The sequence below is a fragment of the Primulina tabacum genome, chromosome 4 (assembly GCF_025594145.1).
Source record: "Primulina tabacum isolate GXHZ01 chromosome 4, ASM2559414v2, whole genome shotgun sequence".
NCBI classification, from domain to species: domain Eukaryota; kingdom Viridiplantae; phylum Streptophyta; class Magnoliopsida; order Lamiales; family Gesneriaceae; genus Primulina; species Primulina tabacum.
The window spans coordinates 21,091,379-21,163,467 of NC_134553.1; the positions used below are offsets into that span (position 1 = coordinate 21,091,379).

At 35.9% G+C, this 72,089-nt stretch overlaps 1 protein-coding gene and 1 long non-coding RNA gene across 3 annotated transcripts; both read left to right on the forward strand.

The window, feature by feature from the left end:
- The first annotated feature begins 29,256 nt into the window (after positions 1-29,256).
- LOC142543183 (uncharacterized) lies at positions 29,257-31,871 on the forward strand. Its single transcript, XM_075650277.1, has 4 exons — positions 29,257-29,686; positions 29,802-30,433; positions 30,519-30,800; positions 30,887-31,871. The coding sequence occupies exons 1-4, from the start codon at positions 29,273-29,275 to the stop codon at positions 31,596-31,598; spliced, it is 2,040 nt and encodes a 679-aa protein (XP_075506392.1). The 5' UTR covers positions 29,257-29,272; the 3' UTR covers positions 31,599-31,871.
- Positions 31,872-33,296: 1,425 nt separating this feature from the next.
- On the forward strand, positions 33,297-34,639 carry LOC142541587 (uncharacterized). 2 transcript variants are annotated; one of them, XR_012819404.1, is made up of 5 exons: positions 33,297-33,416; positions 33,515-33,623; positions 33,717-34,001; positions 34,110-34,214; positions 34,307-34,639. It is a non-coding gene; the product is annotated as an uncharacterized LOC142541587 (long non-coding RNA). The 2 variants fall into 2 exon arrangements; XR_012819405.1 differs by having other exon boundaries at positions 34,398-34,639.
- The last annotated feature ends 37,450 nt before the right edge of the window (positions 34,640-72,089 follow it).

Here is a 72,089-nt window from a genome sequence, read left to right on the forward strand (position 1 = left end):
CTGAAAGATTATGGAGTTATTGCAGAAGAGTCCCCAATATTTTGTGACAACACTAGCACAATTGTGATTACATACAATCCATTTCTTCACTCCACAACAAAGTATATCGATGTCAGACATCACTTCATCAGAGATCATGCTCTCAAGAAGGAGATCAGACTGGAATACATTTCAAATGAACAACAGGAGGCAAACATATTCACCAAGTCACTACCCGAGACTAAGTTTTCTTATTTCTTAAATATTCTTGGTTTAATTGAATTATCTTAGTCATTTTGACATTTTTATCTGTTGATTCATTGTGAATATTAAGTGCAGAAAATAATATAACATTAAATGAAAAACAACATTGATCAAAATAAATTTTTTATTTATATAATTGAACTTGTACAACAGCGATTTCCCTATCTACTGCTTCTCACCAGTTGGTCAACCAAGTGGTTAACCCACAAGTAGTGGTCTTCATGAAGTCCTCTGAGAAGGCAATCCTTCTCTGAACCTTCTGCTCCTTGAGGAGCATCAGCAGATAGACACCTTCATCCATGAAGATATCAGCAGCTTGGGCAACATCGAGTCGTCGCATATACTTATTTTCTATTGCCACTCGTTTCCTCGTGGCAACAATTCCTTCCTCATGGAAAGACTGCAGATCCTAGATCTTTTTCCAGGTATATAGCATCTTTTCCAAGATCCTGTCCTCCATCTTGAGCTTCCTCGCAGCCACTATGGACCACATGAACTCCTCTGCCATGTCTGGTTGCTGGGAACTGCTCGCCTTATCCATCTGTCGATGCCTTGTTAAGTATTATCTGCTATAATATTCAAAGTGATTTTGTGACTAACTAGTTTGTTCTTATTTATAGACTCAGAACCATACGAAGGGACGCAATCATTACTTTTGACATGAGGATATGAAGAGCTCTCTGTCAGCCATCGACGGTTCATTCTCTGAGGATGAGATTTTTTTCACCTTATTTATTGCATATATTTAGGGGGCACGTTGAATTAAAATTGGTTAATTGATAAGACAATTATCAGTTGGTTTTAAACTGAACTGATTTTGTTTCGAACTGATCATTCAGTTCTTGACCTAACTGATCTTATCATATGCATATTAACTGATTATCAATTCTGTTGAGATTCCACAATAAATTTTGTGACTTTCAAATTACTTCATTAATCATGTTATTCATTGAATATTAATTGAAAATTTGGTTACAGATAGTTCAATCGACTCAATTTCCATATTTACATATGAAGTACATGCCATTTATTCAAATTAATCTCGGACTGCCACGTGAACAAAAATTTGAATAGTCACAAACATAAATATTCGTGCCGGCCGCATTCAGTTCACTTTAATCTATTCTAAACTCTCAAGCACTCAAACACTTAGAGAGTTTCTTTTTGCAGAAAATCAAAGCTAATGGCAAGCCAAACCCCAGCCTTTATTCTCAACGCAATGGCAATCGACTTCGACTACGTTCTATCTGTCTCAAACGATGCTATTAGGAGCGTTTTTCTGAAACTGAAAGTTGCTGGTCTAAAGAAATTCTTGGGAATCGCAACCCAAGTCATTTATCCTAAGGAAATTCAACAAGTTTATGCAAACAACAAGATTTTTGAGGATGGAAATATTATTATGACCATCAACAATCAAGTTGAAACGTCTGCTATTCGTTTTGCTTTAAAAGTATTGGAATTTTTTTTAACTCATATTATTTCCTAACCTTCGGCCGAAACCCATAAAAAAATATCTAAAATATTTTTGCGCCATTTTTAAAATAAGACAACCAACTAGTATTTGAAAAATCAACGGAAATTGTCAAAACATGAAATCTTTAAATGTTTTACCAAACCTAAAAAAATAATAAATTGAAAAGTATAGCCCATACTATAAACCTCTCAAAAATATCTCAAAAGCATAAATAAAAATTTGTAAAATATTTTAACATAAGCACAAACATAAATACGGAAAAGTAGAAGCGTTGATCCTCGGGTCATGTGCATCTCCAGTCCAGTCAGTCAACCATCAAGACCTCTAGTAATATTAACATCATAATAACCTGCTTCCATAACACCTAGTGAGTCTAAAAACTCAGCACACCATAATCTTGATAACAAATAATACGTTTAAAACCACAAGCAACAATAAAAATACTTTTACATAAAAATAACATTTTCATGACATGGATAACTTAAACCTCAATATTTTTCTTTTTATCATTTCATATCATATATCCTTTCCTCATGAGCATATACATTTTCCCATTTTATTGGATTCAGATCGTTAATCGTGACTTTAATTTTTCTCATGAAGTCGATGGATCCATCTACATGTAACCACAGTACTGGGTGGCTAGGACATCATCGACACTCTCACTCGTCAACTGAGCCTTGGCCTATCCTCATCATATGGAAATAGGATCGTCGGGCTCCCTCTGGGGTCTTCTCCCATAAATGAGCTCCCTCTAGGCCTTCTCCCTCACGATATCCACATTCATATCTTCATATCCTCAATAGTCACAATTACTTCACCTTCTCCAATGTTTCACATTTTCATCACTTTATAAAAATCATGCATTTAATATCATTTTTCTTTTAAAAAACAAGCATGCACATTTCTTTTAACTTTATCGTTTCGTCGTAAATTTCATAAATAATCATAAAATTTCATAAACATTTAAAATAAACATTTTAGCATATAAAATAGCATTCGGAGCACTGCCATGACGTTTACTAATTTTCGGGTGTAAAATTATCGTTTTACCCCTAGACGTAAAATTTTACGTTTTTGACTTTTTCTTCATTTCATTGACTCTAACATGTCCCAAATAAATATTTAAGCTTAAATTAATTTTCCCAAAATTTTGTTTATCTTAAATATAAGACTTTTTTATTAATTTTTAATTATTCGTTTTCAATGCGTTTTAATACCGAATAATTTCAAACTTTAATAAAAAATTCTTAAATTCAAAACTTAAACTTTTCATATTATTTTGGCCTTCGTAAACTACGACTCGACCCCCTGTGAGCCATGTTTCGATTTAATTTTTAAAGAAGAAACCCTAGGCTCACGCCTAGTGTTCCCCTCGTGCCATCTCCTATTTTTGTCGAGCCATGCTCAAACCAGCAAGAGCCAACCCCGAGTCAGACCCCTTATGGACCCTACTGGACCCTTAGCACCCATAGAACTAGACCTTAGGTTGAAAACCGAACACCCATGTAACGCCCCGAAAATTTAAAGGTCCACGCGAACCACATGCGCAAATTATTAAATTCCTTGTGTATTTCAATTAATTGTTTTAATTGCATAAATTAATTATGTTGTGCATATTTGTATGTTTAAAATATATTTTTCTTCATGGTTGCATTAAAATGTATTTTAAAAGGGATATTCGAGTTGCGATCGAGGAACGGAGATCGAGGGCTGAAAAATAGAAAATGTTTTTATTGGTTATATGTTTTTAATTATTTAAAATATGGGTGATTCTTTTTCTTATTTTTTGAAAATATGGGGTTTTGAGGTGGTTTTATACGCCGGAACGTAAATTTTATCGGGGTTGGTTTTTCAACAAAAATTCAAACGTTTTGGCAACCCGGCTAATAAATTCACAAACTTATTTTTAGCAAAACTATTTTAAAATTTTAATTATATCCTAATTAAGACTAATGGGCCTAATTGGTTAGCTTAATAGGCCTAAGTCCTAATTAGTGAATTAATTAGTATTTAAAGTTTTAAATCACCAAAAACCTTCACTTTGCAAAACAAACTCTCGGCCACTCACTTTTATAATTCTGAAATTCTCTCCCAACCACTCAAAGCCCCACAACACACACACCACACGAAGGAAGCAAGAAAAATTGAGAAAACTTCAAGGGAAACTTCATAGCCTTCGTCTTCTCGCTCCGTTCTTCGTCGACAACGGATTTTCGTGCGTATATTACGCAAAGGCACGCCATACATCTCCTTTTCTAATCCATCAAATCATATTATTGTTTTAATTATTGTATACATGAAGAACATGGGTTTACTTTTCAGAATTTTCGGAATATTATTGCATATACACCTTGGGAAACTTCGGATTTTGATGTAAAATTCATAAATTGATTACGTTAGTGGGGCTGCCATGAACTTAGGTGGGAACAACTGGTGTTTATGCATGATTTAGAGTCCTAGCACCCTCACCTTAAACACCAAAATCGCAGCAAACAAGGAACAAACAAACTGGAACCAATTTTCTGTTATGGGGAAGGTGTGGCACGTTTTTGGGGCAAAGCTTAGCATGGCTTATTTCGGCTGGGGCCAGGGCTAGCTAGGGTCAGGTATGAGTCGAGTGAAGAGTCCTAGCCACGCTAGGACTCGAGACCATGGGCTGGGGAGGAGTCCGTTCCAAGGAGGACTCCACCCGAGAGCATGCAGTAGAACAGCGCAGGTCTCAGCTCACGCAGGGAGGAGAGAGGGCTTGGCCAGGGGCTTTGGGGCGAACCAGGCTAGGTCCTTAGGGTCATAGGATGATGGGCACGAGTCGGGCCAGGGGCTGGGATAGATGGGTTGGCTGCTGGTTCAAGGAACGAGAGGAAAGTGCATGACAGAAAGCTTGGGCGTGAGGTGCTGTCAAGATGCAGGGGTTCGCTGCTCGGGTCTGGGGGCTTGGGTTGGTCTGGGCAGGGGCTGGGCGTGGTCCAGGGAAGGTTAGGGTCATGAGAGGCCAAGTGGTTCACGGCTGGAGGTGTCCTAGGTTGGCTAGGAGTCCTAGAAGCACATGAGTCTCACGCGCACACACATGCAGATTTTGGGTGAGTTTCCAGCAGCTTTTGAGCGGGCCAGAGCCGGGGTTTTTGGGCTGGTCTTGCACAGTAGGGTCCCTAGATGGGTTGGCTAGGTTTTGGTTCAAGGTGGCTCGGGCGTGGCTCGGGTAGTCGAAGGGCCAAAAACGAGACTAATTAAGCCAAAATTGATTCCATGGGTCCACGGGGATGGCTCATGACATGGAATGGTAGAATAAATAATAAAAAGGCTATGTTAAAAATTTGGTATCAAAATAACGAGTTTTAGAATTATTTGGAATTTAATCGTCGCACGAAACACTAACTAACGTATTGAAACGCCTAGTTTTAGGCTTTATAAAATTATGAAAAATTAGGTTTAAGCTTAAATAATTATTATAAGTCTAACTATTTAATTTGAGAATTTTATATTAAGATTTGGTTTAATTCGGGATTAAAACGTGTTAATATGTCTTATTTAAAAATTAAATCAAAAGTACTCGATTTAAGCTAAGTAAAAATATGAGAAAATTCATGTAGGCTTAAATAATTATTTGGGACATGTTTGAGTCAAAGAAGTTAAGAAAAAGTCAAAAACGGAAAATTATACGTCCAGGGGTAAAACGATCATTTTACACCTAGAAATTAGTAAACGTCATGGCAGTGCCCTGAATGCTGTTTTATGTGCTAATATGATTATTTTCTATAGTTTTGGATGTTTATGGAAATTTTTTATGTTAAAATGATATTTTAAATATTTATGGGATTTTATATGTTAAAATGATATTTTAAATGTTTAGGGAATTTTGTATGTTTATGATTTAATATGTCAAAATGTTATTGTAAATGTTTTGAGGTTAAAATGTCATTTTAAATGTTTATGAAAAGTTCATGATTAAATTATGATTTTTAGATGTCTATGGGATTTTTATGATTTAAGGTTGACATTTAAAAGACATGTTGCATGCTTGGTTTCAAAAATAAAAAATATATGTTATGCACGATTTTATAAAGTGATGAGAATGTAAAACGTTGAAGGAAGTGAAGTGATTGTGACTAATTCGTTAATGATGGCGATGTCGTGAGGGTGATGGTCCCAGTGGGAGCCCGACGATCGTGTTTCCATTATTACGAATATGAGGTTATGAGGTTTGAGGTAAGAATGGGAATATCGTGAGGGGAGAAGGCCCCAGAGGGAGCCCCGACGATCGTATTTCTATTCGATCATGATAGGCCAGGGCCCAGTTGACCGGTGAGAGTGTTGCTGGTGTCCCCCGCCGCCCAGTACTGAGGTTTCACGTAGATGGATCCATCGTCATGTCATGTCATGTCAGGAAAGTCACAATTAACGATCTGAATTCAACAAAGAAAAATAAGGAAATGTTCATGATTATGTTTAAGGTTTTATGTCATGTCATGTTGAGAAAAAGGAAATTCATGTTTGCATGTTATGAAAATGTTTATGTTTAAAGTTTTATGCATCATGAAAATGTTTACGAAAATGTTTATGTTTATGCATCTTCATGAAAACGATATTTTAAGTACAAGTATTTTTCACCGTTATATGTTGACTGTATTACGTATTACTCGTTATAAAGATTATGATGTGTTGAGTCTTTAGACTCACTAGGTGTGATGGATGTAGGTGGTATTGAGGGAGGACTTGATGAGTGATTTGACTGGACTGAAGGCGCACACAACCCGAGGACCAGCGCTTCTACTTTTTCCGCATTATGACTTTTGACTCATGCTTTATGATTAAAGATTTTTAAGATTATTTATTTATGCATTTGAGAGATTTTTGAGAGGTTTAGTATGGGCTATTCTTTTCAAATTATTGCTTTTTAGGTTTGGTAAAATATGCGACGATTTCATTTTATCACTATTGCACTTGGTTTTTAAAATGCTAGTTGGTTATTGTTTAATTTTAAATGTTAAAATATTTTATAAAAATATTTTCATGTGAGAAAGGTACATGGCCGAAAATTGAGTGTCAAAAAAAAATTATAGTACTTTTAAAGCAATAAAATGGACAGGACGTTTCACCCCAAGTTCAACCCATGAAGTGGCCGAGAACCCCATTTAGACATAGGACTCCCCATCCACGCCTAGCACTTAGCCAACCCAACCAGCCCTTGAACCAGCCTCTTGTGCACCCACCTAGGATCCTAAGGACTCACCCTAGCCCAGACCGAAGCCCCCCGGCCTAGCAAACCAACCCCTGCATGGCTGCACACCAAACGCGCAACACTTGCTGCCCTCGAGTGGGAGTCCTGGCTTGCTAGGACTCCTTCCACAGCCCTTGACTCGAGCCCTAGCATGGCTAGGACCCTTTCCCGGACACACAATTGACCTTAGCTGACCTTGGTCCCAAGCCGAGCCCGAACCAAGCCTTTACTTCCCAAAATCGAGCCCCTATGATCACCTAGTACATGATTTCGGTTTCCAGCTTTTGTTTCTTCGTGTGGCAGTGTTTTGTGTGTATTTTAGGGTCCTAAAGCTCGTGTAAAAATGTCACTCCTTGATACCTTGTCATGGCAGCCCCTTCATGCAACATTTTAACAAGTTTTGCACCATAAATTCACGAGTTTTTTGACATTTTAAAGCATAAAAACGAAAATAACAAAGGCCATCCTCTTTTTCATGCAAACACAATTTACACAAGTAATATGATGTGATAGATGTGAAAAAAGAGATGTATGGTGTGCCTTTGCGTTTTAAACGCACGAAGATTCGATGGAGATGCGAAGAACGGCGGTGAAGAAAACCCTAGGCTGAAATCCTTAAGAAACCGTGGCCTCCTCTTGCTGAAATACTCGTGTGTGCGTGTGTCTTCTGATGGGGAGGGTTTCGTGTGGGTTGTGGGGGAAGGGGGCGTGGCTATGGTAGGGGTTTGTATATTATATAGTTTAATTAATCATTAATTAAGCTTAGGTCCATTAGGAAGATTAATTAGGCCCATTAGTGCTTAATTAAAATTTTAAAAATAATTTTGTTTAAATAAGTTTGTGAATTTACTAGCCGGGTTGCCAAACGTTCGTATTTTTGTTAAAAAAACCCAACACCGATAAAATTTACGTCCCGGCTTATAAAATCACCTCAAAATCTCTTATTTTCAAAAATATGAAAAAACATCAACCATATTTTAAATAATTAAAATTAATTATTTAATAAAAAAACATTTTCCATTTTTTTTCATCATTCGGTCTCCGTTCATCGATCGCAACTCGAATAACCCTTAAAATTACATTTTAATGCATGTATGTAGAAAAACTACTAAAACATCATATAAACATGTCACATAATCAATTAATTAAGCAATTAAAAATCATTTAATTAGCCATTTTTCGTATTTCCTAGATTTGCATGCAGTTGAATTACGTCGTCTTAATTTTGGACCTTACACAAGTATTGATTGTGGATGAAGAATCCTTCAGCAATCTCTTCCAACTCCCAACTGAAGTTTTGTTTCACTTCTCTGAGATCAAACTAGCTGATATTGAACAAATGCAAAATCAGTTGTCTGTCCATGGGAAGAAAATAAAAGTTTCAGATCAAAAGAAAGAACTGAACCAGAGATCCAATTGTTGGCTGATATTATTGCAAAGGGCGTCCTTTCCAAGGCAGGTTCATTCGCTGTCCTCACTCTTGAAAAATTTCAAATCATGATTGCGATCATGAAAGGCACAAGATTAAACTGGTCAACCATTATTTTCAATATCCTGAAGAACATGGTTCAATCTTCTAAGCACTCGAATGGTTTTGCTCTGTTGCTCAGCTCTTTGCTGAAAAGCTCTGGTCTGGTTAATGACTCAGCTGAAAAGTCATCCAAGTTCTAGGTGTTCAACGCCAAGAACGCTCAGCCACAGAAAACCAGGCTGGAAATCTAGCCTGAAAATTTATAAAGATCAAACAAGAGATTGGGATGATGGCAGCTCCCAAATATGTGAAGAAAGCCAGAACTAACGACTAGGTTAAGAAACTCACAATCAAAAGAAAACTGATTTTCATTGAAAGTGATTCGGAGAAGATTCCATCTTTGAAGATTTTGAAGAAGCCACGGTCTCAGAAGAATAAATAAACTTCTCCTAGAATCATTCCAGCTGATAGACTAATGCCTACTGGAGCTAAAACATCCATAACTACTATACAGCTGAAAAGACTTAGCTAAAGAAGCCAGCTGATCATCCATTGAAGGTTGTTACCAAATCAGGTGAAAAATTGAATATAGTTGGACATCGCTCACCTCCTATCACGGTCACCAGACCAACTATTCTACCAATTTATCGACCGAAAGGTGTGATAATTAGAGAAAAGGTAGATTCAACTACCACGGGGCTGACCAATTCTCACGTCCTAACTGACCCAAAAGGCAAGGGCAAAATGATTGAAGAGCTCAGGCCAACCAACACAGTTCAGACTCACATCGTTCTCATTTTGAGTGAGATAGATGAGTTTGCTAAGTCTAACAACTCAATTGAAACTGAACTACGATCCAATCAGTCTGACTGTTTATAATGACCGAGCGGTCTTCCAGCAGCTGGACTTAGATATAATATCTTTGAAAATGAAGATCAATGAAACGACCTCGATTTTTTTTTCTAATATTAAATCATAAATTATAAATTACTAAATAATATAACATAATCATGAATCATAATAATTTAACAATTTAAAATCTCAAGTACATAAAATAAAATCCTAAATCATCGACTAACCGAAATTCCTACATCGACCTTTAAAAAGATCAACTAACAATAAAAATAAAGCATAAAATATCTCTAATAAAACTCATTAACATAATATGTAAATCCTTCATCTAATAAGCTAGTGCGGAAACATAAAAGCCCTCGGGTGTGTACTGCTACACTCAATCCACTCAATCATCACCGCCTCCCATAAAATCATCAAATCCTGCATCATACAAACCTAGTGAGTCTAAAGACTCAGCGCGTTCTAAACATGGATATCTAATAATACATATACATTCACATGAATTAAGATCATATTTTTATTTAAAATATCATTTGAACATAAATAAATCATTTAAAATCATTTTAGCATAATTAAATCATAAATCGTAAAATCATTTTAAAATACTTTAAGCATAAATAAATCATTACAAAAATCATTTAAAAAAAGCTTTGATTATAAATAAATCATTTTAAAAATCATTTAAAAATAGCTTTAATCATCATCATGAATCATATATCATAAAAATCATTTTAATCATAAGCTGCAATCATATATCATTTTGGGTGAAGTTTGATCCTTAAAGGTGAATAGCTTTTATCCTTTGGTCGACTGCAGTCTTAGCTCCACATGGTCCACGGGGGTGTGCACTAGGCTCCACCGTGGAAATACGCTCGTCGGGGTCCCTCAGGGGCCTTTTCCCATACACGGGGTCCCTCTGGGGCCTTGGCCCGTAAACGAGATCCCTCTGGGGCCTTGGCCCGTATATGGGTTCCCTTTGGGACTTGACCCTCACGTCATCCCCACAAATTCCTATATCATATATCATATCTTTTGTCACAGTCAATTCACATCCCTCAAAATATTTTTCTTTTTCTTTAAAAATCATAAAATAAGACAGCTTTCCAAAAATAACATTTTAAACAGTATAAATTAAACAACTTTACCATAAATCATAAAAATAAATATTTTTATCAAAATTATCATTTTAAATCATAAAGTAACATTTTACATGCGTTATGATACTTCGGGACGCCGTCAAGCGTTTACGTATTTTCCTAAGTGTAAAATTACCATTTTGCCCCTGAACGTAAAAATTCTCGAATTTATCTTTTTCTCACAATTAATGACATGAGATTATTCTAAATAATTATTTAAGCTTAAATATGATTTTTCATAATTTTATAAATCGTAAAACTAGGTTTTTAAATTAATTTTTTAATTAGCGTTTCATTCGGCTATAAAATCCCGGATAAATTCAAAACTCAATATTTTGATCCCAAATTTTAAACATAACATTTTTATTATTTATTCTACCCTTCCAATTCATAAGCCACACCCATGGACCCCTGAATTCAATTTTAGTTATTAAAATCTCATTTTTGACCCTTCGAGGAACCCACCGAGCCAAATCCCAAAATACTCGAGCCACGCCCGAGCCATCTTGAGCCAAACCTAACCCAAAACATCTAGGACCTACTGATCAAGCTCAGCCCAAAGAACCAGCCCCTAAATTGCCCCAAACACTCCTGGACAGAGCTGGAAAATTCTGTGCAAGAACCCATCCTCTTTCAAGACTCCTATCGACGCTAGGACACTTCCAGCCCTCAAACCACCGATTTCCCACGACCCTTACTGACCCTAGACCAGCCCAGTCTTAGCCTGGACCACCACCGAGCCCCTACCCCAAGCATCAAGCCACACGAACAGCCCCCACGCTCAGCAGCAACCTGCGCTCATGCTCCCTTCTATGCCCAAGACTCCAAGCTAGCAAGGGCTCTTCCAGCCGAGCCACCACCAAGCCCACCTGACCCTAGCCATCCCTGGACAATGCCCAGACCCTACCCAGACCAACTCAAGCCCTTCCACACCTGCAGCGAACCACCTGAAAGCAAGAACACAATCTGCGCACCATGGAGCTTCCTTGCGTTTCTCTCGTTTGGCTCGAGCCAGCAGTGACTCTAGCCACTTTAGCCCCTGGCCCTACCCATGCCCATCACCCTAGGACCCTCATGGACCACCTAGCCCAGCCCCAAACAGATCCACCCTCAGAAACACTCAGCCACCTCCTTGATCCAGCATGAGAAGTGCTTGGGGAGAGTCCTTGCTTTCATTGGCTCCTCCCCAGCCTGAACCACGAGTCCTAGCCATGCTAGGACTCTTCCTAGGACCTAACCATGAACCCTAGGACCCAACCTCCAGACCTGGTCGAGCCACCTGGCCCCATGTATAAGAACCGAGACCTTGAATTTGTAAACCCAATGACAAACCCACGGCTCCTTCATGAAAAACTACTACGGTTTCCAACTTGCTTTTCCTTTAATATTTATCATGTTTTGTTCATGTTTCCTTCATATTGGCAGCGTGTCCGTCGAATTTAAAAACGTTTTTCATAATAGCGTAAAATCGTCGCATTCTTGAAAATATACGATCCACCGTAAAAATAATTCAACAATCATATTTTTCATGAAACAATTTAACACACACATATTATGATTTGTATGATGTTTTAAAAAGGTTTAAAAAATGTGACTTTGCGTTTATAACGCTCGAATTTTCAATCGTCGGCGAGGAAGGACGAACGGGCGACGAAGAACACAAGCTTTTCTTTTCCTCCAAATTTTGGAAATTGTGGTGTGTGCTTTGAGGTGTGTTTCACGGCTGATTGGTGTGGAATAATGGTGATAAATGTAACGTCCCAAATTCGACGACTGTCCTCACTGTACCAAGACGAGTCTTTCAGCGTGCTTATGTCCTCACTCACACGCACCCCCTGGGAAACTTCCCAGGAGGTCACACATCCCAAAATTGCCCTAAGTCAAGCACGCTTAACTTTGGAGTTCTTATGTGATGAGCTACCGAAAAGAAGATGCACCTTCGTGATATGAGTAGTACAAATCAAATCTTTTAAGCCATCTTCAACTGTACAGTCCATTACGTTGAACAGTCTCGGAATCCCTCTCATTCCGGTGTGGGATCGGTTCATTCATGTTCCCTCCATCTAGAAGCCTGCCAGGAGCCGCTCATTGTCCGTGCAACTGATGGCACCGGCGATCACCCCCCGCCCTCTTCGACCCCGGGCCTGACATGCCCACCAGCTTAACAGCGGGAAAAAATATTGTTTTAAACCAACAATTTAAAAATAATCCAACGTAAACATCAACTTAAAAATAATCCAACATATTAAAACTGAATTTGAATAATAAAAGGTGCATAAATTAAATCATGAGGTCCTCGGGTTTACTACTGCTGTCCCAAGATCGCTCACTGGTCCACGCCCTCCGTCTCGACCTCATCAGTACCTACAACAATCAAGTCTAGTGAGTCTAAAGACTCAACATGTATATATCGTGAATAACAAATAAATATATCATAAAATCGCATGCAACGTAAAAATAAAGTATCGTAAAGCGTACGGTGAAAATCGTATCATGAATAACTACGTGCATATCTGAAAATCATATGTAAAAGCTTTGCTCAATAGAGCTCTGTCATGTCATAGCATAATTTTCTGGTAGAGATAATGTTTCTAAGCAAGTGGCACATAACATAACGTGAGCGCCTGATCAGACTAAACCACAGTATACTGGGCGGTAGAGATCAATCACAACCCTTGGACTGGATGTCCGTACCCATACATAATCATAAACCGGTCGTAAGTCACCGGGCGGAGAGGTCCTCGGTTGCGCCTACCGACTTCCAAACCCATAAACGTAAGGTGGCCACAAGACATATAGCATATATCTCAAAAATAAACATTTTATATTTTTATGCACGTAATATCATTATAACCTTATTTTTACCGGATGAGTTGAATCGTTCACAGGCTTGCTGCGACTTAATTCTAATATGTGACACATGCAATAAATCTTAACTTGACAAAAACTTAACAATAGAACTAAAAACGAGACGATTCGGACCAACAACTTGATTTTTAACCATGGCTTCGTACCAACCCGAACTAACATTAAACCGACGTTTATATGATTAAAAATACCCCAAACATACTTAAAAATATGCATAATAACTGTAAAACACGAAAATAGGTGAAAGAAATCCAAAAACATAAAACACTCTTTCGAGAGTCATTTTGGCACCTTTCACCGTAAATTCTCGTACGACCTCTAAACTCGACCAAATCACAAACGGCCAAAAACATGACTTTCCTAACTCATTAAGGTAGTGTCCAGTCCAAGGCCATGGGCTAAAAGCCAACCAAGAACTCAAGCCACCACCAAAACCGTGACCCAAAGCTGCTGTCAAAAAGCAGAAAATACAGTAGTGGCAGCTTGCTTGTTTGTGGAGCAAACTCTGAATATAGTGGCCAAGGGCTTGAACCACCGCCCAAGGACTCTTACCAATATCCTAAGGCATGGCTTGGACCATGGTTAAGGGCTAGAAGCCAACCACAATCCAAGAAAACACCTAGGACAATTACAGCATACCAACCGAGAGCACCACTTGCTGCATAGTGTGTTGTATTGAACCATTTTACTGTCTTGTCTCGTTCCAAGGGCCATTTTATTGACCATGGCTCGATCTAGACATGATGGAGTGTTGTATGAACCATGGCTACAGGCTAGGAGCCAACCATAATCCAAGCAACAAACCCCAAAACCGAAACCCACTCACACAGAAAATGAAAAAAAAACCGAATTGCACTTGTGTTGTTGTTATGAAATTCTGATGTATCCGTGAACCAAGCTTGAAAAGGACACCTAGGTCACGTCCTAGACATGTTAAGGGAGAGTTCTAACCGTGGCTACAGTCCTTAGGACAGCCAAGATTCGAATACTCCCCTTAACCACCCAAGAACCAAAAACGAAGCTCAAATCTGTAGTTTTGAAAAAAGTTGCTGTCATTCCTTTATTTTTGAGTGTGTGGATGCAAACCAATGGACCAATAACACCATAACACATTCTAATTCATGCCTAACAGCAACCGTGTGAGCCTGGAACCGAGCAACCACCTGGATTCAGTAAAAACAACCCAACCGTAAAGTTGAACACAAAAGGGCCGAGAAGGCTGTGCAAAATTTCAGAATGTTGCTGTAAAAATTTCGAGTTGTTGCGTGATTCATGAACATATAATGCTTTAAAAATATCTATAGGACTTGATTGAAGAGCAAAGAAACAATATATACATGCCTAGAATTTGTTTTGACACAAAAACAAATCAATACGACGAAGACGAGCGGCGGAGTCGGAGTTGGTTTTCCCTTCTTTGTTTCTGCTGTTATTGCTCGATTTAAGCTGCTGTTTCTTCTGATAATTTCGGTCACAGGTATGGAGAAGTGTTATGTAATGGAGGTGATGGTTACAAGAGGTCTTAAAGGTGCCATTATATGCATTAAGGTGGGAGTTACAAGTCAAGAAGTTGAAGAATTTTTGAAATGATTCTCATTCCCTTCCTAGCCGATGCCTTTCACGATTTTGTCAGTTGTTTCCTTCTGATTTTTCGAGCATATTAGTGTAGGATATGTAAGTAATGAAGATGAATGTTATAAGTGGTGTTAAATGGGTCATAACATACAATAAAATGGGAGTTACAAGTAAAGGAGGTGAATGGTTTTTGAATGTTTCTCATTCCTTGTTGCCTTGGTTTCTTGTTTCTTATTTCTATTGCATGTGCTCGATACTTTGTTTAGATAATGGTTTGAGGAAAATGATGTGGGTTCTAATATTTAATTTACTACTATTTAGTGAATTACAAAAATGGGAAATGAATACACCATGAAGTGCAATTAGAGATGGTTTGACTTGAGAGTTACCAACCTTTGAAATATTTTAAATGTTGGACCCAAAATTATTATTACTAATTTGCATGGTATTTTATTGTTTAAATCTTGTATTCTAAATGCTTGAGGTTTAATACATCTATTATATAATTTAGTGGATTTACACCTTAATTTAAAATGAACTCTTGTATGGCATTGCATGGTTAACAATTTAAGTATTTAAATGTTATATTTAATTTCTTGAATATTTTATATCTAGATTAATTCACCCACATATGTTTACATATTTTAATTTAAGCTTTAATTAAATATTAACCTAAAGAATTTTATTTAATAACTTAGCTCTAATTAATTTAATAAATCCTAAACACCTTCTTTTTCATTAAAATAAATTATTCCTTAGCTAAAATTAAATTTAGGAGTATTTTTCTTATTATTAATCTTATTTCTAATCTCCAAACTCCGGTCCGGCTTCGCGTATTTATCCTAGAAAGATAAATCTAAACATCTACTTTTAAAATAAATAATCATGACTTAAAATTATTAAAATAAATTAAACACTTCATATATTTATAAAAATTCATTTTTTTTATTTAAATAGTAGCAATTATGCATGGCTTATACGTAATCTGATTTTTCGGGTTCTACAACTGTTATTCATGATACGATTTTCACCGTACGCTTTACGATACTTTATTTTTACGTTGCATGCGATTTTATGATATATTTATTTGTTATTCACGATATATACATGTTGACTCTTTAGACTCACTAGACTTGATTGTTGTAGGTACTGATGAGGTCGAGATGGAGGACGTGGACCAGTGAGCGATCTTGGGACAGCAGTAGTAAACCCGAGGACCTCATGATTTAATTTATGCACCTTTTATTATTCAAACTCAGTTTTAATACGTTCGATTATTTTTAAGTTGATGTTTACGTTGGATTATTTTTAAATTATTGGTTAAAAACAATATTTGCTCCCGCTGTTAATTTAAAGTTAAAAAAAAATTTATTTACATGTTTATTTTATAAATGAGACAAGATAATTATTTAATTAGAAAATTTTTAATAATTCCGCTAAAACACGAATTCGAAATACGGGCCTCTACAGTTGGTATCAGAGCCTATGATCTTGTAAAAGGTTGTACTACTACTGCTCTCGAGAAGCTCATGAAGTCACGTCTTCGGTCTGTAAGTTTTACATTTACGCATTTTATTTAAAGCATGAATTATTTTAACAGCATGTTTTCATGAAATGTTTTTACGTTCAGCTTTTAATTGTTCAGTGTTTATTTAAATTAAAAAAATAAATTATGGAATTATGCATGTTGGGTACGTTTGGAATTGGAAATGTCTAAGAATTCGAATATTGGGCTTTAGGAAAGATTGAAAATGATTTGACTATATTAATTTTTAGGTCAGTAGTGTTGATGTCCTCCTTATGGGTTATAAGTTAATCTTGAAAATTATGAATGCTTTTGAGACTTGTAGAATTTCTAAGAAATTATTAATGGTTCTTAGTTGCTAGTCGAGTAAATTTTTGAGGATTTCATATAAGCAATAGTGATTCGAAGACTACGACAATCTTTAGAATTATAAATGTACAATTTGAGGATTTTAAGTACCTATGGAAATGTAAGATTAATTATGAGAATTTATTTAGGATACATGCTCTACCTAGTTAGATTTAAGGATTGAATTGCATGAATTGAGAATTTTAGGGACCTAATTGTAATAACTAATAATTTGAGGACCTAATTGCAAAAAAAATAAATATAAGGGACTATTTTCGAATTTACCGAATTTTGGGATTAAATTTCGAGTTCGAGAATCTAAAAGTTTAATGAGGTAAAGATGGAAAATTTTATGGGGACAATGATGCAAATTTCGAAGAGTTGTAGGGCCAAAATGTAAATTGGGAGAACTGTAAGGGTCAGGTTGCAATTTTCAAAATTTTAAGGATTAAATGCGAACTTTTGAGGAACACTTGGGATTTTAAGTATTTATAGAAATGTAAGACGTGTTATGGGAATTAATTTTGGGTATAATAAACTTAAAACTATTGAACCTTAAGATACGGGAAATCTATAAAATGAAATTGAGAATACTGAGGACTCATGGGTAATTGTGGAATTTTTGAGATTTAGGAAAAAATTGGATGATATTCGAGAAAAGTAAGAATTTATTTTAAAATCTTAGGAAATTTGAGAACTTATCTAGTAGTAAGTGAGAATTGAACGGTTTAAATGGTATGAATTTTCGGTTATTTAGGCTCGAAGGAAATATAGAATATTTAGATATTTGGATTATAATGTTATAATGAATGGTAACCAAGGACATTGTAGGATGAATCAATCTTAGGCATGAAAATTTAAGCGTTAGTGAAATCATGTTGTGGCAAATTAAGGATTTAAAGTGATGACGATTTAAGGTAAATTTGATCGGTTATTTAAGTTATAAGGATAAACATTGAGTTAGTAAATTTTTGGGAACATAAGTTTGATGTGTCACAAGTTTTAGTCTTGATCTTAACATTTAAGATTATACCTTGTGAGAATTTAAAATTTTTAGGAAAGTTGGGTACGATGATGGTTAGTATAATTGGTAGACGCACGTAAGAGGTGAGGTAGACACTTTGTCTTGAGAGATTTTGGAAGTCATTAACAAACTTGGGACTAAACGGATATGCGTATTGGAATTATTTTATTCAAAGCTATTTGGATTAGGTAAGTTTGAATTTCAAATTTATGAGATATTTGTTCATACGGAAATTTTGAGTGAAATAAAAACAAAAGGGAATTAGTTGTGTTCAATATAAGTTATCAATTGATGAATATTAAGATTTTTATCAAGTAAGGAATCTAAAAGCTTGATATGGGGATTTTAGAATTCTATGGGTTATAAATGAAATTGATTTATTAGAGTTAGTCTAATGCTACCATGGGCTAACTTATTAAGTTTTATACGCTAGTATTAATTAAGCATTAAGGATACGTAAGGGTGCGATGTTCGCTTCAATAAGGAAAGTCCCAGGGTCTTAGGTCTCAACTTTATTCTAATTGAAAAGGAAATAGTTTAAGCATGTAATTTGTGCTAGAATAATTTTATTATTTAGGTGGAAGATCGGTATTGTATATTTTGGGTTTTATGGATTAAGACTACTCGAACTTAAGATTTGCAACAACGTTATATTGGGATGCACTTCTAAATAGTTAGGTTATGATTCGATTCAAGTATCTTAGTCTAATATTATTATGGGGTTGAGATAAGGTTTAAACTTTTAAGTGTTTTACTAAGACCTCCTAAGTCGAACTGCATTAATGCCAATACTTGGACTTGAACCTTTAACATATCTTGAATTCAATAAAGTTAAGAAGGGATGCTGTTAAGATTTCAATATTGGAATATAATAGGATAATGAACATCTTGGGTATATTATAAAGAAAGTAAGGCGCGTTAAATTTGGACATCCACCTCTAGTATGAGGAATTGTGGGATAAGTCAAAATTCGGGGCTGTAGTTGAATAGAAGTACGTTACCATAAGTTGTTTTAAGTTGCGATTCACAAACGAGGATTTTGGTAGACAAATTTATTTAGGATTGAGGAAACGTAAGGACAGCTTAATATTTATCTTATCAGAGTAGCGCATCGGAAGCATGGATTATTAGGATTCTAGATCTAAGAGTCTAAACTTTTTGTTTATCAAGGATAAGCGAATTTTGAGGACGAAATTTCTTTTAAGGGGGGAGAGTTGTAGAACCCGAAAAATCAGATTACGTATAAGCCATGCATAATTGCTACTATTTAAATAAAAAAAATGAATTTTTATAAATATATGAAGTGTTTGATATATTTGAATAATTTTAAGTCATGATTATTTATTTTAAAAGTAGATGTATAGATTTATCTTTCCAGTATAAATACGCGAGGCCGGAACGGAGTTTGGAGATTAGAAATAAGATTAATAATAAGAAAAATATTCCTAATTTAATTTTAGCTAAGGAATAATTTATTTTAATGAAGAAGAAGGTGTTTAGGATTTATTAAATTAATTAGAGCTAAGTTATTAAATAAAATTCTGTTATTAAATAAAATTCTTTAGGTTAATATTTAATTAGAGCTTAAATTAAAATATGTAAACATATGTGGGTGAATTAATATAGATATAAAATATTCAAGAAATTAAATATAACATTTAAATACTTAAATTGTTAACCATGCAATGCCATACAAGAGTTCATTTTAAATTAAGGTTTAAATCCACTAAATTATATAATAGATGTATTAAACCTCAAGCATTTAGAATACAAGATTTAAACAATAAAATATCATGCAAATTAGTAATAATAATTTTGGGTCCAACATTTAAAATATTTCAAAGGTTGGTAACTTTCAAGTCAAACCATCTCTAATTGCACTTCATGGTGTATTCATTTCCCATTTTTGTAATTCACTAAATAGTAGTAAATTAAATATTAGAACCCACATCATTTTCCTCAAACCATTATCTAAACAAAGTATCGAGCACATGCAGTAGGAATAAGAAACAAGAAACCAATTCAATAAGGAATGAGAAACATTCAAAAACCATTCACCTCCTTTACTTGTAACTCCCATTTTAATGTATGTTATGACCCATTTAACACAACTTATAACATTCATCTTCATTACTTACATATCCTACACTAATATGCTCGAAAAATCAGAAGGAAACAACTGACAAAATCGTGAAAGGCATCGGCTAGCAAGGGAATGAGAATCATTTCAAAAATTCTTCAACTTCTTGACTTGTAACTCCCACCTTAATGCATATAATGGCACCTTTAAGACCTCTTGTAACCATCACCTCCATTACATAACACTTCTCCATCCCTGTGACCGAAATTATCAGAAGAAACAGCAGCTTAAATCGAGCAATAACAGCAGAAACAAAAAAGGGAAAACCAACTCCGACTCCGCCGATCATCTTCGTCGCATTGATTTGTTTTTGTGTCAAAACAAATTCCAGGCATGTATATATTGTTTCTTTGCTCTTCAATCAAGTCCTATAGATATTTTTAAAGCATTATATGTTCATGAATCACGCAACAACTCGAAATTTTACAGCAACATTCTGAAATTTTGCACAGCCTTCTCGGCCCTTTTGTGTTCAACTTTATGGTTGGGTTGTTTTTACTGAATCCAGGTGGTTGCTCGGTTCCAGGCTCACACGGTTGCTGTTAGGCATGAATTAGAATGTGTTAGGGTGTTATTGGTCCATTGGTTTGCATCCACACACTCACAAATAAAGGAATGACAGCAACTTTTTTCAAAACTACAGATTTGAGCTTCGTTTTTGGTTCTTGGGTGGTTAAGGAGAGTATTCGAATCTTGGCTGTCCTAGGGACTGTAGCCACGGTTAGAGCCCTCCCTTAACATGTCTAGGACGTGACCAAGGTGTCCTTTCCAAGCTTGGTTCACGGATACATCAGAATTTCACAACAACAACACAAGTGCAATTCGTTTTTTTTTTCATTTTCTGTGTGAGTGGGTTTCGGTTTTGGGGTTTGTTGCTTGGATTATGGTTGGCTCCTAGCCTGTAGCCATGGTTCATACAACACTCCATCATGTCTAGATCGAGCCATGGTTGATAAAATGGCTCTTGGAACAAGACAAGACAGTAAAATGGTTCAATACAACACACTATGCAGCAAGTGGTGCTCTCGGTTTGTATGCTGTAATTGTCCTAGGTGTTTCCTTGGATTGTGGTTGGCTTCTAGCCCTTAGCCATGGTCCAAGCCATGCCTTAGGATGTTGGTAAGAGTCCTTGGGCGGTGGTTCAAGCCCTTGGCCCTTATTTTCAGAGTTTGCTCCACAAACAAGCAAGCTGCCACTGCTGTATTTTCTGCTTTTTGACAGCAGCTTTGGGTCACAGTTTTGGTGGTGGCTTGAGTTCTTGGTTGGCTTTTAGCCCATGGCCTTGGACTGGACACTACCCTAATGAGTTAGGAAAGTCATGTTTTTGGCCGTTTGTGATTTGGTCGAGTTTAGAGGTCGTACAAGAATTTACGGTGAAAGAAAATCAGTTGTATAATCAGTTGTGCTAACAAAGAAAATCAGTTGTATAATGATAAAGTTTAACGGAACTAAGAGTTTCAGTTTTTACAGTGTTTAAGTCCAAACATAAGTGGGTTATTATAGCCTCTGTATTTAATCAAAGTCTTTTAGTGAAAACCCTATCCTTGTGATAGAAGGGGTGACGTAGGAGCATTTGAAGTATCCGAACATACATAAAATCTCTGTGTTCTTTGTTTCAGTTATTCTTTGAGTATTCAATCTATCAGTTAGTTTATTTCCGCACTTAAACTAGTTAACTGACTGATGTCGACAATAAGATACCTGAATTCAGTTTATCAATAAACTGATTCACCTTAATCGAAAAATAGTCATAAATCTTATAGTGATTATTCAACCACCCTACTAAAGACTTCGACTCTTCAAACTGATCCTAACAAATCAGTTTAAGGTGAGATATAACCGTTAGAAAGAGACTTGGTCTCTGAATGAGCTCATCTTGAACTGTGTCAAGGAAGAGGAAAGTTGAAACAAGACAAGATAGAAAGTGCTCATTATTCCTCTACCTCAAAAGATAAAGGAAAGAAGATGAAAGATGAGTAAGCTGTGGATACACAGACTCCGAAAAAACAACAGAATAATCCTATTGATTCTCAAAGTGCTGGTTTGTTTCTTCTGTGGCAGTGATGGGCATATGAAGAAGCAATGCCCCAATTACCACACATGGTGTCCTAAGAAATATATTCTTCTGAATATGGTTTGTTTGTTCTGAGGTTAATTTAACTTTAGTGTCTAGACACACGTGGTGGATAGATTTTGGTGCAACAATTCAAATCAGTGTATCTATGCAGGGTTGCTTTAATTGCCGAAAACTAAGTGATGCTGAAAGATTCATCTACATTGGTGACAACAACAAAGTTTTAGTTGAGACAACATGGAAATTTAGATTATTGTTCAAGAGTGGAATTTATTTGGATCTTTTTGAAAAATTTATTGTGCCGTATTTTAGACGGAATTTGATTTCTATTTCTGAATTGGACAAGTTTGGTTATTGTTGAAACATTTCATGTTCGCAATCTTACTTGATTTTGATGTTAACAAAACTTGTTATTTTGTTACTAATGATTTTACCTAAGTGTGCAGCTGGCTGAACGCAACTGAAGCTATCGAAGAATGCAAACTGAAAGTGCGAACTGATTAATCGAACTGAACCAGTTCAACTGATAAATCGTAAATCAGTTCAACTGATTGTCTGCCTAAAATGTGGTTTAGCAGAAGACCTTCAGAAGCCTGACAAGCTGATGAAGAGCTCAACTGATGAAGAGCCCAGCTCACAAGTTCAACTGAAGAGTGAAATCAGTTCAACTGAAGAGTCAACTGATTTCACCAGCCCAACTGAATATTAGTTCAATGAACCAGTTCAGAGCATCAATTAGAACAAATCAGTTGCAGAACTTGACAAGCTTATTCAATGGGATCCAGTTGTGTACAAAGGTACAAAAGCATCTGTACTATCAATAGTACAATAATGGACGTTGCAGAAAAGCTTTAAGACAAAATGTTCCATAATGGCTGTCAGAAAAGTCGAGACACAAATTTCAAGGAACGCATTCAAGCTGCAACGATCACATGTGATGAGTCTTGATGTACGGTCGCAATACAGCTATAAATACAGAACAAGACCATCAACAAAGATAACAACTAGAGGTGAAAAACAAGAGAGTGAAAAAACGGCACACTTATTGCATATCAGCTGAGCTCATCAATAATTTTCCCTGCTTGGTAGAGAGATCGAACCGTGGTGCTTGAGCTGTTGTGTGGTTTAAAAGATTTGAGTTGCACCATTACCACTAGCTACAGCTTTTGGTAAAGCGGCAAGCGCTCGGTCCTACAATTGGTATCAGAGCCAAGGTCACACGTTCGACTCCCATTGATTGCAAGGAGTGCAATTATTGGGAGGGAGATTGTTGGGTGCAATAATTGTCCTTTCTTGGTAGAGCGATCAAACCGTGGTGCTTGAACTGCTGTGTGGTTTAAAAGATTTGAGTTGCACCACTACCACTAGCTATAGCTTTTGGTAAAGCGTCAAGCGCTCGGTCCTACATCAGCTTACAAGAATCAATCAGCCAAAATCGAGGGAACACTTCAAGTTATATCAGCTTAGTGTAGAAGCTTATTTCACTCATTGTGTGAGAACACCTTTCGGGTTGTTTTCAGAGATCAGTTCTCACACACACACATATCACTACAAGAAAAATGCTTTTCCGCAGCACGTAATCAACAGCGTACATTTAATGCACGCTGCGAATATTACTTTTAACGGCATGCACCATATGTGCGCTGTTAATAACCAATACAACAACGGCGTGCATTAAATAAACGCTGCAGATAGTAATATTATATACTATCCGCAGCGTGCATTTATGTGTGCTGTTAATAACCTATACAACAATGGCGTGCATTAAAAGCACGCTGTGGATAGTAATATTATATACTATCCGCAGCGTGCCTATATGTGTGCTGTTAATAACTTTGCTATACAACAACGGCGTGCATTAAATGCACGCTGTGGATAGTATATAATATTATTATCCGCAGCGTGCGTTTTTGTACGCTGTTTATAAGCTACGAAATTATAGTATTACACAACACACCACGCGTGAGAGAAAGAGTGAAATCACAAATCCCCATTTCTTAACCGGCCCTTCCCCTCCTCCCGTCGGTGATCTGTGTGCTGACTCCAACCACCGCTGCGTACTGTCTGGCCACCGGAGATTGGAGCGCAGTAGCCAGCAACCTTGTTCCCCTAGCCTTGCGGATCCTTCCCTGCCTCAGAATGATAGAACTAGCACGAGTAGGAGCCGTGTTTTCGGTGAGTGCGTCTCTCTATTTCTTAGTTAATATATAAACATGTTACTCTATCTATTTGTAATTTTTCTAAGTCGATTTTGCCCATTAACGCTTTGAAAAACCCTATTTGCATTTCCCGGAAGAATTTTCAAGAAGTAAGAGCTAAATTATTTGTATTCGATTGAATCTACTTGGATATTTTTTTTATTCCACTCGATTGTTTAGAAAAATTAGAGCAACGCATTGAGGATCCGATTTTTAGTATTGTTTAATCTCATACTCCGGGTGGTTTTCCCTATGATCCTGTATGTACCAATTTTGATTTGTTGGTTGAATGATGTATGTTGTTTCTTTTCTTTCTTTCTTTCTTTCTGGGGAATTGGGGTGCGGCTGTGTTAATTGGGAATTTTTACTTTTCATCACGTTCTCTAGTGAAAGTCTGAAACCAATTAGATTGGATCAAAAACAGAAAGAAAATGGGGGAATATGGAAAAAGGATTTAGAATGACCCCTATTCGCAATTAAGCTACATAAGACATTGCTATATGAACTTCTGTTGAAATTATTTTATGAAGATTCTTTGCTTCAGCTTAAAGGCTGGAAATTAGATGTCAAATTGCCATTTATTATTTGCTAGCTACTCATGTTTATCAGAAAGTATACTTCTTTACCTGGTCCATTTGTTTTTTATGTTGTTTAATCCATAAAATTGAAGATTTCTTGGTGCAACAAAGCTGTTGTTTTTTTACCTCGTCGATGTTGTCTTTCTCTCCATTTTCCTTCTCCTCGTTGTGCTTATCCTTCTCCTTCCTTTCGTGTTTCTGATCTTTCTCAACTTTGGTTGCACTGTCATTCTTTAAATCTTCTGTTTCTCCCATTAATATTTGGACAAGATTAATTGACCTCTGCCATACAAAACAATCAGCTTAGAATCAAGATTTTCATTTAAAGGGTTGAATTACAATATGCATCTAATCAACTGAAATATACAAGGATAGCATTTGAACACTTTCTAAACCATTTCTTTTCCTTAAAATGAGATATTATTTTAAATATTAAACAAGCATTTTTATAGAATAAAAAAGTTACACACAGATGTGTGTATATATATATATATATATATATAAATAGAGACTTGTTACCCTGCACTCCATGGGTGCAGGGTATTCTTGGGCGCCTGCACAGCTGGCGTCCAGCTGTGTTTTCCTTTTTTTTTTAATTTTTTTAAGTGCTCAGCTGAGTTTCTTTTATTAATTTTTTTTCAAAAAAAAATTAATAAACAAAATCAAGAGAACAGGGTCATCATCCACATCCAAAAATTTAGAACACACCTCACGCTTAGAAGAGTGAATTGAGCGCGAAATTGGAGATCTCGACCGTGCTCTTTCCGATCATCTTCGGAAGACGATTCTTAAATCAGAAGAGAATGCTTCTCGGCCGTGCTTTTTCGAAAAATGTGGATTTTGAAGCTTATGATATATATTGTGTTCTGAAGATGACCGGAAAGAGCACGGCAGAAATCTCCAATTTCGCGCTCAATTCACTTTTCTCAGCGTGAGGTGTGTTCTGAATTTTTGGGCATGGATGATGGCCCTATTCTCATGATTTTTTTTATTGATTTTTTTTTAAAAAAAATTCAGCTGGGCACTTAAAAAAATTTAAAAAAAAAAGGAAAACATAGCTGGACGCCAGCTGTGCAGGCGCCCAAGAATACCCTGCACCCACGGGGTGCAGGGTAACAAGTCTCTATATTTATATATATATATATATATATATATATATATATATATATATAACCTGAACTATCTTGTGATTTTGATGATTTTGGGTGTGTGCCATTAACAAGTACTGCATTTAGTTTATATAATCTCTCAAGCTCCAAAATATTTGTTCGATTTTTGTGCATTTTCAAGTAAATCTTTGATCTATAATCTTCTCCCTTGTACTTTTACTCCTACCCAACAATTTTCCCCTTTTCTGTCAATCCTCTAAAAAATTGTTCTTTTTAATTTTCTTTCTTCTCTTGCGGTGTCAAAAAAAGCTACACTAATTACTTATGTAGACATTAAAAATGTATGTTCATCGACTCGTCTAAATTTTTTTATTCTCATGAACAAAAATAAAAGTATGATTATCTTCAAATAGATAAAAATGAATTGTATTTGCGTAAATAACTAATTTATTATTAAAGAAGAAATTTTATATTTGAATTAAATTGTAGTCTAAAATAATTATCATGATTATGTCACAATATATATGTCTTACGTTAATTTTCAATAATAAAACCGTAAGACAATAAATTATATTATATTCTATGAATAACGCGTAATGCTGTGTCGTTCCTTCTTTTTTCTATTATACATGATAAAAAAATTATAAGTAGAATTTAGGTTATCTTATTTTTATATATGATTTTTATTTGTTTAAAATATAATGATGTATGAATAAGTTTTTTGTATTTAAGTTTTTTTTACTTATTATGTGGTGTTCTCTTATAAAAATATTGGAAATATTTTGGGAAAGAAAAGTTGGGAGAACATCGGACACCTAAGTAATTACATCATATAAATTAAATTATCATCGTGTATATATGTGTGTGTGTGTGTATTAATAAAATCTCATAATTATTTCATACAAATGAAAAAGGTTTGTTCACGAGATGGATAAGGAATGGATGCATCTACCTTCTAGGCTTGTACCCGAGTATGAAGAAGGGGTAAAAAAATTTATAGCACAAGTTAGGAACTATGCAAAAACACGTGAAGTAATTATATGTCCTTGCAAGCATTGTAAAAATAAGAAGTATCTGAAATTTGACCAAGTTTACGATCATTTAATTATTAAGGGGTTCGATCTTTCTTACACTATTTGGGTCTTCCATGGTGAAACTTATAACTCACAATCTGAAGCTGAAGGTAGTTCAGTAGGAGTTCAGAAAGAGGATGAAAGTAGAGAGGCATATAACCTATATAAGGATGTTTTTTTGCCGCAAGAAGAGGTTGGACACACTATACCTGAGGCAAAGGATTATGAGTTTGATGATTTATTAAAAGATGCGGAAACTCCTCTCTTCCCTGGTTGTACATCTTACACAAAGTTGTCAGCAGTCGTCACACTATACAATTACAAGTCTACTAATGGTCACACAGACAATAGTTTCAATGAGCTCCTTAAGATTTTAGGTGACATGCTTCCAGAAAACAACACACTTCCAAAAACTTTTTACACGATGAAAAAGTTGTTGAAACCATTTGATTTAGGATATGAGAAGATTCATGCTTGCCCAAATGATTGTTGTCTATTTAGAAAGGAGCTTCAAGATCTTGACTCGTGTCCAAAGTGTGGATTCTCAAGATGGAAGACAGACAAAGTCACCACCAAAGTTTATAAAGGAGTTCCTGAAAAGGTCCTACGGTATTTTCCAGTGATACCAAGACTGAAAATGATGTTTAAATCAAAAGAAAAGGCTGAAGAGTTGATTTGGCACTCTAAACACAAAAGTCAAGATCATATGATGCGTCATCCAGTTGATTCAGTAGCTTGGGATACAATAGATCATAAGTGTCACGCCCCGAAACTCAGGATTGACACCGGCGTTGTTTAACAATCACACAATCGAAACAACAAGCCTTTCGTAGCACAGTATAAACCGAAACCAATTTATAATTCATAATTTCAATGAAATAAATATTGTCTTTACAATGTCAAAATCCAACGAAATAGTAAATAATGCGGAAGCGTCTTACAATTTATTAAATCATAAAATTCAGAATAAATCTTATCACTAATTCGGCAAATCACCAACCCCAAAATTGTTCCGACTCTTCCTCCTCAAGCTGTTCTTCGGACTTATCTGGGAAGGGTTGTAAGGGGGTGAGTATTTTGGGAATACTCAATAAATGGGGGACTTTGAACACAACATAACCAATTTAATAACATTTTCAAAACATATCATAACGTACATCATGATTTTCATAATCGTAACGTAAATTCCATAACGTAATAATAACACTGCGATTTTTCACCTTTCAACGGTTTACTGACGTCAGTCCCTAAGTTTTAATCCTCTAAGGGGGCGAGGCCATAAAACAGTTCTATCCCACTGTTAAGGGCCATATGTTGGAATTCCACCCATTTTGAGGGAATCCTCACAGTGTCCACATAACGTACCAAAATTTTCGTAAAAACGCATAGACGGGAGACAATGCTCTATCGAATTTTAAAACCAAAAACCGAAAGCTTCATTTGCATAAAGCCGAAATTATAAATTTTAAAACAGCCCACTTACAGTGTTTGAATGCTAGAAAACGAAGATGCTTGGCTTCGGGATTTAGATCGCTCCTCGCTCCTTGTCCGGACAGCGCTTCGGTTCGACTTTAAGGCTAATGTTGGGGCGATATTTGGGCAGAGTTTGGCTATAGAGAGGTTGCTGAATTTCGAAAATATGCAGCAAAATTTCGAAAACTTGGTGTAGGAGAATGAAAGGGATTATAGGGTATTTATAGGGAGGAGAATGGTGTTAAACATGGCATCAAAATCCCACACAATTGCACTCAGTATCACACGATTTTTTTGCCTTATAGAAAACCATTCCATGATGGGTTGATTTGCTACCAATTTGTGAGATTCCTTCCTAAATCCCTTGCCCCCTCAAAATTTCGAGAATAAGGGGATTAGGTGAGGGGATTTACTTCTAAATTGTATGGTATGTTTGACTTAATATTGAATTTCCAATGCATTCCAATATGTCCCCTAAAAATATGTGTACCCAAAAATATAGTAATAAAATCCCAAAAATTTTCTTACAATTATTTCATTATATTATTGCAAGATTTTCGGTTCTCACAATAAGTGGCCTGATTTTGCATCAGATCCTATAAATCTTCGCTTGATCTTGCAACAGATGGATTCAACCCTTTTGGTGACCTTAGTTCAAGATATAGTTGCTGGCCAGTTATTTTGTCAATTATAACCTTTCTCCATTGTTGTGCATGACAAAAGAAAATCTTATGCCAACATTACTGATTCCAGGTCCGAAGCAACCGGAAAATGATATAGATGTATACTTGGAACCCCTTGTGGAGGATTTGAAGGAGTTGTGGGAAACCGGTGTGGAGGCGTATGATTCATTATGCAAGTCAATGTTCAATCTGAAGGCTATTTTGATGTGGACAATCAATGATTTTCTAGCTTATGGAAACCTAGCTGGATGTGCCACAAAAGGGAAACTCGGTTGCCCAATATGTGGTGAAAACATATGTTCTATGTGGCTTAAGTATAGTAGAAAATTTGCATACTTAGGCCACAGAAGATTTCTTGCTCCTAATCATCCTTTTCGTCAGAAAAAGAAGTGGTTTAATGGGAAAAAAGAGAGTAAAGGGAAACCTAGATCTTTGAATGGGATAGAAATTACTGATGCATTGAAAGATATTGAAAATGATTGGGGTAAAAGGAAAAAAGGTGAGACTGTCAACACTTTGAGGAAAAAGAGGAAGAAGCAGGATAGTTCAAAAGAAGTACAAAAACCAGTTCAAAGGTGGAAGAAAAAGTCAATTTTTTTCGATTTGCCATATTGGAGTGTAAGTTAACTTGCACTCTTTTCATTAGCTTTTGCAAATTTTTTTATTTTTTGTTCCTAAATTGTTAGAAATATTCTGAACTAACACTATGAAACTTGTTTATGGTTATCTTTAGGGCCTCCTGCTACGTCATAACTTAGATGTGATGTGTGTTGAAAAGAATGTCTGCGAGAATATCATAGGCACATTGTTAAACCTGAAGAAAAAATCCAAAGATGGTGTGAATGCTCGCAAAGATTTGGTACACTTAAAAATTAGACAAGAATTACATCCGCAAGAAAAAGGAGAAAATAAATATCATTTACCTGCTGCCCCGTACACACTGTCTAAAAAAGAAATGGATGTATTTTGCTCTAGGTTGAAGAAAATAAAGTTACCCGATGGATATAGCTCATATATTGGTAACTGTGTTTCTGTAGAAGAGCGTAAGCTTATTGGGTTGAAATCACATGATTGTCATGTTCTGATGCAACAATTGCTATCAGTAGCATTGAGAGGTCTTCTACCGAAAGGTCCACGCAATGCTATATTTCTGTTGGGTGCATTTTACAATGAATTATGTCAAAGAGTATTAGACAGGAACCGTTTAGAACAACTCGAGGAGAATATTGCTGAAATTCTATGCATGTTGGAAAGGTATTTTCCACCCGCTTTCTTTACCATCTCGATTCACTTGACAATTCATTTAGCAAGAGAGGCTCGCTTGTGTGGGCCAGTCCAATTCCGTTGGATGTATCCATTTGAAAGGTATTAAGTAATCATTAATCGTTTTGATAAATTTTATATTTTGCTATCAACACTTATTTCATGTGAATTTTGCTATGTGATTTAGATTTATGAAAATACTAAAAGGGTATGTGAAGAACCGGGCAAGACCAGAAGGTTGTATAGCTGAGTGTTACCTCGCAGAAGAACGAATGGCATTTTGTAGTGCTTATATAAAAAATGCTTCTAGTATTGGTGTTCGTTCTATTAGGAACGATGATTTGGAAGATGGATTGTTAGAAGGTAGGCCAATTTCTAAAGGGAAAGAAAATATTTTAGAGGATCACGTGTTACAAGCTGCACATCGATATGTGTTGTTCAACACTGCAGAAGTTGAACCTTACTTACAGTGAGTGTAGTTAGTTTCATACTGTTAGTCTTGATTTATTACATATCTTGTGTATTCTAACATCTTTATTCAATGATTTTAATTAGGATGCACATTGACGAGCTGAAACAAACAGCTCATCGTTTCTTAAGTAATGAAACATTGTTACAAAAGCAACATATGGAAACATTTGCTGAATGGCTATCAAAACAGGATCATGTTAACTCTTCAGACCGAATTCAATGGCAATCACATGGTCCAAGAAAGCACGTTACATCTTATACGGGATATATTGTAAATGGACATCGGTTCCACACAATTGATGTTGGAAAGTCGACACAAGATAGTGGTGTTTTAATTGAAGCTGATACTGTTTGTCAATCTAATGCTAATGACAATTCACATACAGTAGGAAGACTATCATACTATGGGGTTATACGAGATATTGTTTTGCTAGACTACTATTCTTTCAAAGTGCCTGTTTTTAGGTGTGATTGGGCCAATCCTGGAACTGGTATCAAAATTGAAGATGGTTTTACACTGGTCAACTTACACCAAGGACTAAAAACTTTTGAAAGTGATCCTTTCATTTTAGCATCACAAGCAAAGCAAGTATTTTATTCCAGGGACAATGATGAAACAAATTGGTATGTGTTGCTAAAAGCGCCGCCTCATGGTATTCATAACATGATTGTGCTTGAAGAAGATGCTTATACGTCATCAACACCTCTTGATGTGTCCCTACTTGAGATTAACATTACTGAGAAAGAACCGTATTCAAGGAATGAGTGTGAGGGAATCGATGTGACTGAGACATGACTGAAATTTTCAGCAACAGATTTTATAGTTATTTATTTTGATTGATACATGTTTTTCTAAAGTTACGTAACTATTTATTTAGTGTTTAAATATATTTGTTTGCTTGTTTATTTTCAGTGATGGATCATGTCATATTACATGTTTATCAGGTCATTAAATAACATTCAAAAGATGAGCAAAATGGTCAAAAAACGTAGCAAAGGATCTTTAGACGAAATTCAGATGAGACATTAAATCTTGTTTTATTTTACTAAAGCACACTAGTATATTTCAATGTATCTTATTTCCATTTTACAATGTATCTTTTTTCCATTTTACAGGAAAATATATCTAATAAGTTATCGAGAATGGATTCTAACAATTCAGCTAATTCGTCACATGATTTGCATGACAAAGAACCAATTGATGATGAGAAAACAGATAAGAAAAAAGGACGGGGTGCATCAAAGTTGAAAATGGTTAGTGGCCAAGACAAGTGTAAAGAGCTGGAGCGTAATGAGTTTGGACAGTCGGTTGGAGATAATTCAATGCAGTATGTTTCTTTCCTAGGTTGCATGATAAAAGAATTTGTGCCTTATACAATAGATGGATGGAATGACATAAGCGAAGAAGTAAAGGATAGGATGTGGAGATGTCTTCAGGTAATATATTTAGTTACTTAATTTTTCATTTCCATTTTCATAACAAAATGTAGACATATTTTCTTGTTATTTAATGTACAGCTGGCTAAATTTATTGTGAAAAGAAATCAATTTTTCGAAAGTTGGCTAAATTGTGGCGCGATAGGAAATCCAAATTGAAAATACTTGTACGAGAAGCTAATACAAGTCGACTGGCTTAACGAGATCTCAATCTTTTGAAGCCTGAATTTATGGACCAAAATCAGTGGGACTTGTTTGTACAGAGGACATTATCACCTAACTTTCAATTAAGACTTCTGGACTCTTTTATGGTCACTTAGTACATTTGCTTTACCTTTCAATTTGTTGGTATTTGTAATTTTTGTGATGATTTATGGGCAAATCATTTTTAAAATATGCCAAAACGTGTGGCAAATATGAGGTGGGTGTAAATGTAAGACATGTAAACTATCATCTGTGGACTTGTATGCATAACACAATCAGCACCAGAATTGATAAACTATCATCCAGTAGATTACAGGGAAATACATAATCAGCACCTGAGCATAAAAAATAATTCACAACACAATTTTGGAACTGTAAGCAGTTTACAAGATCAAATGCAGGCACAAGCAACCTTTCTGTTTTTGATTCGAATTGTAGCCTTATGTTGCTTTATGGAACTCAGACCATAAGAAGAATGTTGGCATTGTTAAAATATGAAACTATTTACATTTACATTTACCTTTATCCTATAATTGATCTTTTTACATTTATGAAACCTTTTTGTTAAAAGAAACCTTTCCGTTAAAAGAATGTTGGCACAAGCAACATTTACATTTATCATATAATTGATCTTTTTATCATATGTACCATCCAAATGCCAGTATTACTTAAATTCAAAACAAATATGAAGGCCAGCTCAAAATTGTAATGATAAAGCATGAACGAAAAATGGATTGTTTAATTATATTGTCTATTTAGCTACAATTATCCAATGATCCAAGATTACCTTATGTCATTATCTTGATTTTCCTATAGCGTGCATACAAGCTTTGATGATAACAAGATCACATTTTGATTATGCGATTTTAACTAATTTCAGGAAAAGAGTGAAAGATTTAAAACGATGAGGAAAAAACAAGATCACATTCACACAATATGCCGAAGAGGTTATGCTCGTTTGACTCACATTATGGTAAATATTTTTATGATTTTTATAATTTATGTAATTAGTAATGATATATACATCTTGAATTATGTTCTTACGATTTTGTATTTATTTCTATATTAAAGGAGAAGAGAAGCCCGGCAGACACAAAAATTACGAGATCGCAAGTTTGGATTGAAGGTCACAAGAAAAAAAAATGGGGAGCCTAGTACTCAAGCTGTTGGAGAGAAAATGGTAATAAAATAAATATTTTATTTTTAAAATATTAAACACAATTTTCTCTTTCTCGGTTTTATCGCATTTGCTCATATTTTTTTTTTTTTGCAGAAAGAATTACAAGAATGTTCACCTGAATCTCAAAACACAACTAACATTGTTGATGATGCAATTAGCCTTGTGTTTGGCATGGAAGCTCGGGGTAGAGTGCGCGGAATGGGCTTCGGAGTTACACCATCGAAAGTTGGAGCTTCTGTGAAACAAAATGAAAATGTTCAACAACTTTAAACTATGGTACAAAGCCTTCAACAACAAATGCAACAAAATCAGCTAGAAATGCAAGAAATGAGGTCCATGTTTTTACAAAGTATGAATCAACAAAATCAGCAAGAACATGTTAGTAAGTAAACAATATATAAAAAATATGTTTAGTATATATACACACTTAAATGCTTTTGAATTATCATGATTACACCGCTTGACACGATTTGATTGTAAAATTAGGTTGCTAGTGGTGGCATTGGTAGCGGTATTGGGAATTAAGTTGGTAGTAATGGTGATATCGATATTGGTGCCAAGAAAAATGGTAATTTTGATCATGTTTCTCAGGTAATTATCCTTAAATTATGTATTTTTAAATCGCAAAATTTTTACAAAAATAGACATGGTTGAATCAATAACTTTTCATTGTTTATTAACAGTCAAATTTGAGGAATGTGAGTCTTGGAGATATTCATGCTAATACTAATTGTAAGCTGCTTCATTGATGTGCTGATTAATTAGTTGTTGCAGAAGGTCGAATTGCATAAACAGATCCAAACACAAAAGTGCATCATGTTGTTCTTGGTAGATCTTGTTGGAAAGTTTGGGTGGATAAGGTTTTGGTGGAGAAGGTGGACCTAATTCGACCAAATGATGAAATGCAGTTTCTCGAGGACGCGATAGGAAGCACGGTAGCATGGTTATCTAAATTTATAGTATTGTGTGATTGATAAATATTCTACTGATTTGCGTGTATTGAAAGTTTAATCATTGTTATACCAGCTAGTTGTACAGATTTTGTATCTTGCTTTGGATTTTCAGACTTTCAGTATTGATATATGGAAAAACAATGACTTTTATCAATTTTGTGTTAATAAAACTTAAATTTGCACTAAATTTTTTGTAAAATTTTGGTTTATCGTTTTTGTCCATTCGATTAATTTTTTTTAACAAATTTGATTTTATCGGCTGCAAACGAACGATGTAGAATTTGTTTGCATGTTGTGGATATGAATATTAACGGCATACATTGAACGCTGTAGATAATATTATCCGCAACCTGCGTGCGCGTGCTATCGATAATAGCATATGCGGGTGCCGCCAATAATAGTATTAATGGTGCGCGAATGCACGCCGCAGAAAAGAGTATCTGATAAGAGTATTCGCGGCGCGCAAGCGCATGCCGTGGATAATACAATTAATGGCGTGCGAAGGTGCAACAGTATCCGCGGCGTACATTTGCGCGCTGCGGATATTGTTATCCGCGGCACGCCTCCGCACGCCGCGGATAATCTTGAACTTTCAACAGCTTTCAGTTGTGCAGCGTGCGATGTGCGCTGAGGAAAAGGAATTCGCGCGCTGCGAAAAGTATTTTTTGTTGTAGTGTATACACCACAACTCAAATTCCGTATTGCAAAATGTTGGAAACTAAATTCCGGCGTTTGACAAAATATGAACCAACTGAAAATACGAACCAACTGATCGAGTAAACTGAACTCAGCAACAGGACTTAACAACTGAAATCAGCTGATATAATAAAGAAGACTGATCAGTTGATATATTCAGCCGTATGCTAAGCACCCTTCAACTGAACATGTCTCGGGAAGTAACATTCAACCGTCAATAGACATAGAAGATTGCAACGCCGCACTTCAATCAATACAGCTTAGAAAAATGCATTTCGGCGAAAGCAATTAAGACGCCGCATCACAATAAATGAAGCAAACAATGTCCAAGGAATAATCAAGTAGAAATCAACGGATACAAAGATTCAAATTCATCTCAAGTTACCGTTGGAGAAAAGAAGCTTATAAATATGACAGAAGAACAGCTGAAGGAAAAGAGGGAGTTAACACTATTCAAAAGCTTGCTGTCACTCTGTCAAAATCTTAGCTCACTCTTACTTGATATATTCGTAGCAGTTAAGGCTACAATTTGAGCCCACTAGCAAGTTGTAATAATCGTTGAAATTCGATAGTGCTAAGATCAATTACGCACTAAGAACATTATGTTAAACTAAGAGTTTCAGTTTTTGGTAGTGTTAAGTCCAAACTGAAGTGGGTCAGTACAATTCTTGTATTTGATCAAAATATTCTAGTGGATATCCTATCCTTGAGATAGAAGGGGTGACGTATGAGTAATTAAATTCTCCGAACATCTAGAAACAACCCTTGCCTACTTTATTTCAGTTTCGTATTCTATCTTTCAGTCAGTTATTTTCCGCAACTACTTTAGTTTAACTGATTGTCATTGACCAACAAGATTCCGAGAATCAGTTTGTCACCAAACTGAACTCAAAATTAGAAAAGACCAGTTTTAACTGTGAGTATTTATTCAACCCCCCCTTCTAAACACTCTTGATACGTTAATCGATCCTATCAAGTGGTATCAGAGCGGTTGAATCTTGTTCTTGAATACTTTTGATCTAAAAACTTGCCAGCATGACTTCATTCAACAAAATTCCCATGTTCTCCAGAGAAGAATTTGATGATTGGAAAATCAGAATGCAGGCTCATTTGGCTGCACAAGATGATGACATATGGTATGTCATAACTGATGGACCCATGAAGATTCTAAAAACAAATACAGCAGTTGCCATTACAGAAGGAGCACCACAAAGAATAGAAAAGCCCAGAGATGAATGGACAACTGAAGATAAAAGAAAAGCAAATCTTGATAATGTGGCTAAAGACATTCTGTACAAAACGCTGGACAAAGTAACCTTCAGCAAAATAAAAATGTGTAAGACAGCCAAAGAAATTTGGGAAAAGCTGATCCAGCTGTGTGAAGGAAATGATCAAACCAAAGAAAATAAACTTTCTGTTGCAGTGCAAAAGTTTGATAACATCAAAATGAAAGCAGGAGAATCGATGCACGAGTATGATGAAAGAGTAAGCAGTATCATCAATGAGCTAAATGCACTTGGAAAAGTGTATACCAACAAAGAGATTGCACTAAAGGTAATAAGAGGTCTTCCCAAGGAATGGGATGTCAAGACCATGGCAACGAGGGAGTCCAAAGATCTGAACCAAATCGAAATTCATGATCTGTTTGCTGATTTAAAGGCCTATGAATTTGAGCTGCAGACCAGAGAAGGAGAACCATCTACGTCTGCAGCCACAACTGCTCTAGCTGCTATCAGAACTGAACCAATCAGTTCAGTCGAAAAATCTGCTGATCAGTTGAGTAATGATGCTATGTCATTGTTCATCAAAAAATTTGGAAGGTTCATGAGAAAGAATCAAGGGAACTTCCAGAAGCCATACCAAAGGAACAATTCCAAAGATGAACCAAATGCCTGCTATAACTGTGGCAAATCAGGTCACTTCATTGCCGATTGTCCTAAACCCAAGAAGGACAGTCAAGGCTCAACTGATAGAAGAAAGAAATCATATGAACGCAAAAGAAGACCCAAGGAAGATAAGAAGGTCTTCAGAAAGAAACATGAGGTACTCTTAGCTGAAGAAAACAAATCTAAATGGGCAGAAATTGACAGTGAAGAGTCGGAACCAGAAAGCTCATGCAGCTCTAGTGATGATGAGGAAGTAAAGTGCTTGATGGCTAATGATGCAGCAGAAGAATCATCTAGCCAACAGGTATTTGATTTCAGCTCAACTGATTTCATACGAGAAGAACTCATTCTAACACTACATGACATGGTAATTGAGTATCAAAAGCTTGCATCATCATTTGAAGAAATCAAAGCAAAGCAAACTGATCCCACAGACAGTAAAACCAAAACTGATGAATCAGTCGATGGGTTGAGTCTAAAAAGGGAAATTGCTGAGTTAAAAGCAGAAAGAAACAAAAACCAGTCATTAAAACAGAAGTTGATGCTTGAAAACTAAAAACAAACTGAGCTTATTCAGTCTTGGAACAAATCATCTACTGCACTAAATGAGATGCAGATTTCACAAAAATCAGTTTCTGATAAAACTGGTTTAGGGTTCAACACTCAAGGAGATATGTATCCAAATGATACTCAACCAAAGCTAACAATAGACAAAAGGAAATACATTCACTTTGTCAAATCAGCAGTGGTACAAGAACAAATTGAGCCCAGTAAACTGATTGAGCAACCTACTGAGAATATGAACAAGGCTAGAAGATATGGGATTGGTTATAGTCAAAAATTCTCAACTGATTCACTAAGTCATTCATCAAAGAGATTTTACAAAAACTATTCGAATGGCTATTCCAATTACTATAACTGCAAGCCAGTTCAGAAGAGACATAGACTGAACAATCAGTTGAATAAAGCTAAAACACATATTGTATCATCCGTACATTACACAAGCACACAAAAGCCGAGAAAAACCATTTGGAATACAGCTACTGGAAAGTCTGTTAGACTAATCCAAGTATGGGTTCCTAAAGGACTAATCAGTTCAGGACCCAAATAGATATGGGTACCAAATTATATTATGTGTGTGACTACAGGTAACAGGTACAAACAAAAACTCAATATGGTATTTGGACAGTGGATGTTCGCAACATATGACAGGAGATGCAAGTGTGCTATCTCAACTGATCAAATACAGTGGTCCAAATATCAGTTTTGGGGACAATTCCAAAGGTAGAACTGTGGGTAAGGGTAAGCTTATCCATGGTAACTTTACTTTTAAAGATGTTCTATTAGTAGAAAACCTGAAGTATAACTTGATCAGCATCAGTCAGTTATGCGACAGTGGATTCTCAGTACATTTTGACAAAAACTCATGTTCAGTCAAAACTTCAACTATTGAAATCATACTAACTGGCAAACGTTGTGAAAAAACATATAAAATCAGTTGGAATGATCAAATTTATGCACCAGTTTGTTTTATTGCTTTTAAATCATCTAAAAATTGGTTGTGGCATAAGAGAATAAACCATTTAAACTTTAAAACCATTGCCTATCTGAGTAAACATGAACTTGTAACTGGTTTGCCCAAAATAGACTTTTCAAAAGAAAAACTTTGCTCAGCATGTCAGTATGGTAAACAAGTACGATGTTCTTTTAAAAACAAGGGTTGTAAATCTTCATCCCGATGCTTAGAACTGTTGCACATGGATCTCTTTGGTCCTATACAAGTCATGAGCTTAGGGGGAATGAAATACACCTTGGTAGTCGTAGATGATTTTTCAAGATTTAGTTGGGTTATTTTTCTCAAATCTAAAGACCATACTGCTTCACAACTGATAAAGCTCTTCAAAAGACTTTTAAATGAAAAATCAGTTGGAATTGATGGAATCAGATCAGATCGAGGAACTGAATTCATCAATCAAACTCTTTCAAATTTTCTAGAGAATGCTGGAATTAAGCATGAGCTCTCTGCAGTCAGAACTCCTCAGCAAAATGGTGTAGCTGAGAGAAGAAATCGGACCCTTAAAGAAGCTGCTAAAACAATGCTTGCTGATTCTGGTATTTCTCAAAGGTTTTGGGCAGAGACAGTAAACACTGCGTGTTATACTCAGAACAGATCAATGATTAATAAGAATCATATGAAAACACCATATGAGATCTGGCATGGAAGAAAAAGTATAATTACTTATTTCAAAATATTCGGCTGCAGATGTTTTATCCTTGATAATGGTAAAAATTATTTAAAAGCATTTGATGCTAAATCTGCAAAGGGAATATTTCTTGGATACTCATCAGTTAGTATAGCTTATAGAGTCTTCAACAAGAAAACCCTAAATGTTGAAGAATCAGCTCATGTTGATTTCGATGAAACTGAACTAACTGATAAGCCAACTGATCAAGTTGAGCTAGTTGATCGATTTACAGATATCAGTTTGGAAGAAGATGACAAAAATGAATGTCATAATAATCAAAACATATTTCAAACACCTGAACCAGAAGTACTGGATAAATCAGATGCACAGGAAGTCGTTGCTAATGATCAGTTGATAGAGCATAATGATAACATTCAAATACCAGTTGACGAAGCACCAACTGAGACTGAAAACTGTATTCAGTTACCAACTGAAGAAATTGCTGATACAACAAATACTGAGTACAGATGGTGAAAATCACATCCACCTGAGCTGGTAATAGGAAATCCATATGATCCAGTAAGAACTGGCAATCAAATGCTAAATTTATTTATCTATTCAGCTTTTTTCTCACAACTAGAACCAAATAAAACTGATGAAGCTCTTGCTGATCCTAACTGGGTAAATGCAATGCAAGAAGAGCTAAATCAGTTCACTTATAACAATGTCTGGAACTTAGTTCCAAGACCAATTTCAAAAACTATTATAGGGACAAAATGGGTATACAAAAATAAACTGAACGAGGATGGTTCAGTTGTGCGCAATAAAACGAGACTGGTAGCACAAGGATATAGGCAAGAGGAAGGAATTGATTACGATGAAACATATGCACCGGTTGCAAGACTGGAGGCAATCAGAATATTCCTTGCCTATGCTTCATTCAAGAACTTCAAAGTCTATCAAATGAATGTAAAAAGTGCATTCCTAAATGGCCAGCTACAAGAGGAAGTATATGTTGAAGAACCCCCAGGTTTTGTAAATTACAACTTTCCCGATCATGTATATCATTTGAACAAAGCATTATATGGTCTTAAACAAGCTCCCAGAGCTTGGTACGAAACTCTCTCAAAATTTCTAACTGATCATGATTTTTCTATTGGATCAGTTGATAAAACCTTGTTCAAATTTACTAAGAATAATCACATTTTATTAGTTCAAATTTATGTTGATGATATCATATTTGGGTCAACAAACCCCAAATTATGCGAAAAGTTTGCTAAGCTGATGCAGGATAAGTTTGAAATGAGCATGATGGGTGAACTGACATTCTTTCTTGGACTGCAAGTGAAGAAACTGGAGACTGGCATATTCATCAGTCAGACTAAATATACAAAGGAGCTGCTGAAGAAATTTGGCATGGAATCATGTTCAGCTGCAAATACTCCCATGAGCTCATCAGTAAAATTGGACACTGATCAAGGGGAAATATCAGTTAAGGCGACATTATATCGAGGTTTAATAGGGTCATTGTTATACCTAACTGCCAGTCGCCCTGATATTGTATTTGTTGTGTGTATGTGTGCTAGATTTCAAGAAAATCCTAAGCAATCACATTTCTCAGCTGCTAAAAGAATTTTGAAATATCTTATGGGTACACAAAATGTTGGGTTATGGTATTCTAAAGACTCTACTTTCAATTTAGTTGGATATTCAGAGGCAGATTATGCAGGATGTAAGCTTGATCGTAAAAGTACAAGTGGATCTTGTCAGTTTCTAGGAGACAGACTGATCTCTTGGTTCAGCAAGAAGCAGACATCTATAGCTACCTCAACAACTGAAGCACAATACCTTGCTGCTGGTAGTTGCTGTGCACAACTGATCTGGATCCAGCAACAACTGAGAGATTATGGAGTAATTACAAATAATTCGCCCATATTTTGTGACAATACGAGTACAATTGCCATCACCTATAATCCAGTTCTTCACTCAAGGACAAAGCATATAGATGTCAGACACCACTTCATTAGAGATCATGCTTTGAAGAAGGACATTAGACTGGAGTATATATTAACTGAGCAACAAGCAGCTGACATCTTCACCAAACCATTACCCGAGACTAAGTTTTCTTACTTTCGCAATATTCTTGGTTTAATTGATCTGTCTTAAAATTATTACTAATGTTGCTTTACTAATAGAATTATCTGCAGAAAATAAGAACACAACAAATTGAAAATAATATTTTATTAAGAATACCATCGATCCCAGTTTACAGAAGATATCATAGAACCAACTGAATCCTGCAATTCTCTAATCCAATTATTCAACTCATAAATTTGGACTCTAGAAAATGACCTAGTTGTAGAAATCTTGTCAACCACATGCCATTCCTTCCATAACATTACTTCTAACAGACATTTGTCATCAATCAGATCTGTAACATGCTTAACTTCAAAACGATCAATGTATTTTCTTGCTGTTGCTGCTTGAGCACGAGTAGGAATAGCACCACTACTACTTACCCTCTGCAGATCATGAATCTTGAACCATGTTGACATCACTTTCATTAAGACATATTCTTCCATTGTCTTCTTCAATTCTTCTAAATAAGGACTTAATTGCTCATTAACTTGAATATGCGAACTACTGCATGCATCAGAGCTACTTGAATCCGAAATATTGAACTATTATTGTCTCACATTCTATCATCTTATTTATAGACATATGAAATTTAAATGTTGAAGAAACTGAAGAGACTCAAATCAACCGAAGCGTCTTTCTCATTTACCGAGGCTTCTTAACTATCAGTTGTTCATTATCAACTGATATCAGTTTGACATTTATTACTTAACGCTTAACCAGTCATCACTTCATCTGTTTATGATCGTAATTCATATATAATAACTAATGAAACTTATTATTTGCAGGAAAAAGAAAAAAAAGTTAAGCCAAAATAAATGTTTCATTCAACCATAAATATTTGCTTGGATTACATCATTATATTTCTCTTCTACAACAATTATCCACATCTTCAACCAAGCAGATAAAGGTCCAGTAGATGTCTTGGAAAAGCTGTGAGAACCAGCTATGCGCCTAAGGATCTTCAGCTCCTTTCGAAGCATCAGCTGATAGATATGACCATCTGTGAAGATATCCACCCACACAGCTATGTGCAAGTGCTTCCACACTTTTCTCAACTCTGCCATCAGCTCGGGAGTGGTAGCCTCGCTAGTATTATACAGGAACTCAAGCTTCTGAAGCTTCTCCCAGTAGTGAAGACTCTCATAGAAGACTTCATCTTCTATCACAGCCTTCCTAGTCTCCAAAGAAAATGGCGAAGCACTCGAGCTACTAGCATCTGCCATTCTTTTTACTTTGAATATGTTTTTCAATATGACTGAAACTAACCATGTCACTTCTACTTATAGCCAAGAGTCAAGGAAGATGAAGGGTCGTCAACGTTTCAGCAAACAATAATCTTATTGACCTTTAAATTTATTTTATATCGTCGCTTTAATTATTTTATGCATCGATTAAGGGGCAATATCAGTTTTGAAGAGGTTAACAGAGAAGACAATTGTTTGTGAACTCTCAACTGAAATGAATCAGTTTCCCAACTGATCGTTCAGCTGGATATTTTACAAATCTTCTCACATAAGTTAACAAATTTAAAACTTATTATATTCCAAATCAACTGATGTGACTGCAGATTAATAACGTGGCCTATTTTAAACCGTTCATCTTTTTCACAAACGCCCACAACACACGTACACATAGTTTTACTCAAAATTTTTAATGGACTGACACGTGTCCCGAATTTGAACAGTCACGAACAACTGTACTAAGTCCGCTTCAATTCAGTTTTATTCTTACGCATACAATAAGTTTCTAATAGTATACTAATTCCAGAGCTTATCGTTTACGAATTTCATATCATTTTATCTGTCGAAATGGCGAATCAAATCCCAGCTTACATGTTGAACGCTATGGCCATTGATTTTGACTCAGTTTTATCAGTTCAAGAAGCTGATGTTAAGAACGTTTTTCTGAAGATTGAATCTGCTGGTCTCAGAATGTTTTTGGGACAATCTTCGCAGGAAATATACCCCAAGGAAGTAAATGACTTCTATATGAAGGGGTTTGTCACTGCTGATGAAAGCATCTCTGTAACTGCCAATAATCAGCTGTTGATCCTATCTGAAGAAACCTTCGGAGAAATTTTCTCTTTGCCAACTGATGGGTACGTCAATGTCTCTGAAATCAAAACATCTGACATTGAGGAAATGCAATCTTTGCTATCTGCTGATGGACGGAAATCAAAATTTCCGATCCAAAGAAAGAGCTGAAACCAGAAATACAGTTATTAGCCGACATTGTGGCGAAGGGCATCTTGGCTAAGGCCGGATCTTATGCTGCCCTTACACTTGAGAAATTCCAGGTGATGACCATCATCATGGGAGAAAAGAAAGCCAACTGGAGACATATTATTTTCAATACTCTGAAGAATATGTTTCAATCAACCAAACAGTCAAGAGGCTTTGCCATCCCAATCAGTTATCTTTTGAGACTAAAGGGATTGATAGCTGACAATGCTGGAACATCATCAAAGTTCAAAGTCTTCACTGCTAAAAACATCTTGCCGCCAAAAACCAAACAGGAGATTGGATCGCAATCACCTGCTCCAAAATCATCTAAGAAGGCCAAAACTTTGGCCCAACTGAAAACTGCAAAACGAAAACTGATACTCAGTGAATCAGATTCGGAGAAAACTCCTTCTCCTAAGCTTGTCAAGAGACCGAGGACGAAAAGAACTAAACCAATAACAGCGGTGGAAGTCATTCCAACTGAGAAAATTACTCAATCAGCTGCCCAACAGCCTATTCAGGCTATCCCTTTGCAGGTAGTCCCACCTGATGATTCAGTTACTAAAGAAAAGGCACCCGCTAAGGTAAGAGCTCCTTTGACTCATGTAAATCGACCTACCATTTTTCCTCGGGCCAGATCTAAAGGTGTTATATTGAGGGAACTAGTGGAAACCACTCACTCTGGTTTGGATATTCCTCACATTATCACAACTGAAAAAGGAAAGGGCAAGCTAGTTGAAGAACCAAGGCCATCTAATACCATCCAAACTCACATTGACCTGGTTTGGGAACAGGTCAACGCATTTGCCACTTCGAAATTAAAATCTTTTGATAATTGGAAAAGTTTTAGGACTGAGATTTTTGCCAAAGGGTTGAAGCACAAATCCCAACTGAAAAAGTTTATTAAACTTGAAGCAATTGTGCTGAAAATAGTCAAAGCTGCTACTATTGGCCAAGCATTGGAAAGGCAAAAATATTTCTTTGATCAAATTCGAGCCAAAAAGCTGACTAGAATGGTTGCAAAGCTGAAATCCAACAACAATCCCACAGGTCCAACTGCATATAATGATAGAGCTGTGATCACCCAACTGGACATAGATCTCAGTGGTCTACAAGGTGAAATCAGATATTGGGAACAGGATCAGGAATTGGTTCTTCCTGACAAATCCTCCAATTCAAATGCAGAAAAAGATTCATCCTCCTCCCAACAGAACGAGCCATCTCCACAACCGGCTGCTGAAGAGCCAGTTCAGGATATGCCTCAATCTTCTCAGGTTGAACATCAGCTGTATTCTGAAACTGAACTATCTTTTGCAAACATTGATGAAATCATTCAGGCTGTAGCTCTGGAAGCTCAGCTAGAAGAAATAGATTATGAATCAGTTGCTCCTTCAACTGAACAACCAGAACAAGAAATTCAGATGAAGTACTAGTTGAACCACTTGCTGCTGAAGAGCCAGTCCCAGATTCAATGCAAGAACAACAAGAAGCACCTGTTCAGCCAGAAATCTCTGCTGAACAAGTCACTCAAACTGATGAACTAGAAAAATCTCCAGGTCAAGTAGTTGCTGAAAATGTGGTGAGTCGATTGCTCATTCAAACAAAGGAGCCAGAACCAAGTTCAATAAACTCTCAACAAGAGGCACCAGTGGAAACTGACCAAGCGTTATCTGTTGATCAAAATCCATTTTCACCACCTCAAATTCACGAAGAAATTGCTGCAACTGACATTCTAGCACAGACTGTTTCAGAAACGATATTATCTGATAGGACCATGGTGGTCTTTGATCAAGTCTCACATGAACCAAGAACATATAATCAGTCACCTCCTCTTCAATCCACAGAAATGGATCTTGTTCTTGAAGAAATCCAGAATATGCAGCACAATTTGCAGCAGATGATTACTGAAATCAAGAAAATTCAATCCACACAATTGCCTCATACTGTCAAATTGGATTCTTCAATTGAATATGATTCAGCAAAACTGAAAGACATTCAAGCAAACATGGATTCTCTTACCCGAACTGTACTTGAGATGAAGAATAACAGAGATCTAGCTCAAAGTCTCTATACAACTCAGGATCTAATCAGTCAACGAGTTGAGCGATTGGAAACTTCTGTTTCTAATAAAATGGAATTGCTGCAGACTTGTTTACAAACTGCTGTCTCAAGTATCTCCGCGGATGTCAAAATTCTTTCCACTGACGTTCGAAAATTATCTGAGAAGATGGATTTGTTTGACAAAAAGGGGGAAGAAATCAAAGATCAAAGAGCATCTTGAGAAACAGCAGAAGCAGTTAATCAGATTATTAGATTCAGCTGTTATTAAATCAAGATCCCTTTCAGTTCAAGAAATTCAATCTCTTATTTTATCTACAATGAGCTCAGATGTTCAGTTATTATTTACTTAGTTTTGTCAAACACCATAAATGGAGAAATTGTTGGAAACTAAATTCCAGCGTTTGACAAAATATGAACCAACTGAAAATACGAACCAACTGATCGAGTAAACTGAACTCAGCAACTGGACTTAACAACTGAAATCAGCTGATCTAATAAAGAAGACTGATCAGTTGGAAACTGATCAGTTGATATATTCAGCCGTATGCTAAGCACCCTTCAACTGAACATGTCTCGGGAAAGAACATTCAACCGTCAAGAGACATAGAAGATTGCAACGCCGCACTTCAATCAATACAGCTTAGAAAAGCGCATTTCGGCGAAAGCAATTAAGACGCCGCATCACAATAAATGAAGCAAACAATGTCCAAGGAATAATCAAGTAGAAATCAACGGATACGAAGATTCAAATTCATCTCAAGTTACCGTTGGAGAAAAGAAGCTTATAAATATGACAGAAGAACATCTGAAGGAAAAAAGGGAGTCAACACTATTCAAAAGCTTGATGTCACTCTGTCAAAATCTTAGCTCACCCTTACTTGATATATTCGTAGCAGTTAAGGCTACAATTTGAGCTCACTAGCAAGTTGTAATAATGGTTGAAATTCGATAGTGCTAAGATCAGTTACGCACTGAGAACATTCTGTTAAACTAAGAGTTTCAGTTTTTGGCAGTGTTAAGTCCAAACTGAAGTGGGTCAGTACAATTCTTGTATTTGATCAAAGTCTTTTAGTGGATATCATATCCTTGAGATAGAAGGGTTGACGTAGGAGTAATTAAATTCTCCGAACATCCAGAAACAACCCTTGCCTACTTTATTTCAGTTTCATATGCTATCTTTCAGTCAGTTATTTTCTGCAACTACTTTAGTTTAACTGATTGTAATTGACCAACAAGATTCCGAGAATCAGTTTGTCAGCAAACTGAACTCAAAATTAGAAAAGACCAGTTTTAACTGTGAGTGTTTATTCAACCCCCCTTCTAAACACTCTTGATACGTTAATCGATCCTATCACAAAATGACGTAAAACTTGTGTATGTAATCTTTGACACACACACGTTAAACAAGTGTTAGCTGGAAGGTGATGCCCTCAGTCTAGACTTGAAGTTCAGTTATCCAGGTGGTAAGTCCTAAGTCGGGTGGGTTTGTACAAGGTATTATATAAATCAATGTCTTCAAGTGGATCCTATCCGAGGTGGTAGAAGGGGTGACGTAGGAACAGTTGAAGTCTTCGAACATCCATAAACATATCTTGTGTATTAAGTGTTTAACTGTGTATTAAACTGATTTGATCAGTTGAGCTGATAATATTTCAGTTAAGTCCATAGCTGAACTGATAGAAACTGGAACTGATTCCCCGTATTTCAGTCGATCAGCTTACACAAGCTAAAAGCCTTTTTAAAATACATCAGTTTTTCTTAAAGAAGATTACTTCGATTGTGAGGGCCTGTGCTCCTGATTGATTTTTAATTATCAAAAAACCAGGATTTATTAGCGTAAACAGCGAAAACGAGTAAAAATTTTCCATTTTGGGCCTACAGAAATTTTGGCATCTAACACTCAATAATACAACCATACAAATACACGAGGCATCTTCTCGGCAAATGACTAAATATATAGTATAAATATCTGGGACTCCCAACTCAAACCGACTCACTGGGCTCCACAAGCAGACGCTCCGCTAGCTACATCAGAACCACCTGTATAACCTGCTATGGAATCACAAAACAAACCATAGCAGCCCTGAGGGAGAGCGGTCAAATCCCAGTACGAAGATCAAATAAATTACAGCATAAATAAATGACATGTAATGAAATCAATGCAATGCATGTAGGGTACCAATAATCTCGAGAATCAAACTGGATCCAAAGAAACGATAGCAACAAGGCCACATGTGCCAGGGGTGTGATATGTCAAATACGCCCTCGGCCCTGCACATCTGCATCAGGGGTGTCAGTCTGCAGAACTGCTCGGCCCTTCCGCTAGTCATCAGAGGTTTGACACTTAAACGCCCTCGGCTCTGATGTCTAAATAACTCATACAAGAGTAAACAGAAATCTCGGAAACAACGGAGTCATGGCTCGATATGAATGCATGCTCAACAATGCATATAAATCCACAGATTATTCCAATATATTTAAAAACTCACATTTATTTTTTTAAAGAATGAGGAATAATCTTAAAATACACCCAAACAGCACAAAGAGCACATAAACACATAATTCTCATAAAATCACATCAATTAAATTACATGTCGTTATAGACGCTGTAAAGGATCGATCAATCCATACCTTAACCTTCAAATTAAATTACAACAATAGTTTATGAACTCCTTGGAGCTTCCTGGCTATTAAAACCTGTGGAAAATAATTTATTTCCATCAAATAAAGATTCAACTCTTAGCCAAAAACAAGTTACTAATTCCGGCTTGGACCTAAGCTCGGTTTTAAGGTCATAACTCAACCAAAACTTAACCAAAACACACTTATCATACATGGCTGGAATCCTAACCTAAAATCCCATATTTAATCAGAAGACATCAGAAAGAAATTCAATCATCTCGACACTGAAAAACTCCCAAAACCAAAAACCATGAGAAATAAGTTCTGTGAAAGATCCAAGTTTGACACCTATGAGTATAAAATTAATATCTAACTCATCATTGACCTAAATCGATATTCGTCAATTGGAGATGAAAGAAAACGCAAATATCTAAATTTTTTAGAAGAAACCATTTCCAGAATCCTAATAGATAAATCCCAGAATTATAAAGAAGACGCTACTACCAACACAATTCGTGGACAGCAGTCTGTACTGAGCAGTTTCGGCAAACGAAGCATAACTATTTCAATTCTTAATGGAATTTAACGATTTTTGTATCAATACGAAGACCACACATAGATCTACAACTCTTATTTAAATCACAAGTTTATAATTGGAGCTCATAAATGTCATAAACTCCAAATACAGTAGCTAATCTACGCAGCTCCCACACAGAATTCCCTTTTTACACCTTTTGATAGAAAAATCATATCAAATCCATTTTTAAATAGAATTCAATTTCGTCAGTGGCTACAGAAAGCCTACACATAGAGCTATGTGTTCTATTTGAACCACAAGTCAAGATGCTTGGTGAAAACCACACAAAAACACGAAAGCCAAAACCTGCAACTCGAAAACAGAAACCAACTTCTACTACCATGAACAAAACTTAAAACCTAGGTTTAGGGATTACCTTCAAAAGCTTCCCTTGAACTGAAATAGGGTTGGAAATGAGATCTTCAAGCCTTAAAGTACACAAATTACGCAAGAATTAAGGCTGGAAAAGAAAACATAACAGCAAGGGCTCATTAGGGAGCTTGTTTCTTACTTGCTCTTGCTTTAAACCAACTTTTGAGCTGCTGAACTATCTTCAAGGAAGAAGACACTGCGATTACTGGAGGTGAAGAGATGAACAGCGGGTTGAAAGCTAAGCACGAAAGAGAACAAAATAGATGCCAAGAGAAGAAACGGGAAGGTTGAGAGGAAATGGATTGGTCTTGGGGTAAATGGGTTTCCTATAACACATATACACATATATACATGTATCCAATTAGCCCAAAAGCTAGAATGTGACTCGGTCCAAATATTTACAACTAACGTGTGTTATTAAACATCGAGTATAATTATTTGGTTTCCTGTAATCCCAATATTTTTCTAATCCATATGTTTAACACACAAGTATAATTATTTGGCTTAATTATTTTAATTTAGCACTTTAAAATAATTATTTCTAATTCTTGCCAAATACTGAATAATTAAATTTGGGTTCCACATCAAGTGTTTTCGGCTTGGTTTCAAAACAAACTCGATCTAATTCATCTGTGTATACATTCTTAGAACAAGAGCTATTGCAGTTCATTGAGAATATTGTGTTTGAAACACCCTAAAAAGTGCCCAAACCGATCAATCAATTGGTATCAGAACTTGCTGTAATAAGAAGGACATTTGAAAACTGACTAAAATTATTTTAATTTAAAATAGTTTTAAAATATATTTAAAAGTATTTTATATTATTTTCAAAACTATTTGAAAATGTTTATCTAACGCTTATCGCTAAGATTTGAGAGGATTGGCTCTGAAATTAACATTGTGGCCACTTCACTCACTCATAGCTTTGGGGCTTTAATCAGCCTGCAGGGGTATGAGTCCTACCTGTTGGCTATTCAGCGAAACTGATCGGAAGACAAGGTTTTAGGTGCCAACCTACCAGTTGAATCTGATCAACAGACGAAGCCTGGCTATGATTAGATGTTGGATGATTAATGAAACGTCTACTAATTTAAAAGTGCGGAAATTATTATTATTATTATTTTTTTATAAAGTTCACATCTTGAAAATAAGCGTTTGCATATACTAAAAATATCATTAAAAATAATCATAAGTATTTGCCAAAATCTAAGGGAAACATAAACAAAAAAGAAAAATCCCAACGTCCATTAGTGAAATAAATCAGCTTATAAAAGAAATATTCAAATCTTCTCAACTCACAAAATCCTAAATGTGCGGAAAACATGTGGTCCTCGGGTTGTGTCACCCCACCAGGCCTGCCTACTCAAAGTTCGGCACCTCCAGTCCCCTCGATAACATGATCACCTGCATCACACACGCCTAGTGAGTCTAAAGACTCGACACACCTGTACCATAAATAACAAGTACATATACATAGCACACAAAAGTGAAAATATACTGTAATCAACATACCTTTCATGAACTTTAAAATCGTAATATAAACTTGTCGTATGAATTCGTAACATGTCAAACCAGCTCTTTATTAATCATCATTCATCATTTATCATTCTCTTTGGTGAATTCAGTTCATTAGAGGTGACTATTGTACATCATAATCATTTATGATGGATCCATCGTACATTGAAATGCGGTACCCGGCGGCTGTCGGACATCAGTGACAATATAACCCATCCACTGTGCCTAGGCCTCATCATCATCATTTACATATATGTCTTAAGCATTTACATATACTTTGATAGCCACAACTAATTCTCATCCATCAAATCATCATCATTTTCATCACTTATCAAGATCATGCATAAACGTAAAGTTTTTTAAAATCAAGCATGCAACGTATATTTCATAAATTCATAAAAATCGTGATCATGATGCATAACATTTAAAACATGATAAAATATGCTCAGGGTGCTGCCGGAACGAAAATCTCATACCGGTAGACCGTTAGACCCTAGAACCCAAAATGACCATTTTACCACTAGACCCAAAATTTCGACCCGAAACTTACCGAACTCCTTAAATCATCCCAAAACATTTTTATAAGCATTCTTAGATGTAAACTTGAGCCCGTTTCAAAACTTAATCGAATTGTTTATAACTTGGACCGGAGCCCCGATTTTAACCCGAATCGTCTCGAAACTTAACTAAACTTTTCCCAAATTTTTCCCATACCTTATCAACATTTGAAAGACCCTAAAACCATCAAGACCAGACCAACAAACCCTTCGAACCAGCCCTGAAAGTTGCTGGAAAATAACACCCATAGCCTCTCGAAGACCCTAGCTCACCGAACCACCATGGTTTCATTCTTAGCCTTCACCCAACGGGACCAGCCCCTAATCAACCACACCTAGACACCCTAGGATCCCTCTGGACCTGCTGAACCCATGGATGCACTCCCATGCAAGCCACAGCTCGACCCCGATCGATAATTCCCAAGAAACCACAACCCGCGGCCAACCCTCAAAGACAACGATCGATAGACTGTAATGGTGGTTCCAGCAGCAATCATGCCATCCTCGGCCATGTCTCAGACCTATCATGGTCTGGTCTAGGCCTTGGATCTGCCCTTGCACCGCCGGCTGCGCTCCTTTCATTCAATCTCCTCAACCGAACCAAGCACCTCCCTAAACTACACGGTATCTAGCATATAAGACACACCCTTCATCTCCAGCCTATTGACAGCATACTCTCGACCATAAAGCCCTTCAACAACACCCCTTGACAGCCCCTTGCAACAACATCAAGAAAATCGTTAGTGAACATAAAAAATGCCATAGTTTATTCATAAACCGATGCCGAGGAACACACATGCAGGGATCGAAAAATCTACATGCTTTTACACAAATTTGATACATATTATCAGCGTGTATGATGCACAGGGGAATAACATGCATGCCTTGACGCATTCTACGCAAGAAAGTCGAAGAAACGAGCGTCGGGGAAGCACTGGAGGAATTTTATTTGAAAGAGCAAGCTTGGCCGATGAATTGCTTGGGGTTGGCTGCTGAAAGCCGAGGGAAAATGATTAGTTGAGGGAGTGGTCGGCTGATTGAGGTGTAATTAGGTTAAGGGTATGCTTTGGGGTTAATTAAACAGAATAATAAACTATAATGGGCCTCTAATTGCATTTTAAAAGTTAAAAATGGGTCTTGAGCCCACTAAGTTAAAAATGAGCCCATCAAGTCCTAACAACACTCCGAAAAATATTTCGTTCTGGTAAGTTTTTGAAAATATTATCCGAACCCTCAAAAAGTCCCCAAATTCGATAAAATTCGCGTACCGAATAAAATATGCTCTGGCGGGTAAAAATACCCAACAAAGCCCATTTTTTGAAAAATATATTTAAAACACCTTATTTTAAATAATAAAAATTTAATCATGTAATTAAATTAGTTTTTCTGATAATTCCCCAGTCTCCGTTCCTCGTTCGAGCGCGAAGTGTAACTTAAAAATCCTTCTTTGCTGGTGACCGACTCTGATACTATTCTGTTACGCCCCGAGCCCGGGCTCGCGTCTGCGTGACTGCACAATGGGCCCATATAGCAACTACTTCGTATTTTTCCTTAATTTACGAATATGATTATCCAAGTTGCTATAGAAATCCATTGTATGCCCATAATAAAGTCATTTTAAATCTTTAATTTTTAAGATATGGGACAAGTGTACCAAAATTAAAGTGGAACTTAATCATCAGCAGTATACCGCCGCTTAACTGCCATATTAGATCAAGTAGATGATCAATGCGGTTCAACATCAGCTGAGTCCAGTTTGAGTCATGTCCAAGGCAGCTAGCTGTTTGTCTGGCAAGAAGACTCAAGATCGTTGCAGCACTTCAAGAGTTCAAGACAACCAGTTGTTAATATATTCAGTTCTGTAAAGCATAAACTAAATGATATTTGATGTTTTTTAAAATATGCAATTGTAGTAGCAATTTTCCCTTATAACTGATGGTGTACTTAAATGTATAATAAAATGGAGATCTATTTGATTAAATAAACATCGTGTTTATCCTATTATGTTTCTATGTGATTGAACTGATTCTTTCAAATTTCTTGCCTAAAATGCTTGAATGATTAAATCTACTAAATTTTGGCGTAGATAATTATTTTTGAGGAGGTGTTTTCAAATCAGTTAGTGAAGGGAGCTTTATTTCCCTCGAATCAAAAAATGTTTTAAACTTGTTTTTTACCCGGTTTTATATTCAGTTATTGAGGAGGAGCTTTCTTATCCCTCGAACATAAATTTTTTTTGGTATCAGTTAATTTTTAAAATTATTTTAAAATCACTTTTAATCGTTTAACTGATCAATAAGTTAAATTTTAAAATTATTTTAAAATTGCTTTAAATCGCTTTAACTGATCAAGTTTTGTGTTATGGAAAAGGGAGAGATTGTTGGAACATTTGATGTTCGCAATCTTACTTGATTTTGATGTTAACAAAACTTGTTATTTTGTTACTAATGATTTTTCCAAAGTGTGCAGTTAGTTGAACGTAACTGAAGATATCGAAGAATGCAAAATGAAAGTGCCAAATAATTAATCGAACTGAACCAGTTCAACTGATAAATCTTAAACCAGTTCAACTGATTGTCCAGCTAAAAGGTGGTTTAGCAGAAGTCCTTCAGAAGCCTGGCCAGCTGATGAAGAGCCCAGCTGACTAGTTCAATTGAAAGAGTAAAATCAGTTCAACTGAAGAGTCAACTGATTTCACCAGCCCAACTGAAGATCAATTCAACGATCCAGTTCAAGGCATCAGTTAGAACCAATCTGGAAAATAAATCAAATTCTTCTAGTGGATCCTACCCGAGGTGGTATAAGGGGTGACGTAGGAGCAGTTGAAGTCTTCAAACATCTATAAACATATCTTGTGTATTAACTGTTTAACAGCGTTTTAAACTGATTTGATCAGTTTAGCTGATATCAGTTCAGGTAAGTCCATAGCTGAATTGATAGAAAACGGAACTGATTCCCCATATTTCAGTCGATCAGTTTACACAATTTAAAAGTCTTTTTAAAATAATTCATTTTTTCTTAACGAAGGATTACTTCGAGTTTTTCCACTTGGTTTCAAACCAAACTCGATCTAATTCATCGGTGTATACGTTCTTAGAACAAAAAGCTATTGCAGCTCATTGAAAATATTGTGTTTGAAGCACCCTCAAAGGTGCCCGAACCAATTCATCAATTGGTATCAGAACTTGTTGTTCTAAGAACGACATTTGAAAACTGACTAAATTATTTTTACCTGTTCAACATCAGCTGAGTCCAGTTTGAGTCAGCTCAACCAATTTGGTAACACAGAGATCATGTCTAAGGCAGCTAGCTGTTTTTCTGGAAAGAAGACTCAAGATCGTTGCTGCACATCAAGAGTTCAAGACAACCAGTTGTTAGTATATTCAGTTCTGTGATGCATAAACTGATTGATATTTAATGTTGTTTAAAATATGCTTTTGTAGAAGTAATTTTCCCTTATAACTGATGGTGTACTTAAATGTATAATAAAAAGGAGATCTATTTGATTAAATAAACATCATGTTTATTCAATTATGCTTCTATGTGATTAGCTGATTATTTCAAATTTCTTGTCTAAACTTCTTCAATGATTAAAGCTACGAAATTTTGTCGTAGATAATTATTTTTGATGAGGAGTTTTCAATTCAGTTAGTGAGAGGGGGCTTTATTTCCCTCGAACTAACAAATGTTTTAAACTTGTTTTTTACCCAGTTTTAAATTCAGTTATTGAGGAAGAGCTTTCTTATCCCTTGAACTGAATTTTTTTTTGCTATAAGTTAATTTTTAAAAATATTTTAAAATCACTTTTAATCGCTTTAACTGATCAATTAGTTAAATTTTAAAATTATTTTTAAATCGCTTTAACTGATAAATAAGTTAAATTTTTAAATTGCTTTTAATCAATCAGTCAAATTTTAAAATTATTTTATATCACTTTTAATCGCTTTAACTGATCAAGTTTTGTGGTCATAAAAAAGAAGTAGATTATTGGAACATTTTGTAGAGCCCAAAATCGGTACACGTAAAACCCATGCATTTATTTAATATTTAAATCATTTATTTAAATTTAAAATGATATTTTTTGGAATGCATGATCAATTTAAATTGCATTATTTTAAATTATGTATGTTTATGTGATGCACGTAAAAATGTTTTCTCGATTTTCATGTTTTAGGCGATTATTCGATGCGGGATCGAGGAAAAGAGACCTGTGACGATTTTGGCGATTTTAAACGTGGAATTTTATTTTAAATTAAGTTTGGGGCATTTTAAATGATTTACTTAGTTGTAGTATTTTTAAAAGTCTAATTCATTTATTTAGTGATTTTAGGATTTTAAAACTTTTAAATTTTAGAAAATGTACACTTTATTTTAAATTAGGGGACTTTGCTTAGTAGTGAGAATTTACATTTATGATTAGAATTTTGATTAGCATTTTATTATCATTTTGATTAGCATTTTAATTAGCACTATTAATTCCTAATTAAGCAATCCTTCCCCTTAATTATATTAAAACACACACACACACAACTCTTTACATTCTAATTCAGATTTTTGAGAAAATAAACTTAGGGTTCTTCAACCTTGTATCAGCCGCCCCTCTCCTTCGATTTTTCCAGAAACTTTTCTTTAATTTCGTTTCAAGAAATTAGTGCCACGTTCGTCCCAGATCGTCTCTCGCTTCCTTCCCGCGTCGGAGTCATCGTTTCGGTAACGTTATTTATCAAAAGGCACGTATATACTATTTTTCCTGCGTCGATCATGTCATAGTATGTGTTGCGTTGTTTCATGCGTAAAAATCTATGTATGATGTGTAAGGTTTGGGCAGAAACATGTTGGATCGATTTTGAAACGTTTTTAGATACAAAATTTCAAAATTTACTGTTCTTTTGAAAACTGCGATTTTTCGGTCGTGATTTTGAGAAAACTTTCAACATAAAAATTGTAGAACTTTTTGATACCTTCGATTTGATACAAAATTCGAAATATTTGGATAAAAATTGAGTGAGTTATGATCATTTTTGTGGGACTGTTCAAACTGCGTTTTCTGAAAAAAAAATTATGTTATTTATGTGTTCTTGAGATTTTCTTGTTGCAGCCTTTGTTGGGCATCGATGGGTGATCATTGCTGCGTTTAGGTATATCGAGAATGATGTTGGGATGTATGTTGGTATTTCGTTTCGCGTCTTTAGGCACTTGGTTGAGTTAGAAATCGTAGAAATTGATTTTGATGTCAAATTTCGTGTTCCTGAGTTATATTACGTTGTAAGTTGGACGTCGTTGTTTTGGAGCGTTTGTTTGAGTTTGAATGAGTGTTCTAGCACTCTAGGACGGGTCTCGAGGTGTCGATTTATGGTCGGGATGATAGAGTTAGGAGAAATAAGCCTTGAATACATGATTTCTCGTTGGTTTACTTTCTTCGAGCCTACACGGATCCTTCGACGGACCCTGGCACGGGGTCCGTGCCCTTGTTTCTTCCAAAGTGTCTTTTTAAAGAGTCTACACGGATCCTTACACGGACCTAGGAATGGGGTTCGTGCCTTCACTTCTTTTCGAGTATGCTTTTACAGTACCTACACGGACCCGGACCCGGAGGGGTGCACGGAGTCCGTGTACTCCAGTCTTTGGGAAATATTTTAGGGATCGGATTGGGACGTTATGTCATGGTTTAGTACAAAAATTAAACGAGGTCAAGCCCCGAGTAATCTAGAATGTCATAAGCTATTTACTTGATTCAGTGGTGAGTACGAATACCTACGTCTAAGTTATGCAATTTAAGCGTTGAATTCATGTTAGTATGTGCAGCAGTGGGCCCAAGCGAGATCCAACAGATCCCTCAACGCCAAGTAAGTATGTTTGACGTGCAAATAAAATATTTCAAGTTTTTGAGGTATGCTAAATGTCTTGTGACCAATTATGTATGGGATTGGAAAGCGGTAAAGCAAGACCAGGGACCAATCCACCCCGTTAAAGCATGAACGGGTTTAGATCAGGATTGGAAAGCGTTAAAGCATGAACGGGGACCAATCCACCCGTTAAAGCATGAACGGGGATCTCATGTATGTGGCAGTGGATTTTTCTCTATCAGTCCAGTACTGTGGTTTAGTCTGATCAGACGATTTATGTATGGGTCACTTGCTTTGAAACATGCCTCTACGCAAAATGATGAAGTTTATGTATGTTCATGTATGTACAAGTATGCAAGCAAGTTTAAGAAAAGTTTCACGTTATGGCACGTCTATGTATGTGTATATGTTCAAGCTTTTATACGCACTTTCAAGTTCAAGTATGTAAGTACTATTTTGAAGTCGACTGTGGTTTTATTACGTATTACTTGCTACTTCCAATTTATACGTGTTGAGTCTTTAGACTCACTAGACTTGATCGATGCAGGTGAGGATGATTTCAAGGAGACGAGGGGTGGGGACCAAGGAGCAGGCTTGGACTGAGCAGATGGTTAGACCCGAGGACTGTCCAAGTTTTTAGTTTTTATGAAAATGTTCAAAAACTCTGATTTCGCGCTACTGGATATGAGATTTTAAACAACTACTTTTGTCAAATTTTATTTTAGATCTTTTGTTGCAACTAGTTTTGGGACGTACAGTTTATTTTATCGAATTTTGAAGGTTCGCCTTTTATTTAAGAAAATTTTAAATTTTTCCGCAAAATTTCAAGTAGTAAAAAGTAGGTACGTTACACATTTCTGTTCGCAATCTTACTTCATTTTTATGTTAACAAAACTTGTTATTTTGTTATTAATGATTTTACCTAAGTGTGCAGTTAGTTGAACATAACTGAAGCTATCAAAGAATGCAAACTGAAAGTGCCAACTGATTAATCGAACTGAACCAGTTCAACAAATAAATCGTAAACCAGTTCAACTGATTGTCCAGCTTAAAGGTGGTTCAGCAGAAGACCTTCAGAAGCCTGTCAGCTGATGAAGATCCCATCTGACTAGTTCAACTGACGAGTCAACTGATTTCACCGGTCCAACTGAAGATCAGTTCAACAAACCAATTCAGAGTATCAGTTAGAACCAATCAGTTGCAGAACTCGACGAGCTTATTCAATGGGATCTAGCTGTGCACAAAGGTACAAAAGCATCTGTAATATCAATAGTACAATAATTGACCTTGCGGCAAAGTTTCAAGACAAAATTTTCCAGAATGGCTGTCGGAAAAGTCGAGACACAAATTTCAAAGAAGGCATTCAAGATGCAACGATCACATGTGACGAGTCTTGATGTACGGTCGCATTACTGCTATAAATACATACCAAGACCATCAACAAAGATAACAACGAAAGGTAAAAAATAAGAGGGAAAAGAAAGGGCACATTTATTGCATATCAGGTTACAAGAAGCAATCAGCCCAAATCGAGGGAACACTTCAAGTTATATCAGCTTAGTGTAGAAGCTTATTTCCCTCAGTGTGTGAGAACACCTTTGGGGTTGTTTTCAGAAATCAGTTCTCACACACACATATACACCACCACTCAAATTCTGTCTTGCACAATGATGTAAAACTTGTGTATGTAGTCTTTGACACACAGACGTTAAACAAGTGTTGGCTGGAAGGTGATACCCTCAGTCTAGACTAGGAGTTCAGTTAGGCAGTAGGTAAGTCCTAAGCTGGGTGGGTTTGTACAAGGTGTTTTATGAATCAAAGTCTTCTAGTGGATCCTACCCAAGGTGGTAGAAGGGGTGACGTAGGAGCAGTTGAAGTCTCCAAACATCCATAAAAATATCTTGTGTATTAATTGTTTAACTATGTTCTAAACTGATTTGATCAGTTTAGCTGATATCAGTTCAGGTAAGTCCATAGCTGAATTGATAGAAGGCGGAATTGATTCCGCATATTTCAGTCGATCAGTTTACACAATCTAAATACTTCAATTTTTTTAACAAAGGATTAATTCGAGTGTTTTCCGCTTGGTTTCAAACCAAACTAGATCTAATTAATCGGTGTATACATTCTTAGAACAAAAGCTATTGCAGCTCATTGAGAATATTTTGTTTTAAGCATCCTCAAAGGTGCCCGAACCGATCCATCAGTTATTATTGTTCATTTGAAAATGTAATATTCAGTTTGTTTCATGATTTAAAATTGGTTGGTTCTTGTTCTTTATTGTGATTCTATAATCTTTATTCTTTGGATGTTATTATTCATTTAATGAATCCATACAAATAAGTAGAGACGCTAAGTGAAAATTAAACTGTGAGAATTCAGTTGTGTAATGGCACATGAGGTTGGATCATATCTCTAGAAGAAAATAAGGAAACTTGTGTCAGATGAAATTCTCAAACCTTTATATTACACAGATTTTAATAATTGTGTTAGTTGTATAAAGGGAAACAAACTAGTGAAAGGATTTTTGAAGCCAACATGAGTTCATACGTCTTAGAACTTTTATTGGATTCCCTGAACGATCCAGGAAGTACAAGTTTAATGATCCCACCAGTAAGTTGATTTTTGAGTCTAGAAATGTCCAATTCTTTGAGAATGTTGAATTTGCAGGGAGAGATAAAGTAAGATATATTGTCTTTTAAGAGGAATATGTAAATATTCCAACAGGTGTCTTGGACATTGATCATCACATTCCTTACTCTGTCCAAGAAACAAATACTAGAAGACAATATTGAAAATCCTCCCATTCAAGATGAAAAACCTCAAGCACCTCCAGAACCTATGCCATTAAGGAGATCCACTAGAGAGCAGAGAAATGCAATGTCATATGATTATATTGTATTTATTGAAGAACAGAAGGCTGATGTTGGACTGATGGAGGATGATCGTATCAACTTCCGTTTAGCCATGTAAAATTTTAACTTTCAAAAGTGAAATGATGCCATGAATGAGGAGATAAAGTCCATGAAAGACAATGATGTATGTCTTCTCCCATTGGCTGAAGGTACGAATCCCATTGGTTGCAAATGTATATTTAAAACCAAAAAGAGATTCGAAAGACAATTTGCAACAATATAAGACTCGTCTTATTACAAAAGGCTTTACACTAAAAGAAGGCATTATTTATAAAGAGTCTTTCTCTCCGATTTCATTAAAATAATTTTTAAGGATTACAATGCCTTTGGTGGCGCATTTCGACCTTGAGCTTCATCAGATAGATGTGAAGACTGTGTTTCTAAATGGTAACATTGATAAAACGATTTATATGGTGTAACCTAAAAATTTGTGTCCAAAGACACAAATAATATGGTTTGAAAATTAAAGAAATTCATTTATGGGTTCAAGCAAACATCTTGACAATGGTATTTCAAATTTCATCAAGTGATCATCTCATTTGGTTTTGTGATGAATATGGTCAATGATTGTGTTTATCATAAGTTTAGTTCGAGTAAGCATATTTTTTTGGTTTTATATGTTAATGACATTCTGCTCGCTAGCAACGATATAGAGTGGTTGTATGACACCATAAGATTTCTAGCTAAGAATTTTGAGATGAAGATTTTGGTGATGCATCTTTTGAATTGGGTATCCAGATACATCAGGATCGTTCTCGAGGTATTCTTGGATTATCTCAAAAAGCCTATATCGATAAATTCCTGAAGTGATATGGGATGCAAGACTGTAAACAAAAGGTTATCCCTATGGCTAAGGGAGACAAATTTAGTCTCAAACATATGCCTCAAGAGTGATTTTGAGGAAAAGGAAATTCAAAATATTTACTATACATCTACAGCGGGAAGTCTGATGTACGCTCAAGTTTGTACACATCTAGATATTTTGTGCATGAAAGGAATGTTTGGACGATATTTAAGTAATCTAGGAGTGAAACATTGAAAACAGTTGTAAGATTTTTACGGTACTTATAAAGAACAAAAGATTATATGCTCATATATTGGAGGTTGGATCAGCTTTGAGACCATTGAGTATACAAACACTGATTTTGATGGATGCCAAGATAATATGAAATCTATGTCAGGATACATATTTCTCCTTGCAGAAGGTGACATTTCCTTGAAGAGTGCTAAACAATCTCTTATAGCCTCTTCCACATGGCATATGAGTTTGTTGCTATGAGTGTGCATTTTTTATGGCATTGAGAGGCCACTAAGAATATATTGTGACAATAAATCTACAGTTAGGTATTCCAATAAAAATAGGAGGTCGAAGGAATCAAAATATATTAAAATCAAGTTCTGGTTGTTAAAGAAAAAAATCAGAGTGAAAAATTGTCTATTGAGTATATCGATACAAACTCCATGGTTGCGGATCCGTTTATTAAGGGACTACCACCCAAACAGTTTCACGAGCACACTGCTTGTCCGAGGATGAGGAAATTCAGTTTAGTAGGAGTTTGTTATTTTAAATAATTTTCAGTTTAATTACATTTATGTAAATTTATTTTCTACAAAAATAAATTTCGAGTTAAGTCACACTCTTATTATGGTTTAAATTTTGATCGTAATGAGGTTAAGGGATGATTAGTTGGAAATAGACATGTTTATGATCACATTGCATGAAATTTTCATGCTACACATCCACTTCATAATTGTCATTCATTTGTGTTGGCATATGTGATTATTGATGGGTCTAGTTACCTTGAGTGTAGTGAAACTGCTTTAATCCTATGTTGATGTGATAAATGAACCGGATTGGCTATAGATACATTTTGAAATGACAATATTGTTGAGCTCATAAGATTATTTTCACAAAAATAATTATAAGGTTACATATATAGCCAAAGTGAGATTGTTGGATCAATTTTATTTATATAGGCTTATATATGAATAATTATGTGTTGTGAGTTGTCTATTAAGTTAAATTCAAAATAAAGTGATCAACTAATATTTTGAGTTATTTTCCTGTAATGTATCTAATAAGTTGTGGGTCTTTAATGTGTAGAAACATAAGTGTAATTTCTTTTTTTATGAGGAACTAAAATAGAAATATCATATGATAATGATAAAAACTATTTATATATCGATCATGGTCCTCAAATCGCACGGCATCATGTTCCTTATTCTCTCACCCATTAAGAAAATATTTCAGAACAGAAAATTAAAGGATTCTTTCAAGAAAAAAAGAGCGTAAATCTGGAAGATCAAGATACGTTTTAAAGAATTCAGGATTATGGCTTCAGCACGATTTCGCTTAATTTTTCAGTCAAATTCTTAATAATTTAACATGATTGATTCTATGGTTTACGGATTTCCCCAACATGAATGTCATTGTTTTTTTTTTTTTTATCTATTTATTATGTTGAATTATGGACTGATTTATATAAATGTTTTTTTTTTAAATCTATTTGCGGTGTTGAGAGGATTTGATGAAAAATAAACATTATTAATTATAAATTTTTGGAATAGAAAATAATCAACGTGTTAAATTGAAAGCTAATGCAGTGGTCGATTGGGACTCATCATTGTAGGAGCAGATGTTAAACCATTCTTAAATTACAAGATAACTGTAGTCACAAAAATCGCTTCCAAATATGACTCTCAAGAGCAGTTAAAAAACTGTTCCTCGTGAACATATATAGCAGCAACAAAGAGAAGCATTCTTGCATCCCACATTTAGTAGCGTTTATTATCCGCTCCTAAGATCTGAAAATATAAGTGGTTTCGTAAACTGCTCCTAGGTTTCACCTTGTGCAGGCGCTAAAAACTGTGGCAATCTCCATGTTTCACAATCGGTTGGACACTGATTCAAAATCCTCACATGAAAGATCAGTTAATGACCGTACCTGATATAAAGAATTCATTTCAAAAACCACTCCAACTGAGCATATATTAGAGGGGTTTCTAATCGGTTCAATAAACAACATTTTATAGTGGTTATGACTATGTTTATCACGATTTTATCTTCCTGTTTATTGGCCCTAGCAACGGTGGCAACAAATGCGCTTGCAAACCAGTTGCCATATTTATAGAACCAGTGGAAAATCGCTCTTACATGTCAAATAAACCGCTTCGATAACTTTTTCCTAGTGATGATATGATAAATATTTTTGGTAATAATCATTCATTTGAATCATAAAAATGGTAAAACAACTATGAGACGCCATTAACATATGTCTATGTTCCATCAAATGAAAGCACTCCATGAACAAGCTGATATAGATCTTCTTGTATATTCAAACGAATGGAACATCTACATTTAATCTTCTTGTGAAGTCCTCAATTAGGTCTAAGATTGGAATCTAAATTCCCTTACTTGATTTTACTAGAAAGAAAGAGAGATAAAGCTATGAGACGAAGAATAAAGTGGACGTGTAAATCTCAATAAAATAGAGAAGAAGGGCGGCCGAATTCTAAGTTTGAGAGAGGGAGGGTTTTCAAATTTTGAATGCTTAAAGTTATGTCCAATAATATGCTCACATATCCTATTATAATTATATTTAATGGACTCTAACCTCATGTCGATGTCCTACTATTTAATGTTGGACTAGGGCTTGGAATCTCAAAGCCCATCAAAACTCTCCACATGTTTTAAAACCAACTTTTGATTCATTACATAATCCTAATCGACATTCCAATTTAACCAATGTGACGATTTTATAGCTTGTTATTATGATATGTGGTTTGATTTTTAACCCACTGAACTCATTTAGGACGACTGCCAATTTGGAACACTTCTATACAAATTTGGCACTTGTACTGTTTTTAGCATTCCCTCTCTCAAACTTCCAAAAATAGAATATGTTTATAAACTATATCGTCAAATTCAACTATTTGAATTTGACAATCTCAACGGGAATAAGAAAACCAATATTTGTGTTATCCTCAATGATTCAGAGACACAGCTATCCGGGAGTTCACAACTATTTCTGATTCAGGACAGATTTGTTCCTTATTTGGGGTCACCCTAATTAACCACAATTTTATGCATCAAATAATTGAACATAAGACTGTCAAAACTTATTTTTTATTAGATCCATCAAATAATGGTAAGACCGTCTAATAACATCGTCTCATGATTCTCCATATATCACTGATAGTGTAAAGTCTAAAATGCGATAACGGAATCCAACAGTATGCAAATCTAGAAAAAATAGAAAATTCTTAATTAAATTATTTTAATTGCATTAATTGAATATGGTATGCATGTTTAAATGTTTAAAATAGAGTTTTATATTAGAATACATAAAACTGTGTTTTTTAAGGTTATTCGATACGCGATCGAGGAATTGAGACCAGGAACCACAAAAGGAAAAATATTTTATTAATGATTTTTATAATAATTTAATATATGACATATTTTAAATGGTATTTTCAAAAATGGTGGTTTTTGAGATGTTTTTACGCGCCGAGTCATATTTTAAATTGGTATTCTATTTTTGACGAAAATAGGGATTTTTTGGGAACTCGGCTAATATTTTCGAAACGTCTCTAAACAAAATATTTTATCTACTATCTAATGGGCTTATTATACCCATGTTCTTGGGCCTAAAACTTGTATCTTATTATTTATATCAAAACCAGCCCAAAAACCCTAACTTATACACTCAAAACACACGCACACAAACCTCAAAAGCACTAGGACTCTCCCTCCCACACATGGCCACGCACACAACACATTTTCAAGGAAAATCACGTGGAATTTGAAGGAAATTCAACAAGCTTCCTCCTTCGTCTTGCCGCCAATGTTCCTTGTATCTCAAATTGTTTTTGGAGCGTAAAATATGCAAAGGTACGCCTTAATATTCCCTCACTCATCATTCATATCATATTATATGTATTGATACATGTTTTCATGAAAAATATGATGCACTATCTAATATTTTGGTTTTTAAGGCATAACATGAACAAAACTAGAGTTTTCATCTTTTAAAACTCTTGCTTACGATGCACAAAGGGGGTTCCATGATAGGGCTATGGGAAAGGACATTTTTCAACATGTTTAAGGGTCCTTAGGTGTATGTTTAAAGGATGGAAAGGCGAAGGAAAGAGGATGAACGAAAATTCGATTTTTATGGGCTAGGGTTTTACGGCCTCGGGTTCTAGAAGCGCAAGGTTCTTAGCTGCCATAGAGTCACGTCCAGGAGACCTAAGGAGAAGATATGATGGTCCTATGGTAGTTTCATGAGGGCAGGTTTGTAGGCTAGGGCTGAAATGTGATTATGGGGGATTCGTGCAAGGTTAGGTCACGGGATGAGGGCTGTGGTTTCTAGGCTCCTCAAGCTTGGTCCAGTAGATTCCCTAGGCTTTGATCATGTCATAGGATGGTCAGCTAGGGTCCGGTTGGGTCGGACAAGGGCTAGGGTCGAATGAAATTAGGGTTTTTTCAAGTTAGGGTTTTGGGAATTAGGGCAGAATTTTCCAGCATAGTTCTAGGCATGTTCAAAGGTTCTAAAGGGTTTGAATTGGGTTGTATAAGGTATGGATAGGTATAAATAAGCTATGGTTCAAGTTTGGTAAAGTTTGATTAAGTTTCGAGTCAATTCGGGTTAAAACCGAGATGTACATCTAAGTTTAAAAACGAATTGATAAATTAGTCAAGGAGCGTAATTTATGTATAAGAAATAATTATGAGTGTATGTTAAGGTGTTATGTTACGTTTGGATAGATTTGGGTCGTCGTTTTAAGATCAAAGGGTAATTTGGGAAGGTTGTGGTTTCAGGGGCAAAACGAACATTTACACCAGAAAAATATTAGACGTCCTTGCAGTGCCCTAAATATATAATGAATGTTAAAATATTTATTTTAGATGTTTATAGACTTTTATGATGAAACTTTAACGCTAAAAGACGTGTTGCATACTTGGTTTAAAAGAAAATTGATATTTATATATGCATGAATTTTTATAAATTATGAAAGGTTGAAGTAGGTGACTTGATTGTGACCAATACGATGATATGAAGATTATGATGATCTGATGATATGTAAGGCCAAGGCTCAGTTGACGGGTCAGAGTGTCGCTGATGTCCCCGCTGCCTAGTACCATGGTTATACTTAGATGGATCCATCGAACTAGAGATGATACGAAAGTCAAAATTAACTATATAAATTCAATGAAAATGAAAAAAGCCTACGTATATAATGAAAAGAAATGTTTATGATGAAATGTTTAAAGTCATGCATATTCATGAAAAGCTATTTTATTAAATGTATCTTTTACTGTTGCTTGTGAACGTATATGTATTACTTGTTATGATGGTTAATGTTTGTTGAGTCAATAGATTCACTAAGTGTGATCGATGCAGGTGAGCATGATTTTATTGATAATGAAGGTCTTAATGGTTGAACCAGCTTGACTGATGGTGCATACAACCCGAGGACCATCACTAGTTTTCCGCGTTATGTTTATGATTTAAGATTACTTCTAAGATTTTATGACTTTTGATGTTTTTGAGTGGTTTTGAGAGGATTTAAGATGCTTATACTTTATTTTGAGTAATGCTTGTTTTAGATTTGGTTGACGTTTATGATTTTATGTTTTGAATTGTATTTTGGGATTTTCAAATAATAGGTTGATTGTTTTATTTTAAATGGTGTAAAAATATATTTAAAAATAAGTACATATATGTATAGTATATTTCGGCCGAATGGAATGGTAGGAAAAAAATTCTAGTACAACTTAAAGAAAAACGAGTAGTGCACATTTCAATTGGTATCAGAGCCAGGTTCTTGCAAAGGTTGTGCCACCGCCAGTTCTGGAAATCAAAGTCGGCAAGCCTCAAGTCTGTAATTTTAAATACTTTTAATGATTTTTATGATGGTACCTGCACGTTTACATGGTTTATATGCTTAAGTTACATGTTTAAATGCTTTTTGAAATTAAAAGATATTTATGCTTAAAGTAGCTCAAAAGGAGATTTTTATATGCTGCATGATTAGAAGCTTAGATTTAAATACATGTTGGTCACATTTAGAAATTTGGAAAACATTCAGATATAATATCTCATAGACGCGAACTTAGTACCGATAGGCAAGTTGAGAGTAATGAGGATGGCCAAGGAAATGCACACCCACCTCCTAATGGGGATGCTGCTACTCGTGTACGAGAGCATGACACATTTCTTTGAGCAGCAGGCTCCGAGTAAACATCACGATATGTATGATAAGTTTCAAAGGCTAAGTACAAAGGAGTTTTCTGGCACCACCGACCCATTTGTTGTTGAGTGTTGGATCAGATCTCTTGAGGTGCACTTCTGTTATCTGAATATGGAAGATGTTGATCGGTTAGATCTGCTACTTATATGTTGCGAGATGATGCTTCTCTTTGGTGGGAAGGATCTGAACGTGGAGTTAATCTTGCCACCCTCACTTTGGTGCAATTCAAGATCATCTTCAATGAGAAGTATTTATTGCTGACATCCGTGGACGCTTGAAGAAGGAGTTCACGACTCTCCGTCAGGAGACACGACTATGGCTGAGTTCGTTAAGAGATTGATAGGGTTGTCACTTTGTGTGCCTTATTGCTGTGGGATGCTGTTGAGAAATTGAGGCACTTCTAGGATGGTCTTCGACCTACTATACGCCATGATGTGATGTTGGTGCGAGCAACGGATTATGCAGCTGCCACTGCTTGTGCATTCTTAGCTGAGCAAGCCGTGAAAGATATATTGATTTCAAGATGCCAGCGCAAGAGGCAGCAGCACCAGCAGTATTATCAGCCGAATAAGAGAGTTTATGGGAACTCCGAAATCTCAGGGCAGCAAAAAGCCCCAAGGACAATGGAAGAAACCGCGGCAACTGAAACCACCACAGCCTGGAGCACCGAAACCAGAAGAGAGGCCACAATGCAAAGAATGCAATCTCTTACACTTTTTCAAGTGCATGTGGGGAACATACGACTTCTTCATATGCGAGGAAGAAGGACATAAAGCTGCTGATTGCCCAAAGAAGAAGGGACTAACCGTTGGCAGAGCTTATGGGGCATGTATAGTATTTTTTCGAAAATTATAGGGACCAAATAGCAAAAATAGAAAATATAAGGGCTAAGTGCAAAACCAAAAATTTAAGGGGCTAAATTGCATAGGGCCGAGACTTCAAGGGCCAATCCAAAAAAAAATTTTGAGCCCAAGGATTGAAATTGAGATAACAGAAAATTCTTAGGTGAAATCTGGAGTTTGAGAAATTCAAGGGCTGTTTTGCAAATTCTAGATAAATAGGGGCCGCGTTCTTCAATTTCTGGAATTTAGGGATCAAAACATTAATTTTCAGAAGTTTAAGGACTAAATTAATTAAATTCAAAATTTAAGGGGCAAAGATGCAATTTTCCAAAATTTTAGGGCCAAAAATTAAGAAAATTTGAATTTAAGGGTTTAAAGATCAAATTTCGAAAATTATTTGGGTAAAATTTTGTAATTTTCGAGAACTTTTGGGAAAATAATGGTAGAAATTCTTTAAGTTTCAACACGATTGGAATTGATGTATATTTGTCGCATGAAAGATATTCATTTTAGGTGTAGCTACCTACGCCTAGATTCCGAAGCTAAACACTCATTTATATACGAGACATTCGTCAAGCGACTAAAGATTATACCCGATGATTCGGAATTGGGATTTAAAGTTTCCATTTCTTTTTATGATCAAATGATCACTTCAAGCATTGTGAAGAATCTGGAGCTTCATTGCAAAAAGATTGGTTCGGGCATATCTTACGTACTCCCGATGCCTGAATTCGACATATTCTTGGCATGGATTGGCTATCTATGAATAGAGCTTCGATAGATTTTAGGCAGAGGTCAGTATCTATTCGAACGCCTAGCGAAAAATATTTTGTCTTCGAGGCAGCAAGGAACAAGCAAATGCCGCACATCATCTCTTGCATCTGTGCGAGGAAGCTTATGAGACTCGGCTGCCAAGCTTTTATAGCATGCATGACTTCAGCAAATATTCCTGTCAGTTAGAAGTTAGAGGATGTTGAGGTTGTCAGAGAATTTCCTAGTGTTTTTCTTGTGGATGTTTCTGGCATTCTAGCGAACCGAGACGTTGAATTTTATTTTGAGTTGATGCTAGAAACTATGCCAATTTCTAAGGCATCCTATCGTCTAGCACCCATCGAAAAGAATTAGCTAAAATATGAAATTCAAGAGCTGCTGGACGAGGGTTTCATTTGCCCGAGTTGTTCTCTATGGGACGCACGGGTATTTATCGTGAAGAAAAAAGATGGTAGTATGCGACTCTACATTGATTATATAGAGTTGAACAGAGTCACCATCAAGAACAAGTATCCCTTTCCTAGAATCCAGGATTTATTTGATCAATTGCAAGGAGCATCAATTTTCTCGAAGATAGATCTTCGTTCCGGATGCCATCAGCTGAAGGTGAAGGAGTCTGATGTTCATAAGATGGCTTTTAGGGCTCGATATGGGCACTACGAGTTTGTGATGTCATTCGGGTTTACCAATGCGCTAGCGATCTTCATGAATCTCATGAATCGCGTATTTCAGCAATATCTGGATCAATTTATCATAGTATTCATATATGATATTCTGATCTACTCGAGGAGCAAAGAAGAGCAGAGTCAGTACTTGAGAACGACACTACAATTGTTGCAAGATAGGAAGTTATTTGCTGAGTTCAGCAAGTGCGAGTTTTGGCTTGAGAAAGTGAAGTTCTTAGGACACATTATTTCTAGAGATTGAGTCGAAGTCGATCCAAGCAAAGTTGAGGCAATTAGAGAGTGGCTAGTATCAAGAGTGTAACCGAGATCCGTAGCTTCTTGGGTCTAGGTGGCTACTATCATAAGTTCATTCAAAGATTCTCTTCTATTGCGGTACCTTTAACCGCCTTGATAAGAAGAATGCAAAGTTTATTTGTGGATCGATATAACAAGAGAGTTTTGACAAGCTGAAGCAATCTTTGACTTCAACTCAAGTTTTATCGATGCCATTAGTGCAAGGAGAGTATGATCTCTATATGGACGGTTTGAAGCTTGGTTTAGGCACAGTCCTAATGCAAAATGACCGAGTGATAGCTTATGCGTCTAGACAGTTGAAGGTTTGTGAGAAATATTACCCGACTCATGACCTCGAGCTCGCAGTAGTAGTATTTTCTCTCAAAATTTGGAGACAATACTTGTATGGGGAGAAGTGCAAGATTTTCACTAATCATAAAAACCTGAAGTACTTCTTCACCCCAAAAGAGTTCAACATAAGGAAACGAAGATGACTAGAGTTGGTAAAGGACTACGACTGCGATATTAACTACCACCCGGTCAAAGCTAATGTAGTTGCGGACGCTTTGAGTAGAAAGAAATCACTCATCGTGCAATTGAAAGTTCAAAGACCATTGCAAGCGGAGATTCAGCGATTCAAGCTTGCAGTGTATGCTAGGAGCAAGGTTCCTAATCTTTCTACTATGACAGTACAGTCGACTCTGAAGGATAGAATCCGCGAAGGTCAGTCTTCTGATGAGCAGTTGCAAAAACGGAGACAGAGAGACGAGTCTAAGGGTCGGAAGCTGTATTCTGAGGACGATGACATAGTTCGATATCAAGATCAACTAAGGGTTCCTAGTGGCGAATCACTGAGAGAGGTTATTATGAAAGAAGCCCATAATACCCCGTACTTCATTCATCCTGGAAGTACGAAGATGTATAAGGACGTGCAGTCATTATATTGGTAGCCGGCATGAAGCGATAGATCTTATGTTTTGTGTTCGAGTATTAGACATGCCAGCAAGTTAAGGAAGAACATCGTGTAACGTCTCGAAAATTTGAAGGTACCACGTGAAACCACGTGCATACAAATTACAAAATTCCTTATGTATTTTATTAAATTGTTTAATGCATTAAATACAAGTTTATGGCATAAATATGTGGTTTTAATTCATGGGTTATTAAAGTTTCATGCATTAGGGGTTTTATGTTGCATTTCGCTCTCGAACAAGTAACGAGGACCGGGGATAATTAGGAAAAATATTTTTATTGAATATAATTATGTTTAATTATTTAATATATGGTATATTTAAGTATGATTTTCAAAAATGGGCCTTTGTGGAGTAGTTTTACTCACCATGTCATATTTAAAATAGTATGTGAATTTTAGCGAGTCGGGGAACTTTTTGAGGGCTCGGGCAATATTTTCTAAAACATACCTGAAAAAAAATTTTTTTATAATGCTTTTGGGCTTGATGGGTTTATTTTAGTGCTTAATGGGCCCAAAACCCTTTTAACCGTTTAAATTTTAAATAAGGGCCCATTATGTGTTATAATTTGACTTAAATACATCATTAGTAAACCCTAACCCTAACTCCCACGTGGTGGCCGCCCCCTTCATTTTTCCAGCAGCCATTCTCACGTGAAACAATAGCTTTTCAATTGTTCTTCAGCAGCCACTTCGAACTCTTTGAAGGTTTTCAAGAAAGTTTCTTCCCCCCTTCTCCGGTGCAAGTCCTACGCGCATACCTCGAGTTTTTGATCACATAAACGATAAGGCATGTCGTGTATAGTTCATTTCCTGCTTTTCCGGTTGCAAGTCCAATGCGCATACCTTTGAGTTTTTGATCACATAAACGCTAAGGCACAGCGTGTATATTTATTTTCTCATCATTCATGCGGTAAATACGTGAAATGTACGCCGTGTGTGAAGGCTTCTTGGTTCTTGCATATTAAATCTTTTATGCTTTCGATTTGTCATATCATCCACATGTTTATGCATCGACCTCAGGTTTTATGATTCTTTTTCAAGGGGATTGCCGAGTTTGTTTGCTAAGGGGCTGTTACGTTGAAAATTTATGGTGTCAAAGGGCTGGAGTTTGGTGAGGGTC

What these genes read in the sequence shown, in the direction of transcription:
- LOC142543183 (XM_075650277.1), top strand. Translation starts at nt 29,273, where the DNA reads ATGTGGACAATCAATGATTTTCTAGCTTATGGAAACCTAGCTGGATGT. An exon ending in TCGATTTGCCATATTGGAGT is followed by an intron (nt 29,687 to 29,801) that starts GTAAGTTAACTT and finishes GGTTATCTTTAG; the next exon opens with GGCCTCCTGCTACGTCATAA. An exon ending in TGGATGTATCCATTTGAAAG is followed by an intron (nt 30,434 to 30,518) that starts GTATTAAGTAAT and finishes TATGTGATTTAG; the next exon opens with ATTTATGAAAATACTAAAAG.